This window comes from Equus przewalskii, chromosome 6 (genome assembly GCF_037783145.1).
Source record: "Equus przewalskii isolate Varuska chromosome 6, EquPr2, whole genome shotgun sequence".
NCBI lineage: Eukaryota > Metazoa > Chordata > Mammalia > Perissodactyla > Equidae > Equus > Equus przewalskii.
This window is the reverse complement of record NC_091836.1, coordinates 51,199,150-51,271,238: the sequence shown is the minus strand read 5'-3', so window position 1 is coordinate 51,271,238 and position 72,089 is coordinate 51,199,150. Positions and strand designations below refer to the sequence as shown.

The 72,089-nt window shown below is 39.3% G+C and overlaps 4 protein-coding genes and 1 pseudogene across 4 annotated transcripts; 1 reads left to right on the top strand and 4 right to left on the bottom strand.

Moving 5' to 3' along the window:
- Positions 1–8,400: 8,400 nt before the first annotated feature.
- Positions 8,401–9,333, top strand: LOC103541505 (olfactory receptor 7D4-like). Its single transcript, XM_008508337.2, has one exon. The coding sequence runs from the start codon at positions 8,401–8,403 to the stop codon at positions 9,331–9,333; it is 933 nt and encodes a 310-aa protein (XP_008506559.1).
- A 12,265-nt stretch (positions 9,334–21,598) lies between these two features.
- Positions 21,599–22,528, bottom strand: LOC103541506 (olfactory receptor 7E178-like; annotated as a pseudogene).
- Positions 22,529–33,143: 10,615 nt separating this feature from the next.
- LOC103541507 (olfactory receptor 7E24-like) lies at positions 33,144–35,213 on the bottom strand. The gene is made up of 2 exons (XM_008508338.1): positions 35,207–35,213; positions 33,144–34,174 (listed from the first exon to the last, which is right to left on the bottom strand). Exons 1-2 carry the CDS (start codon positions 35,211–35,213, stop codon positions 33,144–33,146), a joined length of 1,038 nt encoding a protein of 345 aa, XP_008506560.1.
- Positions 35,214–46,475: 11,262 nt separating this feature from the next.
- On the bottom strand, positions 46,476–48,285 carry LOC103541508 (olfactory receptor 7E178-like). Its single transcript, XM_070626617.1, has 2 exons — positions 48,166–48,285; positions 46,476–47,474 (listed from the first exon to the last, which is right to left on the bottom strand). Exons 1-2 carry the CDS (start codon positions 48,283–48,285, stop codon positions 46,476–46,478), a joined length of 1,119 nt encoding a protein of 372 aa, XP_070482718.1.
- A 17,593-nt stretch (positions 48,286–65,878) lies between these two features.
- LOC103541509 (olfactory receptor 7E178-like) lies at positions 65,879–66,826 on the bottom strand. Its single transcript, XM_008508340.2, has one exon. It carries the CDS (start codon positions 66,806–66,808, stop codon positions 65,879–65,881), a length of 930 nt encoding a protein of 309 aa, XP_008506562.2. The 5' UTR covers positions 66,809–66,826.
- Positions 66,827–72,089: the final 5,263 nt, after the last annotated feature.

Here is a 72,089-nt window from a genome sequence, read left to right as displayed (position 1 = left end):
GTGGAGCCGGCCTCTGGAGCTTCACCCAGCCCCAGTCCTCTCCGAGATCTCCGAGATCTCCAGCAATCCCCAGCCCCGCAGGGTGGGCAATGGCAGCCTGGGGTCACCTCGCCCTTTGGGATTCCCTCCGGGACCTTCCCAGAGTTGAATGCTGGGCGTGGCCCCTCCACTAATGGCAGACAGAGTTTTGTCTGCTGCCCGGGCAGAACTCCGGAGCTTCCCCTCCGGGGCGTGGAGTCGGCCTCTGGAGCTTCACCCAGCCCTAGTCCGCTCAGAGATCTCCGGCAATCCCTAGCCCCACCGTGCCGGCAGTGGCAGCCAGGAGACCTCCATACCCTCAGCGACTCTCTCTGGGACCCTCCGGGCACCGCGAACACTAGGCGGGATCTCCCCGCCAATGGCGGGGGAGAGACTCTCCCCACGGGCCCAGGTGTGCAACTCCAAAGTTTCCTTCTGCATTTAGGAGTAATTGCAGGAGGTTTAGGTAGGGTTCTGGTCACCTGTTTCCACCGTCGCTCCTCTGTTGTGTGCTCGCTCCTGCCCTAGATGTGTGTTGATCTTCTGGGGGCGTCCGTTGGAAGAAAGCCACTTGTGGGTACTAGGCTGTTCGGTAGGGGTCGGAGAGTTTTCACCTATTTCCACATCCTCCTGGAGGAAAGTCCGTCCGCCTTCCGATGTGTAGTCACGTGGGTCTCTCAGATGTCCTGAGATGCTGTCTGGATATCCTTTGTTAAGCGATAAGTGTCCAAATAATTGTAGACTCGAAGGGGGAGAGACAAAGAGGACTACTCACGGCGCCATCTTGGATCCCTCTATATCTCATTTGGCATGCTTTTAAGAGTAGATTCTCAGGACTCATCAATTCCGTGTCTAGGTATATACTCAAAAGCATTGAAAGCAGGAACTCAAATAGATTCTTGCACACAAGTATTCATATCAGTGTTAATCACAATAGCCAAAATATGGAAACAACCCAAATTCCATCAAGAGACGAATGGATGAACAAAATGTGGTCTATCCATACAATGGAGTATTATTCAGCCTTAAAAAGGACTGAAATTCTGATACATGTTGCAACATGGTTGAACTTTGAAAACATTACGCTAAGTGAGATAAGCCAGACACAAAAGGATAAGTATTATATGCTTGCAGTTATATGAGGCACCTAGAATTGGCAAATTCATAGAGACAGAAAGAAAATAAAGGTTTCCAGGGGCTGAATGGAAGGACAAATGGGGAATGGTTGTTTAATGTATATAGAGTTCCTGTTTGGAATGATGAAAAAGTTCTGGAAATAGATGGTAGTGATGGTTGCACAATACTGTAATGTACTGAATGCCACAGAACTGTAAAATTAAAAAATGGTTAAAATGGTAAATTTTGTTATACATATATCCAAAATAAAAATATACATAAAAGATTAAGCTGTTGTAATATTCTTTTAAAAGTGTATTCTCAGGCTCTTCTCCTAGAGATGTTCACCTGGTAAGTCTGGGACAAGTTGGGAAGCTATATAATAACAAAAACCTCAACTGATTGTTTTAATAAAGCTAAAATGATAAAATATTGCCCTACAGATTGCCAACAGCCACATGAAAAGATGTTCAACATCACTAACTATCAGGGAGATGCAAATCAAAACTACAATGAGATATCACCTCACTCCTGTCAGAATGGCTATAATTAACAAGACAGGAAAAAACGAGTGTTGGAGAAGATGTGGAGAGAAAGGAATTCTCATACACTGCTGGTAGGAGTGCCAATTGGTGCAGCCACTATGGAAAACAGTATGAAGATTCCTCAAAAAATTAAAAAGAGAAATGCCATATGATCCAGCTACTCCATTGCTGGGTATTTATCCAAAGAACTTGAAAACATGAATGGAGCTACACACACCCCTATGTTCATTGCAGCATTATTCACAACAGCCAAGACTTGGAAGAAACCTAGGTTCCCATCAAGGGATGAATGGATAAGAACTTGTGGTATATATACACAATAGAATACTACTTAGCCACAAGAAACTATGAAATCCAGTCATTTGTGACAACATGGGTGGACCTTGAGGGTATTATGATAAGCAAAATAAGTCAGAGGGGAAAGTCAAATATTGTATGATCTCATTCAGAAGTAGAGGATAAAAACAACAACAAAACAATCACATAGAGACAGAGGTTGCATTGGTGGTTACCAGAGGGAAAGCAGGGAGGGAGGAGGATGAAAGGGGTGATTAGATACAAGTGTGTGGATGGATTGTAATTAGTTTTTGGATGATGAACATGATGTAATACAGATAGAAATCAAAATATAATGATGTACACTTGAAATTTATATAATGTTATAAACCAATGTTACAAAAAAATAAAGATAAATAAATAAAAGGCTCAAAAAAAAATCCCAGTGTATCAATATTGATTCACCAATGGTAACAAAGGCACCACACTAATGCAAGATGTTAGTAACAGAAACTGTGAGCAGGGGAGAATGAAGGTGTATGGAGACTCTCACAATATCTGCCCAATTTTCTGTAAACTTAAAACTGCTCTAAAAAATAAAGTATATTAATTTAAAATAAATAAAGGATTGTCACAGGGACTAGCAAAATTTGGAATTTGTGAAAAATTCAAATGATCACACCCAAACCCAGACCTACTGAGATAGAAAGTAGAAACTTACGGGTAGGACTCAGAAATCTGTGTTTTGACAAACCTCAAGTTCATCCTAGCGAAGGCTAGTGTTTGAGAAGCATTATGCTAGTGAGTCCTGGGACCCTTCACTACTCAGCCATCTTCCTGATGAGGAAACTACAAGTCAGAAAATCCTGAAGCTTGTCCCCAAGAAGAGATCCAAGGAAAACTAAAGTGATTCTTCCCGGAGGAAAAACACCCAGGAGATAAGAATGACAGCTGGCCCCACTGTTAGTCCCCCAGGGATAAGGAACTGGCAGGTCAGAGACCCCTTCCTCTGTGGTCCCTGCCTTTGAGGAGTCAAACTACAAGGACTAGGAGATCCATTGATCAATTTGTCTAACAAGCTTCAGAGGGAATTCGGCTCCTAGGGCCACCAAACCTGTAAAAGATCAACTTATACTCACCAAGGCTCTCAGGTGCCAGGCTCAAGACACTCATGCCTTCTCCAAGAGAAATCAGGTGGGCCCCATACAACGTGCCTGACTCTGTATCCCTGCTCTTTTGGGGAACAGACTTTCTGTCTTCAGTGTTCACCCTCCATGAGAGAAAGATTCAGAGGAGCTGGTCCCTGTGGTGTGCTAACATTGCCAACCTGCATAACCCAGTAAGTGCGGGAAATAGGGAAAAGAAGTGGCCAGGTGGACAGGACATTGACTATTGAACCAATTATGTCTATGGAGAAGGAGCACTAGGGGCTAATTGCTTGGGAGAGTAAATGGCTAGACTCCTTATTTGGAGTTGCCATTGCACAGTGAGCATTTGCTTCCATTGTATGTTATGTAGGTGGCTGGCTGATGGAGATAATGGAGATGGAGAGGAAGAGGATAAACACCAGCCCGCTCTTTGACACGATGGCACTTATCAGGACCAAACTATGTAATGATACAGTTACCAGTCCGAGGTGTACAAACGGTTGCCACCAGGTGCTGATAGAGCCTTATGTCTTTCACAGTGAAGTCTTTATCTCTTCTTCTTCTTTTCTTCTATTACCTGTTCTAAGAACTCTGGAGCATCCATCTTCACTTGGCCTAGACAAGTATTTATGAATTCTTCTCTGTCACCCTCATTTGCTTGAGAACATTTCCTGTTTCTCCAAAAAGATCTATCCTTCCTCCACCTTCTGCACCCTTATCCTTGGTTCTACTTAGAGATCTTCAAGAGGGGAGGGTCTGTGTTCCCTGGTATCCAGGGCTATAGTGTATAAAGACTGGGGTGAAGTGGATGAGAGAGGGGAAGTGAAGGACACAGGCAAGTTCAACATCCATTCACCTCCTGACATCCCACCCTGTTAATCTGGGAGTATTCTGGGAAACTTTGAAACTCACATGTCCCTTCTCTATAGTTCCTCTTGATTCCACTTGGGTGTCAGGTCGTATCCTTAAGCAGGGACATGGAATCATTAGCAAGACATCAAATCATTTCCTCACCTCTTTTGGCCTTTCTTCCTCTTCCTTAAAACAAGTGGTTTGGTCCCTTCAACTCTAACAATGTGAGTATTCCCAACAAATTCCCTTTGCCCTAAGTTTTGCCTGCTGTAAATCCATCCTTCATTCCATGCACCAGGGAAAATTGTGATATAGATCATGTTACCTCTTTGGTCACAGTCCCTCAAAGCCCCCATCCTTTACCCATTATCTATTTCAAGATTCCCAGAGATACGGTTCCTGCCTGCCTCTCCAACCATTCTGCACCATTCCCTTCTGCACTTTGTGCTTCAGCACGTTACTAAGAGCATTCTGTTCCATGCTGCTTCTTGTTTATGGGCCTTTTCCCTTGCTCTCTTTTCTGCAGGAAAGGCCCCACTCAATCATCCACCTAGATAGCTAATCACTGGAGGATCTCTTCCTCCAGGAATTCTTCCCTGACTCCATCACTCCAGGCTAGATTTGGGATTCCTCTCTCTATTCTACTCTGCAGACTATAACTACTTTTACCTTAGCATTTAATTCACTGTACCTCAATGACCAGTTTATGCAGATATCCAACTCTACCACAGGGTGGGGGGCTCCCTGAGAACAAAGACCACACCATTAATCCTTGTATCCACAAGAGCTTACACTTAGCCTGTCCCAAAGAAGCCCTTCTTGCAGACTGGCTTCCAGATCTTTTTCAGTGATTGAAAAGCAATCTATTTCAATTCTTCTCTGCTTTCTGGCATGGCTCAAGAAAGTTGCCCACTAACACTAGACACTAGAAACAGAATAGGACATATTTATTTTGGTGCATGGTTAAAGGAGGAAGTGTAAGTGGCAAATGGCTGTATCTTTCACTTCTAGTTTCTAACCTCTGATAAGGTAAAATGTTTCTGATGTGTGGGAACCTTCTTGCTAAGATAAGTGTTACTAATCATAATTTCGTGACCCCTTTAAATCTCAATTTGGCCACTGTTGCAAACCCAGGTGGGAGTTAATGAAAAAAGTAATCATTGCAGTTGATTTGTATTTTGAGGACCTAAGCAAAAACCCTGCAGCAGCCAGATCCCCAGTTTTGTCCATCAGAACCAGACTGATTCTTACCAGTTCCTCTCCTTCATGTCAATTATTTCTTTCATTGAATATTTTTTTCATCGCATCAATCTTTTTATTTGCCTTGAGGAAGCAATATTTGACCATACTAGGGGAAAAAAAAAAAAACACCTCTGTGGCCAAATAGTTATCTACTTACATTCACCAAACAAACCTACTTTCCAAACCTTGAAGGTTTGCATGGACTGTACATCTCTTTCTCAGGGGAAACAATATGCGGCTGAGAACACAATCCAGCTTCGGAGGCTGACTCCATCTTTAACCATTTCTCAAGTCAGAAAAGGTCATGAAAACAATTTTGAGTAGTATCCTCTGTGGTGTTCATTAAATCCTTGTAATAAGAAACATTACATCAAGATATATACGTATGAGCCAAAAAGGATGAGGGTCAGACATGAGGCAATGTCTAGAATAGCATAGGAGAGGGAGAGACAGGGGCATCTGTCCAGTTTCTGTCCATCCTCTGGCTCTCTCCTTCCCAGGTCTTTTACCAGAGGTAAAGGAATGAGGATCTCTATCCGTTTCCCTGCTATTTTTCTCTCCTGAAAAGCAGATCTTCAAGTGTTTGAAGAGAGAGCACAAAGGAGGCAGGGCCTCCTCATTCAGGGTTGGGGGGTACTCATCAGTTTCACATGCAAATAAAAGGACTGAGAATATGAATATTGAGGAATTTCCAGGAAGAGAATTTGGAAGATGATGAGTGTCCTCATTTATGATCCCAGAAAAATAACTGTGTGACAATCCTTAGAGAAATTTCTTGGAAATGTGTAATTTCACAACTTAGTCTCTCAGTTACCTCCTGTTTATACCTCTACATAATTAAGACAGAAAGTCAGGGATGTGCATATAGGTGTTTCAGATAAAAACTGGGAAAAAGCAGTTGCTGATGCTTCTATGGTTAAAGACCTCAGGTGAGAGAGCAGGTAGATGCAAGAGCAGGAGAAAATACGCTAAATTGTTGAGACCAGGGAAGGATCAACATTGGGAATCAAGATTTAGAGGGGGGCCTGTCTATTTAAGGAGCAGAAACTCATATTCCTTTTCTACCTTTCTTCTATCAACATGTTATTTCTTTTATCCTCTCCATATAGAAACCCCACTGAAGGCAAATTTTGCTGGAAGTTTTGGAGTAATAGACACCCAGGGACTATTTGATGAGCTGCAGCAAAGGAAAAACATTGGTTCGTATGCTCATCCATTTATTAATTCAGCCATCAAACCAATATGGAGAGTTTTCTGTGTGCTAAGAGCTCAGTTAGTATTGAGACCTGAGGAGGTCATAAATCACCTAAGCAGGTGAGAGCTGTGCCAAGTACGGAATGACAGGTAGGAATTAAGAGAAGAAAGGAGAGAGAGGTTTACGCAGAGGAGTAGGTCTTGAAAAATTTCAGAGACATGAGTTTATGACACATTTAGGCAAAGAGAAGCTTTTCTGAATGATCGGAATTTAGGGTAAGAGGTGAGAAGTGTGGAGAAATAAGGCTAGAGGGTCAGGGTGGAGCTATGATACACCAAGGAGTTTGCATGTTTTCAGAAGGTGGCAGGAAGGCATTCTAAGTGTTTTAGGTAGGACAGTGATATCATCAGATTTTCATTTTGGAAACATCAGTCAAGTGGCTGTGGGCCAGAATTGAAGGTGTGGCTTCCAACCAGGAGGGAACCTGTGCAATAGACCTAGTAGGAAATGAAATTGTTTGCCTCTTGTCCAATGCAATTGATGCCATTAACATGCAGAGCACATCCAGGGAAGACCCAGAGTCATGGGTATTTCCCATGACTCTCTTCTATTCTGCTCAGTAAAAGAAAAAATTGGAATGCAAGAGAGCAAACTCCATTCATTAAAAGTCAAGGGAATCTTTGACAAACTATAGTATTTTAAAGGTAAATCATAACTATTTCCTTAGCATACCTCTCAACTGATTAGAAACCACCAGAAATGATGCAAAATGCCCGTCCTCCAAAGGGTCAGAACAAAGATGTTCGTCCATACTTAAACAATTTGTGTATGATATGACCATTTTTATCACTCCAGAGATGCTATCTGCTTTGGTTTTTTATACCTATGAAGACTGACAGTGATGACAGCCAATGGTGGCCTTTTACCTTTCTAGCTAGGCGTGTTACAAAATAGGAAGTATGCAAAAATATTTCTAACAAGGCAAAACAGAACATTGAAGTTCACTTTACGATCCTGTGTTTTTTCTTGTCCCTCATTACATGACCAATTCCCCTGTGTCAGTGTATAGGACTCTCAGGACCTGGAGTGGAGAGAATCAGAAGGTAGGTGGGCTCTGCATGAGTGTCCCCATATTCCCAGCCCCATTCTAAGCATCAACTTAATCTGAGTGCCATGTTTCTCACAGTCCCTCATCATTTCAGGGTCATATGTAAACATCCTGATGCAATTTCCCTCTTCCTCCAGTATTTAGTGAGTACCATAGAGGATTTTACTCCAAATTCTGTTTGTGACCTTTGTAGGATCTTACTTTATGGTACTGAAATGGTTTAAGCCTTGATATCCATGCTTTCGTTGGACCGTTTAACTAATCCTTTAACTTCACAGATGAAGGTCACTTTCTCAACTGGCAAATGTCCAAGAAGTATCCGGCCCTGTTCCTGCAGGATATTGATGGTTCCTGGTATAGGAAGCATTAAGCGTTTACGAGTGTGGCTTAGTATTTGGTAAAAACATTTTTCTTTCTTTCTTTTTCTTCCCCTGCAATACTCTGTCCAAATGTGTGAGATACTCTCTCAAATTTTCTCACCTCTGAGACACAATTGTCTGACGCTTTTCTGAGTCCCTGACTAAACAGATAACCCACATCAAGTTACTGAGCTTCACTTGACCTCATGTTCCATGTTTGTGTTAGAGTGAGTATGGGCCATTTTGTCTCTTAGGTCCAAAGTTGCTCTTAACTTTTTAGATTTGATGATTCTAAGCCAAGATAAAGAAGAAAAGAAGATAGATAAGTGTCCCAGAGGCCAATGGACAGGGGTTGATCAACATTATGAAATGTGGCATGTAGCAAATAACAGAAGGTAGGATTCGAAATGTTTTCATATTAAAGCATTTATGCCGAACACTTCACTTCAAGAAATTAAAAAAGTGGAGATACTTAGAGTCTGTCCAGTGTCTGTTTCACATTATTCTCCTTCCTCAACCATCTAGCTGATGTGTCAACAACATGGAACCAGAAAATCAAACAAGAGTTTCAGAATTTTTACTCCTGGGATTTTCACAAGACCCAGAGCATCAACCCATCCTATTTGGGCTGTTCCTGTTCATGTTTGTGACCACCTTGCTTGGGAACCTGCTCATCATCCTGGCCATCAGCTGTGATCCCCACCTCCACACCCCCATGTACTTCTTCCTATCCAACTTGTCCTTTGCTGACATCTGTTTCACCTCTACCACTGTCCCAAAGATGCTGCTGAATATCCAGACATGGAGTAAATCCATCACTTATGCAGGCTGCATCACCCAAATGTATTTTTTCATGGTTTTTGGAGGTATGGACACTTTTCTCCTAACTGTGATGGCTTATGACCGGTTTGTGGCCATCTGTCACCCATTGCACTACCCAGTCATCATGAACCCCTGCCTCTGTGGCCTGCTTGTTCTTGTGTCCTGGTTCATCAGCTTATCATACTCCCTGATCCAGACTCTGTTGATATTGCGGCTGTCCTTCTGTACCAATTGGGTAATTCCACACTTTTACTGTGAACTTGCTCAGGCCCTCATGCTTGCCTGTTCAGACACACTAGTCAACCATATCCTGCAATATGTGGTGACTGGTCTTCTTGGCATTTTTCCCTTCTCAGGGATCCTTTTCTCCTATACCCGAATTGTCTCCTCAATCCTCACAATTCCATCAGCTTTTGGGAAATATAAAGCATTTTCCACCTGCGCATCTCACCTGTCTGTGGTTTCTTTATTCTATGGAACAGGCCTGGGTGTGTATCTCAGTCCTGATGCATCTTCCTGGAGGGGCATGATTGCCTCTTTGATGTACACTGTGGTCACCCCAATGCTGAACCCCTTCATCTACAGCCTGCGGAACAGGGACATCAAGAGGGCTCTACAAAAAGTTCTCAGGAGAACACTCTATGTTCAGTGATGAGAACATTCGTCCTGGGTTTTGAGCTGACAGTGGCAGCAGCAATTGGTTGAAGACATCCTGCCTCTTAATACCATGGAATTTTGTTCCTCACCGGCATCCATAAGTGATTTTGCTCAGAATTGCCTTGAGAGTACTTTGTCTTAACCTCTTATTGTGACTCCCCTGTTTTTCTCACTTCTGCTCTCCTCATCCCTCCTTTTTCTTATCCATTATTGTACCTGAGCTTGGATTTCCAGTCCTGCAGGTTGATTCCAACCACTTCAAGTACCAGCTTGGAACAATTGATTAAGAATTATGAAATAGTGCATTCTATTTACCACCATTGCTAGTTCTTAGCAAATTCATTCATTTGACATTATTCACTGAGCACTTTTGGTGTGCCAGCCTGTTGTAGCTGTTCCAGTATACAGTAGTGAAGAAAGAAAGAAAAATAGACACAAATCATTGCTCTCATAGAGCTTAAATCCAGGATCTCAGAGTTCATCAAATCACATTGTATGTCCGAACAGAAAATACTCTGACAGATAAATTATTTATTTGGTTGGTAATGAGGCTGAACTTTTCTCCATAGGTTTGTTTAGTGTATTTCCAAAAGAAGTTATGAAAATGTATCACCAGAGACAGAAAAACCGCAGGGTCTAGAGGATTAGAACTAATCAGGCTCTAAGATTTTTTCTGTCTAGTCACTGCAATTTGCAGGTGAATTCACCAAGGCCCAAACACAGGAGTCCAGACAGAGAAAAAAATCTAGCTGAAAGGGGACCTATCTTCAAGTATGTTGTCAAGACAGAGCACTGGATTACAAGTTAGGGGAGTAAGAATCAAATCTCAGATTTGCTGCCCCTTAGGTATGTGATGCTGAGCAGCTTCAGGTGATGCAGAATGTGTGGGGACCAGCATATCTCTTGATAGGTGTTTATTTTCATATCTTCTTAAACATAAAGAAATTACATAACGTGTTAAGTCTTTGGAGGGTGGTGTTTGCCAAGGAACTGCAGGTAGAAAAGGCAAATACAAATGCAGGAATATTCATCTTGGTAAAGATGCCCCTCCGGGAAGATGCATCAGGACTGAGATACACACCCAGGTCTGTCCCACTCCAGGATGGAAGGAGTCTGATGAAATCTCTTGCCACCAAGCAGTGTCCCTGAGAGAGATAGCCATTTCAAAGGACAAAATAATGGGCTTCTAAAAGGGGCACCCACCTCCCCTTTAATCTCTAGGCTTTGAGTCTGAAAATAGGCATGACTCCGGAGACATGGAGAAGAATCATGATTTTCAATTGTGGTAGCTGACATCTGACATTTGCTGACTTACTCTTGATATTTTCAGTCATCTAAGTCAAAAAATACTCCAGATGTCTGCTCACCTATAATCTGTCATCACCACCACAGATCCCTGGAAGTCAGGGACCCCAATTGCCATTCTGGAATTTTGCTCAATCATCCACCTTGGCTCTTAAGGTTAATGATGCCATTTGAGTTTAGAACTCAAGATACTTGTAAACATAATTTAAAACTTCTACTTTAGTTTGGGGGCTAACTAACCAGGCCATATTTAAAAACCCAAGAATTTAGAAGTGAAACAATAGTGGAAATGTTGGATATGCATTGATTAAAACTGACTAATTCCCCTCAGCTTGATAAACTTTAAACAGATTTTTTTCCTTACTATAGATCCCTGACCTCTCTTTTCTTAGAGCATTTACTTTAGAAAACTTGTCATTGCAAATTCCTTTTCTACTCCTTTGAAAAGTGGATAAATCTTCTCCGAGCTACTTGTCAGTTTTACCCAAGAATATCTATCTTAAGGATCAGAGGAGCCATCTGTTTGAAATGTAATCATCAAGAAAGGGAGCGTCCCTATCTCCCAGCTTCTGTGGGAGGGTGAGAGCCTGAAGTTAACAAGCAGTGAATAGCAAACACGGATGGCCTAATCACATCAACCAAACTCCCCACTAACATCTTCCAGTACTTTTCCATCAGCTCACCTCAGCTTTTAAAATTTTTCCATCTTTTGTTTCAGTGGAGGTGAGTTCAATCTCTCTCCCTTATTTCAGTAGTCTTGATTTCTATTGCAATAGTCCTGAATAAATTCTTACTTACCTGTTGGACTATGATGCAATTTTCCTTTGGTAAGATCAATGACTTTGTAGACTTCATAACAAATTTCTACCGAAGCATTTGTTTCAGCAATGAAATGGCCCAAGGACTCCCCTGTTTAAGCTGATAATATTGCAACTCACAAAGGACTTCAGACTAGAAGAGGAGCAAAACTCACTTTCTTGGTGCATGAGTTTAATTTGGAATAGAATAGCAGAGGCAGCCTGGTATAAAGATTAGCCCTCATAATACTCAAAATGTGTCAGTTCAGTCAGAAGGTAATGATGGTCAAAAAGGAACAGAGACTAAATTGATGGAGGGCACATTAGGGAAATTTAGATGAGTGGTCAGGGAAGGCATTATTAAGTGCTGATATTTAAGTGAAAAGTTGAGTAGGAAAGGGGAAGAAGTTTCTAGGCAGAGAGAAATAAGTGCAATGGTTTAGCGGCTGAAAAGAGCATGGTCTGTTTGAAGAACTACATAAAAGCCAGTATGTCTAGACAAGTGGTTCTCAAACTGAGTGTGCAACGGAATCATTTGGTGGGCTTCTTAAAATGGAGATAGCTGGGTTCAGGCCACAGAGTTTCTGATTCAATAGGTCTAGAGGGGGACTTGAAAATTTGCATTTATAAGTTCTCAGGTGATGTTGACAGTGCTGGTCCAGGGACCAGAGAAGGAGTTAGAAAGAGGTAGAAGAGACTAAATAATGAAGGTCTTACAGACCCTGGCAAGGAGTTCAAATGTTATTCTAGGAGTAACAGAAAATGATCAGGAGATTTTACACAGAGAAATCACAAGTTTGTGTTTCTTTAAAGATTTTCGTTTTCCTTCTTCTCCCCAAAGCCCCCCAGTACATAGTCATATAGATATTTTTTTAGTTGTGGGTCCTTCGACTTGCGGCAGGTGGGATGCCACCTCAGCATGGCTTGATGAGTGGTTCTAGGTCCGCGCCCAGGATCCGGACCATCAAAACCCTGGGCCACCGAAGCAGAGCACATGAACTTAACCACTTGGCCACAAGGCTGGCCCCACAAGTTTTGAGTACATCTAAAAAACAATCTGGCTGCCATGTAAATAGCTAGAAAGTGAATATTGAGAAGCCAAGTGGAACACTTTTGCAAGAGCAAAACGTTTTTATGAACTCTTTTTGAAAAATGGGAAAAGCAAATAATATAACTGAGACAGTGCTGCTCAGATCACTTAATTGCTTTGGAAAAAGAAAATGAGGGTCTAAAATGACAAAATTTTGGGGGCCTGAGTGACCTGGAAGGGAGTAGGTCTCTCCTCTGAAACATCTGTGCCCATCTTCCTCTACTTTATATGTGGGACACCTACCACAGCATGGCGTGCCAAGTGACGCCATGTCCGCACCCAGGACCTGAACCAGGGAACCCTGGGCCAACAAGAAGCAGAACATGCAAACTTAACCACTGCACCACCAGGCCAGCCCTATAGGTGCTTATGATTAGACAATTGGCTCTAGAAATTTGAGAAGGAGAAACTGCAGGAGGATGACAGAAGCCAAATAAATCACAATTCTTAAATCATATTTTATTTTCACCCTAGGATTTAATATTTTTAAATAAACTTTTTTGAACTATATTGCACATGCAGATATGTATGTTACCTAATTATTTTGAACTCTGCACTCCCTTTCTATGAAACATCTCTGAGTTTGGATTATCAGATTCATTAAGATTTTCTATGGGGATCTGTCTGATGTCCCCAAATTTATATTCTTCATCTCCTCTCTTTAAATTTTTCCATCATGGAGCCCAACATTTAGTTTGTAATTCACAGAAAATTGCTGATTATTTAAAGAACTACCTTGAATTGTCTTTAAAAACTTCTCTAGTCCCTTAGGAAGTAGAGTCTGAGACAGTGATTAGTGTGCAGGAGGTTTACCAGAAAATGCACCTGGAATCAACACGTGTGAAAAGGTAGATACATAGTAAAGAATTCAGCCTGGCCTAAAGAGAGATGTTGCCTTTGTCCTGGGAGGTAATATTCAAACTTCTGAAATTTCCCTAGTGATAAGAGTGGTTGGTTATTTAGGGTGGGCTCCCCCTCCCAGGGACTATATCTGATACTTTATGCTAATGAAATGACTCAGTATAGGGGCTGGCCATGCCAAAAGACCAATCATGTGATTAAATGTGGTTGCTGCTTTGGGGAAAGCAATATGAGCCAAACCTTCTGGCAGGGAGCCTGGAAATTGGGTTCAACCATATGGGCAATAATTCAACTAATCATGTGTGTGTAATGAAGCCTTAATAAAAATTCTGGACATTGAAGCTCAGGTGAGCTACCCAGTTGGAAATACTCTTTGAGTATTGTCACACACTGTAGCCAGGATGATGTCATGGGTCTGAGATCTGGACTCCATGAGGAGAAGACAAGAAGCTTTACATATGGAACCCATCCATACAAATAGCTCTATGAGCATCGTCCTTTGGCTGGTTCTAATTTGTATCCTTTTGCTATAATAAAACTATTATCAGAAGTACAAAGCTTTCCTGAGTTCTATGAGCCATTCTAGTGCATCATTGAACCTGAGGGAGTCCCCTCAGTTTGAATCATTCTAGTGAATTATTTAATGTGAAAGAGTCCCCAAATTTGTAGCCAACTGGTCTGAAGCAAGGATGGCCCTGGGGACCCCTGAGCTAGTGGCTAGTGTCTGAAGTGAGGGCACTCTTGCAGGAACTATTCCCACAGACTTTGCAGTTTGCAAAACCCTTTGTAGCAAGGAAGGGCATGCAAAAAGTCAAGCCAAGTTGATCCCATTAAAGGCCTCTGTAAACCACCAGGGAGCTGTGGAGTTGGGATAATCCCTTGGAGTTGGTTGGAATTAGGGCAAATGGATGATGTTTACACCACCACGTCAAACAGTCATCAGATGTGGGCTGCCCCAGCAAGAAGGCATGGCCTTGGTTAAGGTGGCTCTCTGTAGCTGAGACAGATCTATATATGGGTGGATTGCTGAGGGCTGAGTAACACAGTCAGCATCTGGAGCAATACGTCCCTCATTCTTGACAGGAGATCACTTTTTTATTGTGCTAAAATATCATAAAATTTACCATATTAACCATTTCTAAGTGTACAGTTCTGTGGCATTAAGTGCATTCACACTGTTGTGCAAATATCACCACCTTCATCTTCAGAACTCCTTGCATCCTGCAAAGGTGAAACTGTCCTCGTTAAACACTAACTCCCCATCCTCCTCCCCCAGCCCTAGGCACTCACCATTCTACTCTCCGTCTCTATGAATGTGACTTCTCTGGGGACCTCATATGAGTGGAATCATACAGTATTTGTCATTTTGTGTCTGGTTATGTAATATGCCTAGGGAGATGTTCAATGAAATGGGAAGGAGAATTATCCAAAAAATTGGGAAATGCCTCTGGTCTGGTTGTCCTCTCCCATTTTTTCCTTGGGAATCATTCATCCCAGTTTTCCTAGGCAAATCCTAGTTAATAACTATTTATTTATACTCAGTATTAATAGTGTCCCATTTCAATTTCAAAATAGTACCCTGATTTAGACAGGAAACTAAACAGTCACCCTACTTGCTCAAGGATCTGACTGAGATCATTAAGGAGAAAAAATATTGTAGATGTCTTGGTCCTTAAGGTAGGGTTTAGATCCTCCTGACACATAGAAAAAAATCATGGGACAAGTATAGAAACAATAAATAATAAAAAAGACATCACTATGGTTATTTTGCAATGATAGAAACAAGACTGCTGGTGACCAAGAGTCCTGGGTAATGCTTAAGGAAAGTGACAAGAGTATACTGAGGTACCATGCATAAGCCTGGAGGGGCTATGACTTAAGTGGGGAGTCCAAAATAATCTCCCAACTCTTTTAAAGCTACACAAAGAGAGAAAATGTTGTAAAAAGAAAGCAGAGGAGCCATATGGATACATATATACTATTTGACTAGAGATTCAGAATTTCTTGTGCATGTTTGATTTTGCTGCCTTTTCCAGTCCTGTGAACCAAAAGTATAGCACAAGCATTGAGATTAGGCTATTCTGTTGACAATCCTCCACAAGGCACTCTTGATGTCTCTGTTTCTCAGACTGTAGATGAAGGGGTTCATTATAAGGATGACAACAGTATACATCACAGAGACCACTTCACTCTTACTTGAGGAAGATGAGACGGTAGAGTTGAGGTACACTCCAAGGCCTGTTCCCTAAAATAAGCAAACAACTGACAGGTGAGAGCCACAAGTGCAGTAGTGCAGCTGAGGAAAAATGACACCAGGACCAACAACCCACAAAGGTGGAGGTTCATGATGACTGCGTAGTGCAGGGGGTGACAAGTGAATTCAAGCAATTCACAGTTTGCTCATCTGTAAAATGGGTGTAATAATTGATCCTACCTTGCTATAAAAATCAAATTAAATAATAGTGATAAAATGCTTTGATAGTTGTTCTCAGTGCTAGTTAGGCATAACAACCTGTTGATCTTTAAAAATTTACTGGTGTGCTACTCACAAACTAGAACCAATTAAATCAGAATCTCTACATGTAAATCCTTCGATCATACTAACACATAACCAGGGTGGAGAACCGTTGCCAGGCACTTAGTAAACGTTCCAGTAGTGATACCTAGTATTATTATTATTACCAGTATTACCTACCACTCATATTAAACATAGAATTATTTAACATACTTGCTTCAGAATTCATAACGAATAAAAGTTGACAGTTTTTTGCTATCCTTGAATGATCTCATTCTCTTGCACTACAGTTGCCCAAAGGCAAACACTGTCATGAATTTGGCGGGTGTGTTTTTCTTTCAATGTTTCATGACATCAGTATTGATTTATGTATTTGTAAATAGTTTTCTTGAAAACTTACCTAAATACTTTCATAATACACATATTATTTCCTGAGAAGGTCTTGGGTACCAAAATATTTGTATTTTAAGTCTCTGTGATGTACATACATCTATTTCAAACAATTTAAATGATGCATAGTATTACCTGAGAGATGAACTTCATTCTGTCTTTCAATTTTTTATTGTGCTAGTCCTAATAAAATTCTTGTGCTCATCTCCATAGCACAGAAGTGAAAATTTCCATAAGGTATATGCATGAAAGATAATTGCTTGAGTTGTTAAATTTAATACATTTGCAATTTTACTATTAATTATCTACATTTATTTTCCAAGTAGAAAATTTAGACAAAATCAACTACGTGCTCTTATTGTCAAGGTATAGAATCAGAAAGATCCTCCAAGTTTGTCCTGCAAGGGTCTTTCCATGATAGGTCCACGTGAAAATTCCCATCTTATATAGGAGATAATATTCCCATATCTCAGATTTCCAAAATGGGCTGCAAAATTCATTGCTATTCATAGAGAACCATGTGATCTACAACATTCATTCCCTAAAGTTCCCTGTAAACCACTTGGCTCATTTCCCTAAGTCACAGATGAATTCACCAAATTCCAGGAGAAAGAATCTATGGTTTTTCTACTGTTTGCACATCTGGGTATAAAGCAGGTTTCAAAAGAAAACAATCATTCTGTTAAGTTAAAGTAGACAGAGACCTGGGACAGAAATTAGGAGACCTTTGTCTGAGTCCCACATCTTTCACCCAATAAATGTTGAATGTGTATGAATCTCTCAACCTCTCTGTGCTTGCATCCCCTACCTAGAAATGGGGAGAATAGTATCTATTTCTAGGACATGTGTGGCACCTAACAAAGATTTGTTGTTCACAAATATCCACTCAAGGTTTTAAATCAGAATTAGAATCATTATTGGAATAGTAGGTTTATTAGTGAAACACAATCCCAAGGAAGTTTTAACGACCTTTTATTCAATTATTTGGTAGAGAGATAGAAGCCTATCATGTCCCAGGGAATTGATTCATGCAATGAATGGAAATCCTAACATGCGTCTCAGTCCACACAATAATATTCACCTTGCTTTCTCTTTGTCTCTCTCTTTTTTTTATTTTTATGAAAATCTCCACAATTTTTTTAATAATTGAGTGTTGTAGTTCTATTAAATGGAAAACGATGGATCCCTTAGTAAATTTGTGACATGGATACAAGCAGTGTTTTATCTTTTGTCTAGTCCTACATGACATCGCTGGAAGTAAAAACAGGCAGGAAAGTTCCAAGTGTGGGGGAACCATATTGACAATGGTCTGTTCGCGAGAACCAAGGACGTGTCTATTCAATATATAACAGATATCACTGCTGTTCTTTTAGGCTACTCTATCAGGCAATGATATTCTCTAAGGAATCAGAAATGAATGAGACTAAATTATTTCTCTTTAGGCTTTCAAATCTACTTGTATAAGGACAAAAATAAAATGTACTCTCAGGATCCAGAGAAAACCAAACCTGCAGATCACAGGACAAGTTAATTGGATAGATGGTGCTTAGCCTTGATAATAATAATAATAATAACAAGGCCTAAAATTTACTTTGTCCTTACGTTATGCATCCATCACATATTCAGTCACATGTTCAGTACTCATTTGGTTTAATTCTTACTTGACGTGCTTGTATCAAATGGAGATCAATTCAGATGACAACATAGAGGCTCAGAGTTATTATGAACTTAACCAAAATCACACAGAATATAAGTAGAACAGATGGATTTAAAATTAAGTGGTAGGTTTCCAAGGCCCATGCTCTGAATTCCATTTCTCTACACTTCAGAGTTTAAGCAAAGATTCAGAGGTCTCGTCTAAATGTCTCGAGGTATATCTTTTAACAGTGTCTTGTTTCCTGACTAAGAATGGACCCCTTCATGTCTCCTTAGAGATCAAGAGGGGTTAAATTATAATAATGGAGGAGGAAGCGAACAGTGAGGCAAAATCCAAGAGCAGGGACAAGGGAGAGATCTGCCTTGAATTGCCAGGAGCTGACTCTTTCACTGGTTACCATCTTGAGCTCAGCCATGCTTCCTGTAGTTGATGTAGCAAGTCCAACCCCCTTCCCCCTCCTATGGTCACCAGAAAATCCAAATGGAAGAGCACAGTGAGCTGGGGTTTCTGCCTGGAGTAACAGGGAAGAGATACACAGGTTGGGTTGGCTGGAATACTGTCTAGATGCCCTGTCAATGGAGTCCACTGTCTGGATTCAAACATGATTTTGCCCCTTTCAATCCCAAGGCCTGGTAAAAATTATATGAAAATGTAGTGCTCCTATCCTCAACTCTAAAAAGATGATCATGTATGTTACTCTCTTTTGGGGTGGTAATGCAAATCAAAGGTAAATAAAAAACATAGCTCAGCACCTGGCACGTGGAATCCCTAGTTAAAGGTTTGTGATACAGTTATCACTGCATCATTTTCGCCATTATTATCATCACCTTCATGATCTTTTTGAGTGCCTAGGGGACTGTTTACAGGGACCTATTTCCTGCTCTTGTGGGGAAGATGTCTATGAGAGATGGAACCAGTGTGGGAGGAAAATACAGATGTAAATCAGTTCCAAGATCCCCATCAGAACTTACTTTGTAGGGCTCTGAGCTGAGTCTTTGAATTTTGGTGTGCTCCCCTCTGGTGGTACAACCTGTCCTGCTGGTCTTTTTTTTTTTTTTTTTAAAGATTGGCACCTGAGCCAACAACTGTTGCTAATCTTTTTTTTCCTACTTTTTCTCCCCAAATCCCCCCAGTACATAGTTGTATATTATAGTTGTGGGTCCTTCTAGTTGTGGCATGTGGGACACCACTTCAGCGTGGCCTGATGAGCAGTGCCATGTCCGTGCCCAGGATCCGAACCAGCGAAACCCTGGGCCACCAAAGCGGAGCGTGCAAACTTAACCACTTGGCCACGGGGTCGGCCCCCATGCTGGTCTTGACTATGAGGAAACCATGCTCTCCCAGTCCTTCCTGCATTCAGTGTGTACCATTGAACATGGCACTCAATGGGCTGCAGTGAGTCTCTGCGAGGGCAGGACAGAGGAATGCTAATTGCCTGCCCCTCTCCTGCTTTGTGTTGGATGAGAGCTGAGGCTCTGTCCTCGGGACTGGCAGGAAGGTAGACTCAGAAATGGGCCTCATGGTACAGACAACTACTCTGAGAAGAGTAGGCACACATGTAGAACCCACTGGACTAGAGGTGGCTAACTGATGGGGTGGAAAGCACAGGCTGATTATTTATAGTAGGATGGCCTTGAGAGCTCAATACACACAGCACATAATAAGCCAAATTGGTCCATGTTATCTCAATCTCTGAGGACTTACTAATTCAACGGAAGAAGAAAAGGAGGAAAGTGAACATACCTGGAAGGATCTAGGCCCTTTGTCTTCTCAAGAGGGGACTGACCTCTACTCCTCACTTCTTAATTCTATGTTGCTTATCTTATAAAATTCAAAGCAAATCCACTGAATTAATCATGTAATTTAGAGAGAATTAGGTCTTCTATACCAAGAATCTGGTAGCATTTCTATGTTCGCAGTTAAGATTTCTGTCTCTAAGGAGAACTTCCTATTTTTCTTTCTATTGTGCTGGCTTGTGGTTTTGGGTTTTATGTGATGGAGATTTATGTTTTTTATTATTTTGAATGACAATTCAGGTTCTAATTTTTCTTTCAAGTAGATGTATTGTTACATTAAACAACTGTTTATTTTGACATATTTATCTGGTAACTTGATAGTTTGCTTAAATAGTAATAAAATTAGAAAAAGTTAAATTTATTCATAATGTCTTGGCTGACAATGATCTACAGGCACAAAGAGAACCACAGAGAGACTGGAAATATCATATCGCTATTTAAAATCTCAATTGTATACCCTTGACCAGGACATATCACTACAATCACCTTTTTTTTTTTCCTGAGCTCATTATATAATACTCCAATTTCGAAATCTCACAGCATACCTTTTTCCTCATCCACAATTTATCCATCAGTGTTCAATCAGGAAAATAGAAACCACACTAGTTATTTTAATGAAGATAATTTAATAAAAGTAATTGATTAAATAGTTATCGAAAGATGCAAGGTGTAAAAGAAAAAGGTAGTAACATAAAAATGTAACTCCAGGAAATGACCATGCCAGGCTGAGGGATACGGGAAAAGGTTAGGCTTATAAGGGTATGTTGTCCTTTACTGATTACTACTGGAAGAACCTAGAAAAAAAGACCAGATGGAAAATCAGAGCAGTATTTTAAAGATTCTCCTACTACTCCAGTATCACCAACTAAATTATAGAAGGGGAACTTTGGAGTAGAAAAACAATGGCTTAATAAAGAGCATATATGAAGAATGTGGAGGGAGGAGACATGTGAAAAAATATTACCAGGAATTTGAGAAAATTCACATTGCCTGTTGCTATGGCAAGTTTTCTTGTATCTTCTTTACAAGCAGTGATCACTTTAAGATTTTCAGGACATGATCATGTACAGTAAAGGACTCAAGACAGACATGTCATCTTTGAATGAAAGATCTGACAAAATTCAATAGTTCTCCACCTTAGCTGCACATTAGAGTCACCTGGGGAGTTGTTAAAACTGTTCATTCTCTTTTCACTCTCCAATCCAATTAAAGCTTAATCTATGGTGCTGGGTTTTAGGCATGAGAATTTTTCAAGCTCATCAGATCCTTCAACTATAAAGCCAAAATTGAGGACCAGTGACATACATTCTCTCACACAACCTTCACCAATAGATTTGATCAAATCCAAAGTTCTATGGAAAATACACATGGAAAGTGAAATGGTTGATTAATTGAATATATGTATTAAAGAATAGAGTTCTGAATTTCTACAGGATGTCGGTCACAGGTGACAAATGTGGAAAGTTCCATAGATGTAATAGGATTCAATTATGCAGTGATTTTGACATACACAGGATCTCAAAATATTGCCTCAATCTGATCATGTATGTGCCAAAATAAGCAATTTTCAGATATGATAAATCAAGAGGAATGAAAATCATGAGCTACAAAAATTATGTGACCAAAGAGGCATTTGCCAATTCCTGTAGTTTGGTTTTGCAATCATTCTAATACACAGAACAATTTAAAAAATGGCCCAAGGATGGATACTAGGCTGCTTTGTTGAAGAGCCTCTGCAAGGCTCTCTTGATGTCCCTGTTCCTCAGGTTGAAGATTAAGGGGTTTGGCATAATGGTGACTATTTTGTACATCACTGAGGCCACTATATCCTTGGGAGAATGTGAGAAGTCTAACTGAGGTACAACCCAAGGCCTGTCCCATAAAATAAGCAAACAACTGACAGGTGAGATCCGCAGGTGGGGAAGGCTTTGTACCTCCCACTTGTTGATGGAACTCTCAAAATCGAAGAAACAATTCATGTGAAAGAGAAAAGAATCCCTGAGGCTGAAACACCACCAAAGATGGCACCAACAAAATACATTAGTATTTTAGATATCATTACAGGCAAGCTTGAGGAGTTGAGGGTCACAGAAGAAATGAGTGATTTCCACCTTTGTTCAAAAGGTAAGTTGTGACATCATTAAGCAGTGCAGCTGGGAGTCTAAAAGGCTGATCAAAAGAGGCACCAGAGGGCTGACCCAGTGGCACAGCAGTTAAGTTTGCACGTTGGGCTTCAGTGGCCCAGGATTCACTGATTCGGATGCCAGGTGCAGACCTACAGACCACTTGTCAAGCCATGCTGTGGTAGGCATACTGCATATAAAGTAGAGGAAGATGGGGATGGATTTTAGCTCAGGGCCAATCTTCCTCAGCAAAAAAAAGAGAGAGAGAGAGAGGAGGATTGTCAGCAGATGTTAGCTCAGGGCTAATCTTCCTCAACAAAAAAAAAAGATGCCAGAACCAGCAAACTACAGAGGTGCGTGTTCATGATGACCAGGTAGGGCAGGGGATAACAAATAGCTACAAACTGATGATAGGCCATCACAATTAGGAGTATACTGTCCAAACATCTGAAAAGATTTTTAAAAGACAACTGAATCAGGCAGCCCACATAGGAGATGACTCTGCTATGAGTTAGAATGTCCAAAATCATCTTTGGGGCTGTGGTAGAAGTAAAACTGATGTCAGCCATGGATAGGATGGAGAGGAAGAAGTACATGGGGGTGTGGAGGTTGGAGTCAGAGCTGACAGCCAGGATGACCAACAGATTCCCCAGCATGGTGACTAGATACATAGACAGGAACAAGCCAAAGATTAGAGGGTGCAGTTCTGGATCATCTTAGAGTCCAAAGAGGAGGAATTCAAAGACACCTGTTAGACTCTGGGGTTCACAGAGCAGAGACGCTTTTTGGAAAACAAATGAGAGATGTAAAGTAAACCAGTATACAGGTACCCATTAGTGTGTCTATATTTTGGATTCAAGTAGTTCATAAATAAAGTACTCATGCTTGAGGATCATATCCCTTCAGCAATATTTCTCAGTTGTTGCAAACACATTCTTCTCAGAACTCTTTTCTCTTTGGCTTTTGCTCCATTCACCTGTTTCTATATTCATCCATTTTGGAATGGTCGTACCAAACAAATTAGCAAGGATATTTAGAGTTTTAAAAATTCCATAAACACACTAACATATCAGTTCCCTCCTTTGAAGGAAGCAAAAGGAATAGGAAATATACTCTCTGTTAAAGAAAAAAAAATGTTTTAATTAAAAGACACTAGTAAGCACTCAAATGTACTTCATTTTATCCAAATCCAGGACAATTAATTCCCTTGACTTGGACTATTTATGAATAATCTATAAGAACTATGTTATAAAGTGTCTGACTCCATTTTTTGTGTATGATGTTTGGCTGCTAAGATTTTTTAAACCAAAACTCTCTCCCTTCTTTCACCCGACATCTGGGCTAGCTGATAAAAAAAAAAAAAAAGCCTGGGTCCTCCAGTTATCAAATAAATGTCATGGGGATGTAACGTACAGCATAGTGATGATAGTTAATAATACTGTATTTCATATTCGAGAGTTGCTAAGGGGCTGGCCCCGTGGTCGATTGGTTAAGTTTGCATGCTTTGCTTTGGCAGCCCAGGGTTTCCCAGCTCAGATCCTGGGCACAGACCTACACACTGCTCATCAAGCCGAGCTGTGGTTGCATCTCACATAGAAGAACCAGAATGACTTACAACTAGGATGTACAACTATGTACTGGGGCTTTGGGGAGAAAAAAAAAGGAATACTGGTAACAGATGTTATCTCAGGGCCAATCTTCCTCACCAAAAAAAATAAAGTTGCTAAGAAAGTAGATCTTAAAAGTTATCACAGGAAAAAAACTGGAACTATATATGGCAACAGATGTTAACTAGACTTATTGTGGTGATCATTTCACAATACATAAAAATACTGAATCATTATGTTGTAAACCTGAAACTAATATAATATTATATGTCAATTATATCTCAGTAAAAAAAAAAAAGAAAGCTTAGGTCTTCCCTCCTTTGGCAACAGGAAGAGATTCAAACCTTGCAAGCCCATGCACATTTGAGGTAACACTCACTGTGAACCCACACCATAACCACAATAAAAACCGAAGCCAGCCACTTTTCTTGAACTCTTGAGTCATTTCATAATAGCTTAGAAGGCATACCATGCTCTCCTTAGATGGAGATCTTTATATGTGGAATAACACTTTGTATACCTTCTTGTTTGTATGGCATTATCAGCCTCAACATCCAACATAAATTTTGAGTGGGAATCCATCCTAGTTCTGCTGAGTGTCCACTACACTTGATGCAGTGAGTGTGGCACTGAGACAATGACCACTTCCCTCAGAGGTCTTTCTTCTCTTACTCTGGCTTGCTCCCTGGCTCTGTTGCCTGGTGGTAAGCATTCCCTTTGAGCTACTTCCTGCAAGAAGATTGTACTGTAGACCGTGCTGCATTGTGATGCATTTGTTGAGTCTTTCCAATCCTCTCTTATAGATCTAACTTACCTAATTTAGATATTGCAATAATTACTTGGCTATTGGAGACAACAGCATGGAATTCAGTCCTTTCTTAAGGTGGCCCTGGGTCTTGTGTGTCAGCCTGGGCCTATCTGTATGTCTTAGAATGAAGCCGTGGCTGACACTAGTGTCAGGGGAAAGACTCTTACCCTGATTGGTTGTGTTTCAACCAGGCATTGGTCCTTGAGGGAGCTCAGGGGAAAGAGTATACCCTGAGCAAGATATAGGTCCATGGGGTGGTTGCTCATGAAAAAGTGGTCATTAAGGGAGAGAGAAAGAGAGAGAGAGTGAGAGAGAGAAAGAGAAGAAGGAGGAGAAGAAGGAGGAGCAAGATAGGGGGAGAGGGGCAGTGGGAGGGAGAGGGAAAGGAATGGAGAAGAAGAAAAGGAGCTATTTTGTGTCATGCTGAGGTCTGCACTCTTAAAAACAGACCAGAACCTTTAAATACTCTGCTGCTGCTGTTGCCCCATGCTTTTGTCACAACAAAGATCCAGATCCTCAGGGTTATAGAGAGAAACTCTCATGGCATCTCTGTACCACAGTGAAGGGATTAATTCAAACCTCTTTTAAGCACAGTGTATATAAACCCTGTTAAACAACCATTATCATGGAGGAGGTCCCTATCCATGAAGATACTGATTTGAAGCTCTCTGGAAAAAAGAAATTTATAAATATGAGCAGGATAGAGAAGACCTCCCTTGAAGTATATCCAGTGACAAAAAATAAATAAATAAAAAGAGGAAAAGAAGGAAAGAACCTAGATATGAGGGAGGAAACAAAACATTGAAATACAGATACACAACTTGATCCAGTTGGAAGTCCAAAATTCACTAAAAGAATTGACAGAACAAAAAATGAAAGGATGCCAATTAGTTTTTGGATCTCTTCAACATAGGTTCTGAATTAACTTTAGTGTCTGCTGAAATGCATCAATTGGCAAATCTCATATCCTCAATCAATACTGGGGCTCAAATTATGGTAACAGCTGGAGATCCCACTAAATTTAAACAAGGTATCTTCTGTAACCTTAGGGAAGTTCTTGAACATAAAAAGAGAGGGCAAACAGTGTGCCTCACTTTCACCATTGGTACTACTGTCTTGCCTGAATTCCCTGTTGCAATAGCACCCATTGCCCTCAGAAATCTCATGGTGGTCATGGATACTCTAGCTAAATTGAAATTAAATTAAGTCTTTGGCACTGTATAGAAAAACCTACCCAGTTTTTCACCTCCTGTTGTGCCTCCTTTACTTATACCCAGAAGACTTCATTTCTGACATTTCTGGTCACCAACTGTTGGAATTTTCACTACACGTGGCAATTCTCCATGACACCAGATGAGTGTCCTAAAATTTAATTCAATTTACACTATTTGCCTGGAGTTTTGGATTCTACAAGACTGCTCCCACTCCATTTCAGATGCCAATCATAGGTAGTAGGTCCCCAGGTTACCACAACTATTGTTAGACTTGGCTACAAATTGGAGGGTCTCATGACCCCCTTCTCAGGTTTGATTAATTTGTCATTCTGAGTGTTTGGAGGGAAACAAACAATCTTATTCATTTCTTTAGTCATATAGGACAACCCTGGAAGGGATTTCCCAGAAAGAAAAGCCCCCAGCCCCCAGTGTGTGGAAGCCATATTGACTATGCTGTGTTCCTGTGAATTAACAAAAGGTAATCAATATTTAACAGAGATTTATATATATTTTATTTCAGTTTATTTTATATATTTTTATTTATATTTATATATATTTTATTTATTTTGTATATATTTTATTGTGGTTGGCACAGTGTAGGTGCTGGGGAATCAGAAATGAATGAGACTCAGTCATTTCCCAGTGAGCATTCTGCTTGAGGTGACCTGGAAAGATCAAGGAAAGGTTGAGTAGGTTGGTTGGGTCTTTTTAAAATTTTAACATTTTATTTAACCTACTATACCAAAAGTCTTATAATTTCACCAATATACGAAATTGAGATATTTTACATTCTTTCTTTGAACATCTTCAAAATCTGGTATTTTATACTGACAGCACATCTCAATTTGGACTAGCCACATTTCAAGGGCTCAGTAGACACACGGAACTAAATGGTGTGGAAAGACATTGCCCTGTGCCTGTGAATCGAGTCTCACTGCTCAGATCCAAACCTGAGTTTACCCTTTTTGCCCCAGGACCTGGTACACATTAAATAAAAATATTGTACTTCTTTAATCCACTGTAACATAGTTATAATGGGTGCACCTATATCTTGGAGGTGATTATACAGATGAAAATTTAAAAAGCTACATAGCACATAGCTCAAAGCCTGTCACAGGAAACCCTCAATAAAGTTTCATGATATTATGGTTATTCTCCTCATGACCATCATGATCATGATCATTTTGGAGTGCTTAGAGAATGGTTTGGAAGGTTCATTTCCTGCTCTGGTATGAGCAATGCCTATGGAAGCTAGAAATGGTGGTTGAGGAGAGTAGAATTCTGAATGAGAGTTCTGAAATCCCCAACAGAAAAAAGAACATAAATTTCATTGGCCTCTTAGCTGAAATTCTTCATATTGATGCCCTCCCATCTGGCTATCTCCATTAACTTGCTTGTCTTGATAACAAGGGAACAAGATCCTCCACAGTCCCTCTTCCATCCTCCATCTCCCTGGGTAATCACTGGTCTGTGCTGTATCTCTGCTGAGTCGTGACCTACAAGTTTGGATCCACTGTGGTCTGCTGCCTGGTGAATGATGAGGTTTGAGGTTCTGTCCTCAGAACTGGCAGGAAGACAGATTCAGCCATGGGTCACCTGATGGAGATGATGACTCTGTGGGGAGGATATACAGGTATGAAGCCTAGCTGAGACTGGCAAGTTGAAAGGTTAGAGACACTGGCTAATTATTCACTATCGTATGACCTTGAAATGTCAATGCACAGAGCTCATAATTAGTGAAATTTTTCCATGTGGTCTCAATCTTTAAGATTTGTCTAAGAATTACAGAAGAACAAAAGGAGAAAAGTGAATGTATTTAGAAGAGTCTGGGCCCTTCCTCTTCTCAGAAAAAAGCTCACTTGTACACTTTGCTTCAGACTTCCAATGTCAAAGATCTTAACATAAAATGCAGGACATTTTTTTAAACTCAATTTATGACTTTTGGACTTTGATATCTGCAAATCCATTGTATTAATCATGTAAGTTATGGTGAATTGGGTCTTCTATAATGAGAATACAAAACTATTTCCATTTTCTCAGTTAAGATTTCTATCTCTAAGAGGAACATTCTATTTCCCTTTTTTACGTTTTTTTTGCTTATTTAAATGACAACTCAATTTCTAATTTTTCTCTTTCATTTATTTATGTTGGTGTATTAGAAAACTATTCATGTTTATACTTTTATTTATAGCTTGCTACTTCTCTTAAATAAACCAACATATCTAACAAGAGTGCAATCAAGGTGTCACCTATGACTGAAGTGCCTTCAAGCTTTATGTGGGAAAAGAACTGTTTTGAAACCCTTTCACATAGCTTTTGGAAGGATGCAGCTCCTTGTAGATTGTTGGCCAGAGACCTTCCTCAGTTCTCTACCACATGGGCCTCTCTTTGGGGAAGCTTACATATGGCAGGTGTCTTCCATTAGAACAAGCAGACAGGTGACAGAGAAACAAGGACCAGGAAGATGAAAGCCAAGAGTTTTTTTGTATCCTAATCTCAGAAGTGACATCTTATTAGTTTTGCCATGTTGTATTGGTTGGAAGCAAGTCACTAGAACCAGGACACATTCAAGGAAATGACGCTCCACAATGACATGAATAGAGAAGGTGTAGGTTGTTGGGAGCATGTTAGGATCTGCCCACCATGCAGGCTTCACCCTTTACCAGGATGCTGACCTACAAGCACCACAAGACTCTGGTGATGTCTCTCTGCTTCCCAGGTTAGTCCACAATCCATCATGATGTGACAATGCTCTCAGCAAAATTTCCTTGTAGAAATGGAAGTAAATGGGTAGAAATTGCCTCTGATTTGGTATTTCTGCAGACCTCATCATTTTCCTTCAGGATATGCAGTCAGAAGAAGCCAATGTGGTTTCTCTTCCATTGCCAGGATCCCTCCATTGACATCTCACCCAGCTGAAGCCATTCTGTACCCAAATTTGACAAATGTTCCCAGTGTCTTGTGACTTCCACTCACTGAGAAGAGCCTATTTGCTCCAGAATGCATTTTCTTTAGATCACGTTGTGTTCACAGGTACTAAAATTTAAATAAATATGCTTTGGGCCTGCCTGGTTTTTTCCAGCTGATAAAGTGAGTTGTATGGAAATGATAGTCCTTTGCAACCTTCTACATCATACTTGTACGGTCCCCCTGGCTCAAGGGTCTCTGGATGAGGAATTCAGATATTGATTTGTCATTAATTGATATTAAGAAAACTTGACAAAACCAAGATGGTGAGGAGACCCCAGCCTTTGTGTCCAGACAAAGGTCAACAATTAGGCAGCTATCCATCGACAAAAACAGTTCTGGGATGGCTCAGGAGTCCACTTCAGAAACTTTAGCAACACAATGAAACAAAACACCTGAGAATAACCACACAAAAGGGAAGAAAGAACACTTTCATTCTACCTGCATCATGCCATCACCGAGCGCAGCACTACTCAGCACCAAGAGGAGACTATCCAACTAGCAAGAAATCCCCTCACTGGGAAAGGGAGAGTGGCAGCTTCTCTAGCCTTTCAGTGCCCTGCACAAAGGTCCTGCCTCGCTTTCACCCCACCAAGAGAATAGCAAACGTTATACATATAGACACAACTAGAAACAAGGAAGGAGAGCAGGACTACAAATACCAGCCACTAGTGGGTGTGATACTGGCACAGAAGTAGACACAGAGACCAATGATACAGAATCAAGAGCCCAGAAATAAACCCCTGCATGTACAGTCAACTAATGTTTGACAAGGGAGCCAAGAACACTCAAAGGGGAACGAACAGTCTCTTCAATAAACAGTGCTGGGAAAACTGCATGACCACATGCAGAAGAATAAAATTGGACCCTTATATTACACCACTCATGAAAATGAGTTAAAGACTTAAACATAAGACCTGAAAGCATAAAACTCCTAGAAGAAAACATAGGGAAAAAGTTCCTTGACTTTGATTTGGCAGTGATTTCCTGGATAGGACACCAAAAGCACAAGCAACAAAGGAAAAATAGATAAGTGAGAAGACATCAAACTAAAAATGTTCTGCATAGTAAAAGAAAGAATCAACAAAATTAAAAAGCAACCTACAGAATGTAAGAACATATTTATAAATCATATATCTGATAAGGGGTTAATATTCAAAATAAATAAAGAACTCATTCAACTCAGTAGCAAAACAACCTGATCAAAAAAATGGGTAGAGGACCTGAACAGACAGTTTTCCAAAAACTAACAAATTGCTAACTGGTGCATGAAAGGTGTTTAACATTTCTCATCACCAAGGAAATTCAAATAGAACCACAGTGAGATGTCAGCTCAAACCTGTTTGAATGGCTATCATCAAACACACAAAATAAGTATTGGTGAGGATGTGAAGGAAGGGAAACTCTTGTGTGCTGTTGGTGGGACTGTAAATTGGTGTAACTACTATGGAAAATAGTATGTAGGTGCCTCGAAAAATTAAAATAGAAATACCATATCATCCAGCAATCCCATCTCTGGGCGTATATCCAGAGGAAATGAAAACAGGACATTGAAGAAATATCTGCACTCCCATGTTCATTGCAGCATTAGTCACAATAGCCAAAATATAGAAACAACCTAAATGTCTGTCAACACATAAATGGATAATGAGGACGTGGTGCATATGTATACAATGGAATATTATTCAGCCGTGAGAAAGAAGCAAATCCTGCCATTTGTGAAAAAATCAATGGAACTTGAGGACATTATGCTAAGTGAAATAAGTCAGAAAAAGATAAATACTGCATGATATCTCTTATATGTGGAATTTAAAAAAGACAAACTGATAGAAACAGAGAGTAGAATGGTGGCCACTATGGGGTGGGGGTGGGAAAATGGAGAGATGTTAGTCCAGGGTACAAACTTCCAGTTATAAGTTGAATAAGTTCTGGGAATCTAATGTACAGCATGGTCATAGTAGTAAGCAATACTCTGTTACATTCTTGAAAGTTGCTAACAGAGTAGACTTTAAATGTTCTCACCACAACAAAGAAATGATAATTTTGTGACATGATGGAAGTGTTAGCTATCCCTATGATGGCAATCACTTTGCAATGTATAAGTGTATCAAGTCAACACACTGTGCATCTTAAACTTATGCAATGTTATATGTCACTTATATCTCAGTAAAGTTGAAAAAAGAAATACATCAATCTTAGAGTAGATGATGATGATAATGATATCTATATTTACTTAGTTCTCAGCATGTGCATATTGTCTGTTTAATCCTAGAGTGCTCTCAGGTAAATACCATTAAAAATGAAGCAACAGAGGCCACAATAGTTAAAAATATATATATATCCCAGTGTACTTAGAGGAGCTTATGTTGTAAATCAAATTTCAGCCTAGAGAGCCCATATATTGACACTGTACAATGGCCTCTTAATTATTGATTATGACAGTTTGCCTTTATTGATCCACTACTATATACTAAATAGTGTTCTATTCAGTCCGTTTGATTGCATCTTCTTAACCAGCCTCAGTTAAGTGCTCTTGTTATCATAACTCTATAGCTGTGGCATTTAGATAGAAATTTTATGTATTGTACTCTAATTCACACAGTTTGTGACATCAGGTTATTTATGAATTACTGGAATGTTTATTTAAATTAACTTCCTTAATGTTACAATAGCATTTACCATTTGAACGTAAACTACCATTTGACTCATCTATGACACAATTATATATAATTATTGCATGGCCTTGGAAGACTTGTACTATTGTACTTAGTTGGCTGCTGAGGACTTAGAGACTCAGAAAGGAACTTTGAGTTGCTAAAGGTTTCAAATTTTTGAGCCAATATCTGGGCTGCGGAGTGTCTTCATACCCCACATTCTTTTGATTATCTGCATTTCCTATTCTAATCAAGTATTGTCACATCACATTTCCTGTTAATCCATCATGGCACTCTTCTATATCTAAATCTAAACATAAAAAAGAAATACAAAGTACTACCTCTGAGAAGACTCTAACTTTGACATCAAAAGGCAACACATTTTACCACTTATCAAGGTCCTTTGGCTATCACATATGCTTGCATAAATGGAAATGCAAATATAGAAATGTAGTAATTTTAATTGAGTGATGTCTTCCCACACTGCTATGGCTTCATCTGCCAAGTTCATTCCTTTCTCCAGCATGAAATTTCCTCATCAGTGAATTTGGTAGGTGATTTACCTTAGAGGTAAAAGGCAGAGTAAATTCAACTAGTTTTTGGACAGGTTTTCAGAGAACCAAGCTTTCTACCCAAAAACAGTGTTACATCTCTAAGGAAAGATGGGTAGGCATTTTGAAGAACACAAATGGACCCCAAAGACTGAATTACCATGACAGAAGTCAAGGAAGCATGGTAACAAGGTGAAGTCCTAACTAAGCTACTACTAGCGAAAGGAAACAGTTCACCTTTACTGACAACATGGAACTTTGATGAATAGGGTAAAGTAAAAAAAGACAAAGTTTAATTTATTTATGATGAAATTTGTGATTTAATACTCCTCAGACACCATTAGAGACATACATTGGTGATATATCAGTAACTAAATCTCAGTTGTACAAAGATATATATGTAATCCCCTATTATTTTATGAGCTCATTTTGCAATATTCCAATTTCACTCAATTCATAATACATCTTTCTCCTTAAGTTATGATTTATCATTCAGGGTTCTGTCAAGAAAAAATAAGCCAAGTTAATTATTTCAATGAAGAGAATTGAGTACAGGGAGTTTGTTAAGTAGTTACTGCAGGACAAAGGCAAAAATGGAACGATGTGGTGCCAGATGGAAGCCAATAAATACCAATGGATTAGGGGAGTAAAGAGAGTAGTGAACTTAACCTTAGAGTGTGGTGAAATCTACTAACAGTTATTAAATATACATAACAAGAAAGCCAGATGGAAAATAGAGCTATTATTTCAGAGTCCCACCCCAGCATCATAAAGATAATTACAGAGGGTGAGCTTGGAGGAGAGAGACAGTAGTTTAATAACCAGCACAAATGAAAACCTTACAGTGTCAAAGGACAAGGTAGTTGAAGAAAACCACATTGTCTGAAGCAAGAATAAGCTCTTTCATAACTTGCCTCTTTGAGCTTGATCTTTATGGAAACTCACAACTGAACCATCTCAGATGCTTTAAAAATCTCCATACCTAGAGACACACCACTCCCACTAAATCAGAATCTCTGGTGATGAGACCACATCATCAGTATTTATAAAACTCCCCAAGAGATTCCAATAAAATCCATGGTTGAGTTCCAATGAACAGCACCCTCAGACATTACCTGAATAAATAGATTTGACAGATGCAAAATTCATATGGAAAACACACAGGAACCATAATAAAGGACGTAAAATTTAAACATATGACAAGAGAGTTGTGCATTTCACCTGGATACCAGGATCATTGAGGAAAATCTCTCATGCATTTATTGTGATGCACAAAGGATCGCAGAATACTACCCCAATTCAATTAAAGAACAATCAAAAGAAGCAGTGTCCATATATGAAACATGGATAGGAATGAAAACCAAGAGGCTGAAAAGATAATATGACCAAGGAAGCAGTATTGGCTGGTCTACATGCTTGGTTTTGCTGATTTTTCCAACCCACATGCCAGAAAGGGCACACATACTGAGATTAGATTGGTCTGTTATAAAGTCTCCACAGGGCATTCTTGATGTCCCTGTTCCTCAGGCTGTAAATGAAGGGGTTCAGCATGGGGGTGACTGTCGTGCACATGATTGAGGACACCACATCCTTCCAGAGAGAAGGTGAAAATGCTGATCCAAAGTAAATGCCAAAGCCTGTTCCATAAAATAAGCAAACAACTGACAGGTGAGTGCCACATGTGGAGAAGGCTTTATACTTCCCACCTGTTGATGGAACTCTCCGAATAGAGGAAATAATTTTATAGTAAGAAAAAGAGATGCCTGAGAAAGGGAGAAAACCAAAAATGGCACCAAAAATATATATGGCTATGTTATTGGAGAGAGTATCAGAACAGGCAAGGCTGAGGAATTGAGAAGGGCCACAGAAGATATTAGAAATGTCCACATCCTTGAAGCAGGTAAGTTGTAAAACAATCAAATTGTGCAGCTGGGAGTCCAAAAGGCCAATTAAAAAAGATGCCAAAACTAAGAAGCCACAGAGGCGTGGGCTCATGATGACTGAGTAGTGCAGAGGGTGACAGATGGCCACAAACCGGTCATAGGCCATCACAGTCAGAAGCATATCATCCATACATGCAAAATGGACAAAAAAATACATCTGCGTCAGGCAGCCCACGTAAGAGATGACTCTGTTTTGAGTTTGGATGTCCACAATCATCTTGGGGACTGTGGTGGAGATGAAACCAATGTCAACCAAGGACAGGTTGGAGAGGAAGAAGTACATGGGAGTGTGGAGGTGGGAGTCACAGCTGACAACCAGGATGATGAGCAGGTTCCCAAAGATGGCAACCAGGTACACAGACAGGAACAGCCCAAAGAGCAAAGGCTGCAGTTCTTGATCATCTGAGAATCCCACGAGGAAGAATTCTGAGACACTTGTTACATTTTTTGGTTCTCTGTAGCTTAGACATCTGTAGAAAAAGAAAGGAGGGTTGGAAAAAAGGAAACAAGTAAATGAACATCCAGCGGTATGTCCATATTTTGGATTCAAGCAGTTCACTTGTGAGGTTATGAACCCCAGTACCTTAAGCAATATTTCTCTGTATGACAAATCTTATCTTCTCAAAACTGTCTCTTCATTGATTTCTGTGTTATTCACCTCTTTATACACACACTTACTTTAGAGAAATTCAAACAAAGAGTATCAGAGTAGCAGGAATATTTGAGGTAACAAATCCATGATCACAATAAACTACAGCCTACTTCTTTAAGAAAAAATATAGAATAACAGATGCCCTTCCCCTTTTAAGGAAAAAAAAATCACTTTAAAGCAATTAAGAGGTAGTTAAATATACCTTATTTTATCCAAATACAGTGCTAGATATTCCCTTCACTTAGAATATTTATAAAAACATTCTAGAAAAGGCAACACTGCATAATCTGGATTCTAAATTAAAGTTGAATATTCTTAGAAAAAAAATTTATGTGATAGTTATCATCCTGAGTTTTATCATTCTGACTTTGCTGTCTTCCCTCCTTCATGAAAATAAGTGATCAAATACAAGGATTTTCTTTTGAAAGTTGTTTAGTATGTAATTTTCATCTTCGGCTTTGGTGGACTTCAAATTTTTATAAGTGTGGTTTAGTTAATTGCACATAATTATACAGCATTGATGACTGAGAATATGTCACATTAGTGTACAGAGCATCTTTCAGTGAGTAAACAAAAATAAAACTTAAGAAAAACTCTTGAAATTGTTTATTACAGACAGGATTATTTGTATCAACCCCATCCCACCTCAGTAAAACGTCCAGTGCATGAGACTACTCTTTTCTCTTTTTTGGATTCTATTCTGTAGTGGCGTGATAATACTGCTTCGTTGTTTTTTGCCTTTTGTGCTAGCTTTAGTGAGGTATGATTGACAAATAAAAATCGTATATCTTTATGTTGTACAGCATGAAGATATTTTTTAATATGTACAATGTGATGATTTATATTTAATATTTAATATAATATTTAATATTAAATCATGATTTATATTAAATCATTGTCACAACCAAGGTAATTAACACATCCATCACCACACATACTTGCCATCTTTTATGTGTGGAGAGAACACCTGAGATTTACTCTCTTAACAGACGTTAAGTATTCAATACAATATTACAAACTATAGTCACCATGCTGTACATTAGATCCCCATAACTTATTCATCTTACAACTTACAGTTTGTATCCTTTGAGCAACATCTCCCACCCACCCCTAGCCCCTGACAAGCACAGTTTTACACCCTGGTTCTATGAGTTCAAATTTCTTATATTCCACATATAAGTGAGATCATACAGTATTCGTCTTTCTATGTCCAGCATAATTCAATAAGCATAATGCCCTCCAGGTCCATCCATGTTGTCACAAATGGCAGCAATTACTTCTTTTTATGGCTTAATAACATTTTAGTGTGTGTGTGTTTGTTCACGTATATATGTATATACATGTATATACATGTATATACATGTAAATGTATATATATATATATATATAATATATATACACACACACACATTTTCTTTATCCATTCATCTGTCAACAGACACTTCGGTTGTTTTTATATCTTGGCTATTGTGAACACTACTGCAATGAATGTGGGAGTGCAGATATCTCTTTGAGATACTGATTTCATTTCAGATATACACCCAGCAGTGGGGTTGCTGGATTATATGCTAGTTCCATTTTAATTAGCAATAATTTTTAACTTTTTGATGAAGCTCCATACTGTATTCTGTAATGGCTATACCAATATTCATTTCCACCAACAGTGCACTATTTTCTCCACATCCTCATCAACACTTGCTTCTTTTTTTTTTTTTTATCATAGCCATTTTAACAGGGGTGAGGTAATATCTCATTGTGATTTTGATTTTCGTTCCCCTGATGATTAGTGATATTGAGCCCCTTTTCAGATACTTGATGGTCTTGTGTTTCTGTTCATAAGCCCTCTTATTTACAGTTGAGGAGTTCAGCACCAGGGGAGGTCCCATGGTCAGGTTTAAGACCCAGCCTTCTTATGTCCAGTTAACAGATTTTCATGTTAATCCTTCCTGATACAGGGATTGCAATTCTCTTACCTCAGCTACCTGGAGGTAATGCAGGTTTATTATTTTGGCAGGTCACAATATGACTTAATTGAAAAAAATGCAAAATAGAACAATATAAATGTCTCAGAGTACTTTCCTCATCTGTAAAATTGGGATAATAATTGATCCTACCTAATAGGAATATTGTAAGAAAGATTTTAAAAATCACTCAAATTGTGGGGCTGGCCTGGTGGCATAGTGGTTAAGTTTGTGTGCTCTGCTTCATAGGCCAGGATTTTGCCAGTTCGGATCCCCGGCACAGACCTATGCACCACTCATCAAGCCATGCTGTGGCTGGCATCCTACATACAAAATAGAGGAAGATGGGCACAGATGTTAGCACAGGGCCAATCTTCCTCAGCAAAAAGAGGAGGATTGGCAGCAGATGTTAGCTCAGGGTTAATCTTCCTTGCCAAAAAAGTTAAAAAAAAAAAAAAAAGAATCACTCAAATTGCTTAGGTCAGTGGCTTTCAGTTCCAGTTGAATGACACATTTACCTGTGGTTATTTAAAAATATGTGGATATCCTGGCCTCAGACTACAACCACTTTATTCAGGATCTCTGCACGTGAGGTTCTTGGTCATCCTAATGTGCAGCTGTGGTTGAGAAACACTCCTTTCAAGTATTGCCCAAACTTTAGAAAATACTTCATTAATATTACCTATTATTAATATCATCAATACCAACTACATTTATTAAAAATATAAACATGTAATAATATTTGCTTTAGATCTCATATCAGTTAGAGATTTGAAACATTACTGATAAAATTTGACTTTTCTTGGTATCTTAGCTTGATTCATTCTTCTGCATACTTGTCCCCAAAGGCAACTAGTGTCATAAATTTGATGAGTATATTTTCTTGTCAATGTTTCTGTAAAGTCAATATTGACTAATGTATCCCTAAACAGTTTTCTTAAAAACTTACCCAAACAGTGTACTAGACATTTTGCCTCTGAAACCTACTTGTTGACCACGGCATGGGGTTTGATTCTCTTTGTGAAGTACATACAACTACTCCAAACATTTTACTGATGCACATTACTATGTGAGGGAGGATGTCATTTTTTTCAGTGTTTAAGTTTATACTTACATATTGTAATATAAATTCAAGAAATTTCCTATATATATTTAAAGGTAATAATGTATTTATAATTTAAATTATTTTATTTATATATTAAGTCTTCACATATATTTTATATATATTATTTACATCATTTTCTTCTTAAAACAATCCTGGGAAACTTTTTATGCCTTTCTCCATATCACACAAGTGAGAATTTGTATATAATAGGTGAGAGGGGATTAGTTTTTCAACTTATAACAATCAGTGCATGTTCAATTTTACTAATAATTACCTGTATTTGTTGTCCCACTACAAAAAGCATTTCCCATCAACTATATTCTCTAGTGATGAGGTATAAATTTACAAATATCCTTGAAGTCTGTCTTATGATAATCATTCCATGGCAGATCCATATCAAACTTTCACTTTGTATAGAAAATATTTTCAATCTTAGATGTCAAAACTGACTGTAAAGTGCATGACTATTCATAGAAACCCCTATAATCCACCACTTTAATGCCCTTATTGCCCCTAGAAAACACTGACTCATTCCCATAATTCACAGCTGGACTCACTGAACCAAAAGAGTAGGAATCAATTCTTCTGCCTCCATTTGCTCATTTGGTATCAAACTCGGTTTGAAAAGAATTGCTCATTGGCTACAATGGAGGTAACAGAGACCTAGTGCAAAAACAAGGAGATTGATGCTTGAGTCCTGAGCCTTTCACCCACTATATGTGGAGTGTATATACTTTCCTGCTCTCTGCACTTTTGTTCCCTCCTGGAAATGGAGAGTGTAACACCCATCTCTTGAACATGTGTGACACCTAAAGGAAGTTTGAAACTTAATAAATATTTGGTCAATTTTTTAATTAAAAAATTCAATAATTATTGGAATAGTGTGTTTAGTAATGAAATACAATCCAAAAAAATTGATGATATTTTATGCATTATATGGCAGCGAGGTCAAAGCCTCTCCTGTCTCAGTGCCCTGGAGCAGGGAATGACATGAAATCCTAAAATGTCTCAGACCGTGCAATATGATTTACTGCCTCCTTCATTTCCTCCTCTTTTTTCTTTCAAATTTATAAAAGTCTCTGCAGTGGTTTTGCAACAATTGAATGCTGTAGATACTATATTAAATGAAAAATAGTAGGTCCCCTAAGAAGTTCCTGATATAGATGTAAACAAGCACTAATTTATCTTCTCTCCAGCCCCTTGGGACATTCCTGAAAAGGATGAAAACATTGGTATGAAATGGTCAAATGTGTGGAAGCCATATTGCCCACACTTTATGATAGTTCTTCTGTGCCAAAAAGGTACAAGCTCTGCGGAATCAGAAGTAAATGACACTCACTCGTTTCTTTCCATTTACTAAGGATGTAGTTGTGTAAACAAAAATAAAGTGTCCTGTCAGGGAGGTAGGAAAATCATAACCTCAGGTCACCAGACATTTAAATCAAATGACATGATCATTATTAGTAATAAAATATCTAAAATTTATTTTATCCTTACTTTATGCATTCAACACATGTTTATCACAGAGACAGCATTCATTCCTTGTTTAATCCTTATTTACTGGAGTTGTATCAGCTAGGAACCAACTCAGAAAACAATTGTAAGTTTCACAGATACTAAGAATTTGCTTCATAACACACTAATAATAAGAGGAGCAGACAGGATTCAAAATTAAATTGTCAGTCTCTGAGTCTCGTGCACTCATCATCATTGTTTCCAGAATTTCTGAAAGTATTTTTCCTTTTTCTCCCCAAAGCCCCCTGGTACATAGTTGTATATTCTTCGTTGTGGGTCCTTCTAGTTGTGGCATGTGGGATGCTGCCTCAGCGTGGGTTGATGAGCAGTGTCATGTCGGCGCCCAGGATTCGAACCAATGAAACACTGGGCCGCCTGCAGCAGAGCCCGCAAACTTAATCACTCAGCCACGGGGCCAGCCCCAGACTTTCTGAAAGTTTTAAGCAGAGGTACAGAGTTCTTAACCACAGATACATACGACACACATTTTTTTAACTGTTTCAGTTTCCTGAGTGGGAATGGACCTCAAGACTATGACTTTATATCTCCTTCTTTGGTTTAGTAGGCTGATTATAAGAATGGAGGAGCAAGTAGGCAGTTGAAGTGAAATCCAGGACAAGGAGCAAGAGAGAGAGAGATCTACCCTGAATTATTCTGTGCCAACACTCTATGATCATTGTCTGTGATCTCACCCATTTTTCCTATAGTTGATGCAGCAAGCACTGCCTACTACTCTCCATTGTGGTCTGCCAGAAACCCCTACAGGGAAGAGCATAGTAAACAGGGGGTCTCTTCCAGGACTGACAGGGAACTGAAATTGATACCAGCCCTGATATCCATTCCCCTACGTTAAACCCAGCATATACAGGATTTAAAATCAAAGCACTCATCCCCTTTCTCTACTTATTCTTTGGCTTCCTGGCACCAGAATCCACCATCCACCACAGAGGCAGACAACCAAGGACATCCACCTCCAGATTCCCTTATCTTGCCATTCTCCTTGCTGCAAGCGGCCTCACAAGGCCTAACACAGGCTGATGGGAAAACACCAACTAGGAAGGCCACAGGCTCCCCACTCCCTACAATCAGTTGCATTCCTCACGACCTTTAAAACCTAAGGCCTCCCATCTTTCAGGGGAAAAAAGATACATTTGAGGGCTCACTCTCATCTGCCAGCTGATAGCACCTGAAAGAAAAACCTCTTCCCTTGCCATAAGCCTGGTGTTCCAGTTGTTATTTGGCCCTTCTTGTGTGGTGGGTAAAGAACCTGTGTCTGTGATGGGTAACAAAATGACTGTTTGGGTTGGCAGAGGAGAAGACTGGCCAGACACCCTGAGTCTAGCTAGAGTCAGCCCAGATTCAATCGTGACTGCAACTCTTGCTAACTTATGATCTGCTACAAGTTATATAAAATACTGTGCTCCTTTATTCTTACATGAAATAATAATAATTATGCATTATAATTTGGGAAAGATTATGCAGATGAAATCAAACAAAATATATAGAACACAGCCCTCAGAGCACAGCACTTAGGAAGCTCTCAATAAACATGATGTTTGGTTAATGTCACCCTCCTCCTCATCATCGTCATCACCTTCATGATAATTTTGGAGTGCATAGGGGAAAGTTTAAAGAGACCCATTAGCTGCTACAGTGGGGGAGATGCCAACCAGAACCAAAACCAGTGAGACTGGAAGCAGAACTCTGAAATAGAGTTCTCACACCCCCACCAGAACCAAGAACATAAACTTCATAGGTGTCTGATATGAAATTTTGTATATTGGTGCCCTCTCATCTGTCTATTGCAACTGTCATGTTTGTTTTCTTGAAGAGGAAATAATGCCTCAAACAGTCCCTCCCCCAATCACTGTCTCCCACAGCACTTACTGAGATGGGCTGCATCTCTGCTGGAGCATGACCAAGGAGTATGGATTCACTACCCTTCTCCTGTCTGGTGTGTAATGAAGGCTCAGGATCCCTCCTCAGGACTGGCAGGAAGACAGACTCATGCTGAGACCTTCTGAGGCAGATGCCCATAAAGGGAGGAGACACAGGCACAGAGGCACAATAATAGAATTAGCAAACTAAAGTGCTGGAGTCCTTTATCTTTTCATTTATAATTGGCTGACCATTTATTTACAATTGCATCACCTTGGGGATTCAATGAACAGAGATCATAATTAGGAAGTTTTGCCACATTATCCCAATCTCTGAGGACTTGCTAATATTATTGGAAGAAGAATCAGAGACGAGTGAATGTCCTTGGAAAGATCTGGGTCCTTCCTCTCCTCAGGAGAAAGTTTGCCTGTACTCCTTGCTTCTGCTTCTAAGTTGCAGGATTTTAACATAAAATTCCAACTACTCAACTTAACAACCCAGTGTATGATTTTGATATCTGTCTATTTTATTAATCATGAAATATATGCAGAATTATTTCTTCCATAACAAGGATGTGATACTATTCCATTTTCTCAGTAAATATTTGTTTCTAAGGAAAAATTATTTTCATTTCCTTAGCTCTTGTTTGGGTTGGCATTTTATATGTTGGAGATTTACAGGATTTTTTTTTGTTTTTGCTAATTTGAATGAGACGAATTTTAAATTTTTTAGCTAATTGAACTACATTGACATATTGCAAAACTATTGATTTTTACATATTTATTTGGCAACTGATACTTTACTTAAAAACTTCATAGGACCTCTTAGAAGGTTGCAATCAAGGTGTTGGCTAAGAGTTTAGTCATCCCCAGGCTTGATTGGCAGAAGGCCCCTTTCAAGCTCACTCATAGGCTGTGGGATTCATGCGTTTGCAGGCTATCAGTGAGAGAATTCCCTCAGTTCCTTCACACATGGACTTCTTGATGGGGTAGCTCACAGCATGGCAGCTGGGTTCCATCAATGTGAGCAAGAGAGAGAAAGATATAGATGCAGTAAAAAGAAAAACACTTTTTTTCATTCTATTCCCAGAAGTGACTAGCCAACATTTCTTCCACATTCTCATTGTCAGAAGTGAGTCACTATGTTCCTCTAATGCTTATTGTGAAGGAAATACACAAAGGCATGAAAAAACGAGTTAGGAACCATTGGGAGCATCTCAAATACTGCCCACCACACAGGCTTCATCTTATATAAGGACTTTGTTCTCTTAGAACTTGAAAATTCAGGTCATACACACACGCGCGCACACACACACACACACACACACACAGAGTGGAATATTATTCATCTATGAAAAACAAGCTATCCTGCCATTTGTTATGACATGGGTGGATCTTGAGACCATTTTTCTGAAATAAGTCAGATGGAGAAAGGCTAATACTGTACAATCTCGCTTGTATGTGAAATCTAAAAACATTGAGCTCATAGAAACAGAGAGTGGATTAGTGATTGTCAGGGGCTGAGGGGTGGTGGAAATGGGGAGATGTTGGTCAAAGGGTACAAACTTTCAGTTTTAAGATGAATAAGTCCCAGGGACCTAACGTACATCCTGGTGACGATAGTTAACAATACTGTATTGTGTACTTGAAAGTTTCTATCAGAGTAGAGTTCATGTTCTCACCATAATATCAACAACAACAAAATGGTAATTATGTGAGGTAATGGATGTGATTTCAAGAGGCCCACCCCAGCACCACAAAGCAAAGTATAGAAGTGTGAGTTTGGCGCAGAGAGACAATAGCTTCATAATCAGCACAAATACCCAGCTGTATGGTATAGAGAGAGGGAAGATATTTGAAGGAACATTATCAGGAATCATGGGGAAAACACACTGCTACTGCTACAGCAGATTTTTTTTATCTTCTCTTTTGGAGCTCTGATCTCTTTAGGATCTTTGGCATTTGCCCATGAGCACTTAGGACCCAAGACATACAGGTTATCTTTGAATGAAAGATCTGGCTTAGATCAGTAGTTCTCAATGTTGGCTTCACAACAGAGCCACCTGGGGGTGTTTAAAAATCCTAATGCTCAGGCCACATCCCAGTCCTATTAAATCAGAATCTCTGGTGGTGAGATCCAGTTGTCAGTATTTTTTAGCTTTCCAGGTGATTTCAATAAAACCAAAGGCTGAGAACCAGTAACACGCATCCTCACACATAAGTTGTGTAAACGGATTTGATAAAGGAGAAATTTATATGGGAATGATGTAAGTTTTTACTATATGAAAAAGAGTTGTTCATCTTTCTGGGATGCCTGGGTCATCAATAATAAACTACAGAAGGCTCAATAGATATAACAGGATTCAGTCATGCAGTGATTATGATATGCAAAGGATCCCAGAATACTCCTTCAGTACCACTAAAGACATACCAAAAGAAGCAATAGTCAGATATTACAAAATGAGAGCAGTGAAAGCCATGAAAGCCACAAAACTATGTGATAAGAGATATAGGATTTTCAGGTCTAGATATTTAGTTTTGCTGCATTTCCCAACTTTCACTTCTAATGGATGGCACAGGTACTGATATTAGATTTTTGGCTGAGTCATCTCTGCATGGCTCTTTTTGATGGCCTATGATCGATTTGTAGCTATTTTTTCTTATCCCCTGCACTACCTGGTCATGATGAACCCATTCGTCTGTAGCTTGCTGGTTCTGGTGTCTTTTTGATCAGCCTTTTGGACTCCCAGCTGCACTGCTTAAGTATTTTAGACACATCATGCAGTATTTGTCTTTATGTGATTGGTATATTTCACTTAGCATAATACCCTTAAGGTTCATCCGTGTTGTTGCAAATGGCAGGAATTCCTTCTCTTTTCAGGGTGAATAGTATTCCATTATATATACATATATATGTGTGTGTGTGTATGTGTGTGTGTGTGATACATACATATATGTGTAATCCATATATATATATATATATATATGTGTGTGTGTGTAATCCATCTATATAGGCATATATAGACCTGGTAAGTCTATATATCTATATATATAGATATATATAGATAGATATAGATATAGATATAGATATATCTAACAGTTTTTTATCCCTTTATCTCTCAATGGTTATTTAGGTTGTTTTCATGTCTTGGCCATTATGAATAGTGCTGCAATAAGCATAGGAGTGCTACTATCTCTTTGAGATCTTGATTTCAATATTTTGGGAGGTAAATATCAAGAAATGCAGTTGCTGGATAATATGCTAGTTCTATTTTTAATTTTCTAAGGAACCTCCATATTTTTTTTCCATAGTGGCTACTACATTTTCTATTTACATCAACAGTGTGCAAGGGTTCCAATTTCTTCACATCCTTGCCGACACTTGTTGCCTTTTGTATTTTATATAGTAGCTATCCTGACAAGACTGTGATATCTCAGTGTGGTTTTGATTTGCATTTCTCTGATGAATAGTGATCTTTAGCACTTTTTCATATACCTGTTAGCCATTTGTATGTTTTATTTGGAAAAATCTCTAATTAAATCCTTCCCCCATTGTTTAATCAGTTTATTACTTTTTTTTGCTATTGAGTTGTAGGAGTTTCTTACATATTTTGGAAATTAACCAATTATCAGGCATATGGTTTGCAAATGTTTTTCTTTATTCCATAGGTGACTTTTCACTGACGAGGTATCTGAAGTGCACTGAGTTGCCGCGGGTTTCAAATTTTTGCTGAGATTTGGGTGGAGTTTTGTTTTAAAATCCCATACGCTCTCTATTATCTGTTATGTAGCTTTCATATCAAGGATATGATACATAGTTACTGTGGCCCTTTTTGGCATATTTCCATTGAGGCTCCCCCCACATTCGTAGTGTTAATCAATTAGTAGCACTCATTCTAAATGTTGAAGTTTAAACAGGAAAAAGTAAGCATAACCTCTGAGGAAACTATAAAGTGACATGTCACAGACAACATTACTGTATTAGTTTGGGTTTTCCAGACAATCAGAAACAAGAGGATATGCGTTTATTTATCTACAGAGAGACTTATTTTAAGAAATTGGCTTGTGTGATTGTGGAGGCTTGGCAAGTCCAAATTTTTCAGGGTAAGCAAACAGGCTAAGATTCAGGGAACAGGGCAGTCCAAGTCCACAGGCAGTCCATAAACAGGATTTCTTCTTCCTCTAGTAGGTCAGTCTTTGTTTTATTAGGCCTTCAACTGATTCCAGAAGGATCATCCACATTATAGAGAGTCATCTGCTTTATTCAAAGTCCACTGCTCTAAATTTTCATCTCAGCCAAAAAAAACTTAACACAAAAACATCCAGAGTAATGTTTGACCAACTATCTGGGCACTGTGGCTCAGCTAAGTTGACACATAAAATTAATAATGACAATTACCTTGGCAAATTTCAAGGGCTTTTGCCCATGACTTAGGTTTTCAGAAATGGAGACAAAGCCTATTCATTGTTCCAGAGTAGATCAGATCAAAATTATCTCATTTCAGTTCATGAAAACCAAGGAATCAAAACCCTAATTTATTCATTTCTAGTGGGAAGTATTGCTTTTCACTGGCTGGTAGGGGTTCATCATCTGTACAGGGTGTTTTCTTCTCCAGTATCAAAGTTCCTGATCAGTGAAGTTGGTAGATGATTAAGCTTAGTGGCAGAAGGCCAAGGAAATTAAAGTAGGTAGTAGGCAGGTTTTCAGAGAGCCCCAGCTCCCTGCCTCAGAAACTCTGTCCAACATCCCTAAAGGAAAGATAGATACCCTTATAGTGGACAGAGATAAGAGCCCAAAAACAGAATGTCAGGACAAGAGAAAAGAAAGAAGAGCTCCAAAGTAAAGGCATAAAGATACTGTTACTGGTGAAAGGAAATAGCTATGCTTTGCTCAAGAAAAGTATAGAAGGGTGAGTTTGGAGTAAGGTGAAAATATCTTTTAAACCAGCACAGATGATTAGTTATGTAGCATGGAAGCAGAATATATGTAAATAAATATCAAGAATGGTGTAAACAACCACGATGTCTGCTGTGAGGGTGAACTTTTTCATATCATCCCTCTTGTGAGCTAGCAGGACTTTAAGAACTTCATTAACTGCTCATGAGTAGTAGAAGATCCATACATACTAGTCCTCTTTGAAGAAAACATATGGTTAGATCAGTAGTTCATAACCTTGGTTATAAATGAGAACAAACTGGCGTGATTTTCAAATCCTCATGCTAAGGCTACACCTCAGTCTAATTCAATTATAATCTGTGGTGAGAAGCAGTCATCAATACTTTTAAAGACCTCCCAGTGACCCCTATATGAAGCCAAATTTGAAGACCAGTTACATGCATCATCACACATAGCATGCATAAACAGGTCTGAAAGATACAAAAGTTGCATGGACAACAGACATGAATTTTTTAAAGAGTTGAGGATTGTAATTATTTAAAAGCAAATAATTGTACATTTATTTCTCCAGGATGCCTAGGAGAAGGATGGGAAACACAGAATGCTCTAGAACTATAATGTGATTCAATCACGCACTGATTATAACGAAGATGGGATCTCGCAATACTCCCTCAGTCCCACTACAGATGTAGGAAATGAAGCGATCTTCAGAAATGAAAGATTGAGAGCGTTGAAAGGCATGATAGATACAAAACTTATGACAGCAAATGGCCAGGATTTTGAACTCCAGGTGTTTGGTTTTACATGCTTTTCCAAACCATACAAGTGCAAAAGATGGCACAGGTATTGCGATTAGGCTGTTCTTCTGAGGAACTTCTGCATGGCCCTCTTCATGTCTCCATTCCTTAGGCTATAGATGAAGGGGTTCAGCATGGGGGTGACCACAGTGTACATGACTGAGGCCACAGCACCCTTCCTGGGAGAATGTGAAACAGCAGAACTGAGGTACACCCCAAGGGCTGTTCCATAAAATAAGCAAACCACTGACAGGTGAGAGCCACAGGTAGAGAAGGCTTTGTACTTCACACCTGTTGATGAGACTCTCAGAGTGGTGGAAACAATTCGAATATAAGAGGAAAGGATCCCTATGAGTGGGCCACCACCAAGGATAGCACCCATAAAATAGATTAATACGTTATTACTGGAGGTGTCAGAACAGGCAAGGTTGAATAGCTGAGAAGGGTCACAGAAGAAATGAGGGATTTCCACACGCATTGGGAAGGTAAGTTGTGACACCATCAAACTGTGCAGCTGGCAGTACAAAAGACTGATGAAAAAAGACACTAAAACCAGCAGGCCACAGAGACGTGTGTTCATGATGACTGAGTAGTGCAGGGGATGACAGATGGCCACAAACCGGTCATAGGCCATCACAGTCAGGAGTAGACTGTCCAAACATCCAAAAAGAGTAACAATAGACATCTGAGTCACGCAGCCCCCATAGGGGATGACTCTGCTGTGAGTTTGGATGTCTACCATCATCTTGGGGATTGTGGTGGTGGTGAAACCGATGTCAGCCAAGGACAGGTTGGAGAGGAAGAAGTACATGGGAGTGTGGAGGTGGCAGTCAGAGCTGACCACCAGGATGATGAGCAGGTTCCCCAAAATGGTGACCAGGTACATGGACAGGAACAGCCCAAAGAGCAAAGGCTGCAGTTCTGGATCATCTGAGAGTCCCAGGAGGAAGAATTCTGAGACACGTGTAAAGTTTTGTGATTCTATGTAGCTTGGACACCTTTGAAAAATAAGAGAGATTTGGAAAAAGGGAAACAAGTAAATGGACACCCAGCACTATGTTTATATTTTGGATTCAAGCAATTCACTTGTGTGGTCACATACCCCAGGACCTTCACAGTATTTCTCAGTACCTCAAATCCAATTTTCTTAGAACTGTTTCCTCACTGGTTTCTGTGTCATTCATCTCTATCTATACACACTTTACTTTAGAGACACTCACCTGAAGAATATTATAGGAACAAGGACATTTAGAGATAGCAATTGCATGAAAATCATAAAATATAACCCACCTTTTAATAGAAATATATTGAACAAGAAGTATTCTTCTCCTCTAAGAAAAAAAATCATGCTAATTAAAGGAGACTTAGAAGTAAGCTTGTTTTTTTTCAGATAGAATGCAAGAAATTCTCTTTTTTGGAATATTAATAAACCTTATAATTGCTAGAACTGCAATATCTGGATTCTAAATTAAAGTCAAATATGCATAATCAGAGAGTCTTTCTTTAATGTGCCAGTTATCTGTTGGGTTTTCATCATTCTTTATTTTTCTGATATCTCTCCTTCATGCAAATATGTGCTTGCAAAATGTGGGTTGTCTTTAAAAGTCTTTTGAAGAGGAGAAGATCCAAGATGGCGGTGTGAGTAGTCTTCTTTGTCTCTCTCCCTTCGAATCTACAACTAATTGGACATTCATCACTTAACAAAGGATATCCATATAGCATGTCAGGATGCCTGAGAGACCCACGCTGCTATACATCGGAAGGCGGATGGACTTCCCTCCGGGAGGAGGTGGAGATAGGTGAAAACTCTCTGACTCCGACCCCCGAATAGTGTAGTACCTGCAAGCGGCTTTCTTCCAGTGCATGCCCCCAGAACATCGCCACACACCAAGGGCAGGAGGGAGCACACACCAGAGGAGCGACGGTGGGAACAGGTGACCAGAGCCCTACCTAAGCCCCCTGCAATTACACCTAAGCCCAGAGGGAAGCTCCAGAGTTACACACCGGAGACGGTGGGGAAAACCCCTACCTGCCATTAGCGGAGAGGCCCCGCCTAGCATCCACAACACCGGGAGGCTCCCAGAGAGAATCCCAAATGGCACAGCGGCCCACCAGATGCCGCCGCCAGCTCCACTGACCAGGCTTTTGCCTGGGAGGGGCTCGGGACTACCGGAAATCTCCTGGGAGAGGACTGGGGCTCAGTGGAGCTCCAGCGGCCAGCTCTGCGGCCTGGGAAGAAAACTCTGGAGTTCCGTCCGGGCAACAGGCAAAGTCTCTACCTGCCATTAGTGAAGAGGCCCTTCCCAGCATCCACAATGCCGGGGAGGCTCCCGGAGAGAATCCCAAATGGCGTGGCGGCCCATCAGCTACCACCGCTGGCTCCACTGCCTGGGCTTTCACCCGGGAGGGGCTTGGGACTACCGGAGATCTCCTGTGAGAGGACTGGGGCTAGGTGGAGCTCCAGCGGCCAGCTCCGCGGCCCGGGTGGGAAACTCCAGATTTCCGTCTGGGCAGCAGGCAAAGTCTCTGCCTGCCATTAGCAGAGAGGCCCCGCCCAGCATCCACAATGCCGGGAGGATCCTGAAGAGGAGAATCCCAGGCAGGGCAGCAGCCGGCCAGCTGCCACTGAACTCAAGGTCTCCGGCTATCCCCCTGATAGGGCAAGGGGCTCCCTGAGATCCTAGACGAGAGGACTGGGGCTGGGTGGAGTTCCACCGACCTGGCTCCGTGGCCCAGGGGGAAACTCTACAGTCTCACAGCAGCCTCAGCGATAGCCTCTGCACAGCACTAGTAGAGAGCACTCACCCGGCAACCACAAGGCTGGAAGACCTGGGACAAAAGTAGCATAGGTAGTTGAGCTAATCACAGACTGCAGAAGATGCCCATAGCTCTGCTATGACCCATAGTGGACAAGTGAGATTTTGTGGGCGCCAACAGTGACAGAGCTGCAAATATAAGTGATCCTTCCCCTGGCCACTGGGAAAGCCCATAACACCACTGCAGACCCTAAGGAGGGAGCTTGTCTAGGTGGTCTGCTACAGTAGGCACCAGCAGCCTGAAGCCCCCTTGTGATGGCCCCCACAGCTGAAGAGGGAACCCACAGGATCACTGTGACTGCAAGGAGGCCCAGGCCCAGTTAGCAACACGTGATAGGGTCCCTGGTTGGTGCAGTATAAACAGCTGTCCCCGCACCACACCAGTAGAACCAAGTGGAAGAAGTAACTAAACTCTATCTCTTTGCGGAGGCAGAAATCTACACCATCAAGCAATATGAAAAAATATATTAAATCTCCAGAAAAGAAGGAAAATGACAAACACACAGAAAACAATCCCAAAGACAATGAAATATATAACCTAAATGATGATGACTTCAAAACAGCCATCATTAAATAACTCAATGAGTTAAAAGAGAATTCAAATAGACAACTCAATGAGTTCAGGAGCTTTGTCACAAAAGAGTTCGATACTATAAAGAAGAACCAAACAGAAATACTGGAAGTGAAGAACACAATAGAGGAGATTAAGAAAAATCTAGATGCACTGAACAGTAGGGCCGATAATATGGAGGAAAGAATTAGCAATTTGGAAGATAGAAATATAGAAATGCTGCAGGCAGAGGAGGAGAGAGAAGTAAGACTAAAAAGAAATGAAGAAACTCTCCAAGAATTATCTGACACAATTAGGAGATGCAACCTAAGGATTATAGGTATACCAGGGGGAGAAGAGAGGAAGAAGGGGGCAGAAAGCCTATTCAAAGAAATAATGGCTGAGAACTTCCCAAACCTGGGGAGAGAGATGGAACATCATGTGACAGAAGCCAATAGATCTCCAAACTTTATCAATGCAAGTAGACCAACCCCAAGGCATATAGTAGTGAAGCTAGCAAAAGTCAATAACAAGGAGAAAAGACTAAGGGCAGCCAGGCAGAAGAAATTAACCTACAAAGGAACCCCCATCAGGCTATCAGCAGATTTCTCAGCAGAAACTTTACAGGCTAGAAGAGAGTGGAATGATATATTCAAAAATCTGAAGGACAAAAACCTGCAGCCAAGAATTCTCTACCCAGTGAAAATATCCTTCAAATACGGTGGAGAAATAAACTTTCCCAGATAAACAAAAATTAAGGGAGTTCATTGCCACAAAACCTCCTCTTCAAGAAATGCTCAGGAAAACCCTCATTCCTGAAAAATCAAAAAAAGGAAAGAGGCTACAAAACCAAGAGCAAAGGAGATAAGTAGAAGGACAACAACAGAGATAGCAGCTCTCCATCAGAGCAGATTAAAGCGTGGGACAAGAAACAAAGGAAATTGAAGAGAACTGGAAAACAAGACATAAAACGGCAGTGGTAGGCCCCCACATTTCAATAATCACTCTAAATGTAAATGGATTGAACTCTCCAATCAAAAGACACAGACTGGCAGGATGAATCAAAGAACAAGACCCAACAACATGCTGCCTCCAGGAAACACACCTCAGCCCCAAAGACAAACACAGACTCAGACTGAAGGGATGGAAGACAATACTCCAAGCTAATAGTGAACAAAAGAAAGCAGGTGTCGCTATAGTAATATCAGACAAAGTAAACTTCAAAGCAAAACAGATAAAGAAAGACAAAGAGGGACAGTATATAATGATCAAAGGGACTCTCCACCATGAAGACATAACTCTTATAAATATATACGCACCCAACACAGGAAAACCAAAATTTGTAAAGCAACTCTTAACAGAACTAAAAGAAGACATCAACAAGAATACAATAATAGTAGGGGACCTCAACACCCCATTAACACCAATGGATAGAACATCCAGACAGAAAATCAGCAAGGAAATTATAGAATTAAATGAAAAATTAGACCAGATGGACTTAGTAGATATATATAGAACACTTCATCCAAAAAGAGCAGGCTACACATTCTTCTCAAGTGCGCATGGAACATTCTCAAGAATAGACCATATTTTGGGAAACAAAGCAAGCATCAATAAATACAAGAGAGTTGAAATAATATCAAGCATCTTTTCTGATCATAATGCTATGAAACTAGAAATCAACTACAAGAATAAAGCAGAGAAAGGTGCAAAAATGTGGAGACTAAACAACACGCTACTGAACAAACAATTGATTATTGAAGAAATTAAAGAAGAAATCAAATATTATCTGGAGACAAATGAAAATGAGAACACGACATACCAAATCATTTGGGATGCAGCAAAAGCAGTCCTAAGAGGGAAATTCATTGCAATACAGGTTCACCTCACTAAACAAGAAAAAGCTCACATAAGCAACCTCAAACGACACCTAACAGAACAAGAAAAAGAAGAAGAAACAAAGCCCAGAGTCAGTAGAAGGAGGGAAATAATAAAAATAAGAGCAGAAATAAACGGTATTGAAACAAAAAAGACAGTAGAAAGGATCAATGAAACAAAGAGCTGGCTCTTCGAAAAAATTAACAAAATCGACAAACCCTTAGCCAGACTCACCAAGAAAAGAAGAGAGAAATCTCAAATAAATAAAATTAGGAATGAGAGAGGAGAAATCACAACAGATACCAAAGAAATACAAGGGATCATAAGAGAATACTATGAAAAACTATATGCCAACAAATTGAACAACCTAGAAGAAATGGACAAATTCCTGGACTCTTACAACCACCCAAACTGAACCAGGAAGAAACAGAGAATCTGAATAGGCCAATCACAAGTAAAGAAATAGAAACAGTAATCAAAAACCTCCCCAAAAATAAGAGTCCAGGACCAGACGGCTTCTCTGGAGAATTCTACCAAACATTCAAAGAAGATTTAATACTTATCCTTGTCAAACTATTCCAGAAAATTGGGGAAGATGGAGTACTCCCTAACACATTCTATGAAGCCAACATCACTCTGATCCCCAAACCTGACAAGGACAACACAAAGAAGGAGAACTACAGGCCGATATCACTGATGAGCATAGATGCAAAAATCCTCAACAAAATTCTGGCAAACCGAATACAGCAATACATCAAAAAGATTATACACCATGATCAAGTGGGATTTATACCAGGGACACAGGGATGGTTCAACATCCGCAAGTCAATCAACATGATACACTACATTAACAAAATGAGAAACAAAAACCACATGATCATCTCAATAGATGCAGAGAAAGCATTCGACAAGATCCAACATCCATTTATGATAAAAACCCTCAATAAAATGGGTATAGAAGGAAAGTAGCTCAAAATAATAAAGGCCATATATGACAAACCCACAGCCAACATCATACTCAACGGACAAAAACTGAAAGCCATCCCTCTGAGGACAGGAACAAGACAAGAGTGCCCACTTCCACCACTCCTATTCAACATAGTACTGGAGGTGTTGGCCAAAGCAATTTGGCAGGAAAAAGAAATAAAAGGAATCCAAATAGGCAATGAAGAAGTAAAACTCTCGCTGTTTGCAGACGACATGATCTTATATATAGAAAACCCCAAAGAATCCATAGGAAAACTATTAGAAACAATCAACAGATACAGCAAAGTTTCAGGGTATAAAATCAACATACATAAATCAGTAGCATTTCTATACACTAACAATGAACCAACAGAAAAAGAACTCAAGAACTCAATCCCATTCACAATCGCAACGAAAAGAATAAAATACCTTGGCATAAATTTAACCGAGGAAGGGAAAGATTTATACAATGAAAACTACAAGACTTTCTTGAAAGAAATTGACAACGACATAAAGAGATGGAAAGACATTCCATGCACATGGATTGGAAGAATAAACATAGTTAAAATGTCCATACTACCTAAAGCAATCTACAGATTCAATGCTATCCCAATCAGAATCCCAAGGACATTCTTTACAGAAATTGAACAAAGAACCTTAAAATTCATATGGGGCAGCAAAATACCGCGAATTGCTAAAGCAACCCTGAGTAAGAAAAACAAAGCCGGAGGCATCACAATCCCTGATTTCAAAACATACTAGAAAGCTACAGTGATCAAAACAGCATGGTACTGGTACAAAATCAGGTGCACAGATCAATGGAACAGAATTGAAAGCCCAGAGATAAAACCACACATCTATGGACAGCTAATCTTTGACAAAGGAGCTGAGGGCCTACAATGGAGAAAAGAAAGTCTCTTCAACAAATGGTGCTGGGAAAACTGGAAAGCCACATGTAAAAGAATGAAAATTGACCATTCTTTTTCACCATTCACAAAAATAAACTCATAATGGATCAAAGACCTAAAGATTAGGCCTGAAACAATAAGTCTTCTAGAAGAGAATATAGGCAGTACACTCTTTGACATCAGTTTCAAAAGAATCTTTTCGGACACTATAACTCCTCAGATGAGGGAAACAATAGAAAGAATAAACAAATGGGACTTCATCAGACTAAAGAGCTTCTTCAAGGCAAGGGAAAACAGGATTGAAACAAAAAAACAGCCCACTAATTGGGAAAAAATATTCACAAGCTACTTATCCGACAAAGGATTAATCTCCATAATATAGAAAGAACTCACACAGCTTAACAAGAAAAAAGCAAACAACCCGATCAAAAAAATGGGCAGAGGACATGAACAGACATTTCTCCAAAGAAGATATAAGTATGGCCAATAGACACATGAAAAGATGTTCATCATCACTAATCATCAGGGAAATGCAAATCAAAACTACACTAAGATATCACCTTACACCTGTTAGATTGGCAAAAATATCCAAAACCAAGAGTGACAAATGTTGGAGAGGTTGTGGAGAAAAAGGAACCCTCATACACTGTTGGTGGGAATGCAAACTGGTACAGCCACTATGGAAAACAGTATGGAGATTTCTCAAAAAGGTAAAAAGAGAAATACCCTATGACCCAGCCATCCCATTACTAGGTATCTATCCTAAGAACCTGAAATCAGCAATCCCAAGAGTCCCATGCACCCCTATGTTCATCGCAGCATTATTTGCAATAGCCAAGATGTGGAACCAACCTACATGCCCAGAAACTGATGATTGGATAAAGAAGATATGGTATATACACACAATGGAATACTACTCAGCCATAAAAAAGGACCAAATTGTTCCATTAGCATCAACATGGATGGACCTTGAGGGTATTATGTTAAGCGAAATAAGCCAGACAGAGAAAGACGAACTCTATATGACTCCACTTACAGGTGGAACTTAACATATAGACAAGGAGAACCGATCGGTGGTTACCAGGGAAAAGGGGGGGTGGGGGGAGGGCACAAAGGGTGAAGTGGTGTACCCACAACATTACTAACAATAATGTACAACTGAAATCTCACAAGGTTGTAATCTATCATAATCTTAATTTAAAAAAAAGTCTTTTGAAGATAATTCTTGTGGACTGTTGGTGGGATTACAAATTGGTACATTCACTATGCAAAACAGTATGGAGGTTCCTCAAAAAATTCAAAATAGAAATACCTTAAGATCCAGCAATTCCACTTGTGGGAGTATATCCAAAGGAAACAAAATCACTATGTTGAAGAGATATCTGCACCTCCATGGTCACAGTATTTTTATTTATAATATTCAAATGTGGAAACCACCTAAATGTCCATTGATAAATGTATAGAGGAAGAAAATGTGATATACATAATGTAATATTTTTCAGCCATAAAAAAGGATGAAATCCTGTCATTTGTGACAACATGGATGGACCTTGAAGGCATTGTGCTAGGTGAAATAAGTGAGACAGAGAAAGACAAACATTGTATGATCTCACTTACATGTGGAATTTAAAAACAAACAAACTTATAGAAAAAGAGATCAGATTTGTGGCCACCAGAGGCAGGGGTTAGGTAGTGGAGGAATTGGATGAAGGTGGTCAAAAGGTTCAAACTTCCAGTTGCAGGCTAAAAGAGTACTTGGGATGTAATGTACAACATGATGACTACAGTTAACACTGCTCTATGGTATATTTGAATGTTGTTAAGAGAGTAAATCCTAAAAGTTCTCATCATAAGGAAAAAAACTCATTTTCCTTTTTTGTCTCTATATGAGATGATGGATGTTTGCTAAACATATTGTGGTAATCATTTCACAATGGATGTAAGTCAAGTTATTATGATGCACATCTTACTTATAGTGTGTTCTATGTCAATTATATCTCAATAAAACTGTGGAAAAATCTTTTCAATTATAACTCCTACCCTTGGCTGGTAGACTTGAAATTTTGATAAATATATTTTGGTAAATGAACAAAATCATACAGCAGCATTGGCCCCATAGATGGCATTAGTGTTCAGTGCACTTCTCAATCATTCAACAATAATTAACTTTGAAAAAAAAAAAAAAACCAGTTTCTTCCAATTTCTCATCTTATGAGGATTGTATAGCAACCCTACATAACCCCGGGGAAACAACTGATGTTGGACGCTGCTCTTTCTTTTTCTGGTCTCCATTTTGTAGCGGCTTGGTAAAAGTGCTTACATGTATTTTTTTATCCTAAACATTTGGAAATGCTGTGTCCTCCTCAAATCCATCTCTTTTATTTACATTTGAAGAATTTAGGACCATGGGAGTTCCCAAAATCAGGTCTGAAATCCAGGCTTCTTATGCCTACTTCATTTCATCCTGTACCAACACAGGGAGGATTTTCCATAAATCAATTTTCCTTTAAATCAATTGTCCTTAAATACAGTTCTCCTTAAATAGACTCCCTAAAGCCAATTCTGATGTTCATTTTCACACTATGAGTTAATTTGGGGAAAACGCAAAAGAGAAAAGGACAGAGGTGGATATATCAAACACCTGGAAAGTTTTCACTTCAGTAAAATGAAGATAATAATTGAACTTACTTTATAGGGTGTTTTAACAAATTAAACATAAAGTGCTCAGACCCATGGTTCTCAATCCTAGTTTGTCATTGTATTTACCTGTGAATGCTGTAAAATGTGCCAATGCCCTGGCAACAGACTAGAACCAATTAAATAATAATCTCTCTACATACTGTTCCTAGTGGTCTCAACGTACAGCCAGGGTCGAGAGCAATGCCTTAGAGTATTCCCAGGCACTTAGAAAATGTTCACTTACTATTACCCATTATCGCTATAATTTATACCCAATATCTATATTAAAAATATGAACATTTAAAAATATCTTCTTCAAACTCATGTTCTATAGAGATTTGAAATATTACACATAAAATTGAGTTTTCTTTAAATCCCTGCATGATTGCATTGCCCTGAACACTTGTCTCCCAAAACAACAACTGTCGTTAATTTCATGGGTATATTTTCCTGTCATTGTTTCCACAATGTTAGTATTTACTTATATATTTTTAAGGGTTTTCTTGAAAATTTGTCTAAATAGGGTATTACTATACGTATTGCATCTAAACATTCTTATTTACTACAAAATTGTGTTTAACACTAGGTATAATACTTTAACTGATACACGGTTTTACTAAGGAATGAACTTCATTTTATTTATCAGTTCCTTATTTCAACAGTCCTATGAAAATTCCTTTGCCTCATCCATTGCATACAAGTGAGAGAGAATTCCTATATGATAGTTGCATGAAGGACAGTTGTTTTGTTGCAAAAATCAATGCCAGTTAAATTTTACTATTTATTGCCTATATTTGTTTTCCCGATAGAAAAATCAATTGCTGTCAACCACATGCTATTATTAAAGCATAGAATCAGGTATATTATCAAGTATCTAACTTGAAACTTCCATGATAGCCATTCCATGATAGTCATTCCATGATAGCTCCACGTGAAAATTCACATCTTAGATGGGGAATAATATTTCCACATTTCAGATTTTCAGAATGGGCTGTAAAGTACATTACTATTAATAGAAAAATCGTATAATCCATAGGATTTTCCATATTAGTCTCACAAGTACCCCTAAAAACCACTGGTTCATTACTCTCACAGAAGTGTGTGTAAATCCTTCAACTTCTCTGTGCTCATGTTCCTGATGTGGAAATGAAGAGAACAACAGCCAACTCCAGAGATGTGTGGAATCCAAGGGAGGGGGGAACTTAAGAAATAGTTGATTATCGTTTTGTAGCAGGAATTGGGGCATCATAGGAACAGTGGGTTTATTGATGAAATGCAACCTTAAGAAAGTTTTAATAATCTTTTATTTCATTATACAGCAGAGACTCTGAAGGCTCTCTTGTCTCAGGACACTAGAAATCCTAAAATGTTTCTCAGCCCACACAACAAAATGTACCTTCCTATTCTCATTCTCCCTCTTCTTTTTCATACTTATGAAAATCACTATGACAGTTTTTGAATAAGTGAATATTGTAGATGCTATGGAAAATAATAAATCGTACTGAATGTCTATGAGACACACACAAGCAGTTGCTATTTTATCTTGTCTTTTGACCTTTGAGACATTCATTAAACAGATGAAGGCATAGGCAAGAAGGCTTCAGTTGTACGAGCTATAGTGTCTATGCTCTGTTTCTTGAACCAAAAAAGAGTCTACTCAATATCTAACATATTTTAGGGTTTTCTGTTATTGTTGCCTACTCTGTGCCAAAGACGATGTAAGATCCGGGGAATCAGAGGTGAATTTGACTCAGTCATTTCCTTCCAAGCACTCAATATCTATTTGTATAGGGAGAAAAATACAGCGGTCTGTTGGATAGCCTTTGAAAACCAAACCATCAGATCATCAAATATTTTGGTCAAATGGCATGAATAAAGCTTAGTGTTATCAATATTAATAATAATAATGCATAAATTTTTTGCCTATGTGTATCTATCACATTTTAATTGCATAGACAGTGCATTGTCTACTTTGTCCTTTCTCAATGGAGTGCTATCAACCAGGAATCAACTCTGATGACAATGTTAAGGCTCAGACATATTAAGAGCTTGCTCCAGGTCACTAGATAAAAAGTAGAGCTGATAGGACTTAAAATTACATTATGGATCTCTGTAGCACATGCAGTTAATGTCTTCACTCTGTTAAAATTCAGAACATTTAAGGCAGAGATCCAGAGGTCTTAATCAATGACACACCTATTATACATCTTTCAATAGCTCCTGTTTCCTGAGTATGGATGGATCTGAAAGACTTGATACTACATCTCCCTTTGAAATAGAGAAAGGTTAAATTACAAGAATGGAGGAGGAAGTGGACAGCTGAGTCAAAATCCATGAGCAGAGTTAAGAGAGAGATCTACTCTAAATTGTCAGGATCCAGCTCTTTCTGTGATTCCTGCCTGTGATTAGCCATCCTTCCTACAGTTCATACAGCAAGTGCCAGCCACCGCTCTGCACTGTCGTCTACCAGTAACCTCCAAGGAGAAGAGCACAGTGAGCAGAGGGTGTCTGCATGAAACTACCAAAGAAAGGATATGGCTGGTAGGGTTTGTAGAGGGAGAATTCTGGCCAGGGTCCCTGGGTCTAGAGTCAGACAGTTTGATTGAAACCTGGCTTCATCCCTTTCTATCCCAGATCGAGTTACGTTAAAGGTCTAGAATCCTTTCCTCATCTGCAGAGGAACAATAACATGTGCACATATATCTTAGGGGTGACTATGCACATGAAATGAAACAAGCCATATGGAGCACTTAGTTCAGAGCATAGCACTTGAGAATCTTTAATAAAGGTTCACAATATCACGTACAAGGTCATCTTGCATCATCCCCCACTCATCTTCATCATCACCTTCATGAATAGTTTTTGAGAGCTTAGGGGACAGATTAGAGGGGCTCACTTCCTGCTCCAGTAGGAGAGATGCCTGTGGGAGCTGGAACCAGTGTGGGAGGAAAGCAAACTCTGAATGAGTGTTCTCAGATTCCCACCAGAACCAAGAACATTACCTTCACAGGCCTCCGAGCTGAAACTTCATATTGGTGCCCTCTGATCTACTACTGTCGTACTCATCCTAATATTAAAGAAACAATGCTCTTACAGTCTGTCCTATATCCAATAGCTCCAAGGGCACTCACTGGACTGTGCTGCTTCTATCCATGGTCATGACAAAGGAATGATGATCTGTCGCTCTTCCCATGCCTTATGAGTGGTGAAGGCTCAGGCCCTATTCTCAGGGCCGGCAGGAAGACAGAGTCAGGCATAGACCCCTGGATGCATACAATAACTCTGGGAAGACAAGACACACACACAGTTCCAACTATACTTGGACCAGCAACCTGAAAGGTTGCAGGACACAGGCTGATTATTTAGAGCTGTGTGGGCTGGAGAGCTCAATGCACAGAGCTCATAATTAGCCAGATTGGTCCATGTTATCCCAATCTCTGAGGATTTGTTGAGATTAATGGAACAGAATCAGAGGAAACGTAAATGTCCCTTGTAGGAACTGAGGCCTTCCACTTCTCAGGAGGAATCTCACGTGTACTCTTCCTTCTGATTTCGAAGTTTTGTAATCTTAATAAAAAATTCAGACTTACATTTTAAATTAACATACATCAATGTGTGAGTTTATCATCATCAAATGAACTCAAATGGCCAAGTAATTGAAGGAAAATTAGGTCTTGTATATCAAGAATCTGACAATATTCCCATTCTCTCAGTTAATACTTATGCCCTAAGGAAGACTAATTTTTTACATTGTAGACAGATCACTTAACATGAGATCTACCCTCTTAAATTTTGGAGTGTTCACATATGATTGTTGACTATAGGTACAATGCTGTACAGCATATTTCTAGAGCTTATTCATCTTGCTTGATGGAAACTTTATGTTCTTTCATTAATAATTCTCTATTTCCCCCTACTGCCAGCCCCTGGCATATACATTATGTAAGTGGAATCATGTAATACTTGTCTTTCTGTGATTGGCTTATGTCACTTAGCATATCATCCTTAAGGTTCCTCTATGTTGTTGCAAATGGCAAGACTTTTTTTCTTTTTTTCAGGGTGAATAGTATTCCATTATATATATAGTCTTTTCATACATATGTATATAATCAAAGTTTCTTTAGCCATTCCATCTCTCAGTGGACATTTAGGTTTTCCCATATGTTGGATATTGTGAATAGTGCTGCAATGTACATAGGAGTGCTACTATCTCTTTAAGTTCTTGATTTCAATTTTTTTGGGCAATTACCCAGAAGTGGGATTGCTGGATGAGAGATCAGTTCTGTTTTTCATTTCCTGGGGAACCTCCAAACCGTGTTCCTTAGTGGCTAAGACATTTCCTATTTACATCAACAGTATGCAAACGTTCCAGTTTCTCCACATCATTGCCAACACTTGTCTCTTTTTTCTTGCTGAGGAAGATTTGCCCTGTGCTAACATCTGCTGCCAATCTTCCCCTTTTTGTATGTGAGCTGCCACCACTGCATGGCCACTGACAGACGAGTGGTGCAGGTCTGCACCCAGGAAACGAACCTGTGGGATTTACACCATCACTTATCACTTATCCTTTCTTTATCCTGTATATTCCAATATCTGCATGCAATGTTAAAATTTCCAATGTCATGGGAATGATCCACATTCCCAATTCATTCAGTGAAAATGACACTCACTCCTAGATTCATTCTCCCCTTTGGGTATTGCTCCAAAGTTTTGGAGAATTTGGTCTAGAGAGATCTCGTCAAGATGGCAGTGTAAGCAGATTCTGAACTTGTCTTCTCCCATGAACACAACCAGGTTGCAACTATTTTTGGAAAAATTACCCTGGAGAGAAAACTGAAAACTGGATAAAAAGAGCCCCCACAACAAGGGACAGTCCTGACTAAGGCAGACGAGGCAGAAATTCCCACTGGAGAGAAAAAAAGCCACCTTTGGGAGCTGCAGAGCTTCTCAGCTGGCCAGGCGGGAGCCACCCTAAGGTACACAGCCCTCCCTGGAGGAGTGAGGTCTGGAGCAGGGGCCGATACAGCTATAAGCACCCTGCAGACTCAGCCCAACCCAGACGAGGGCCTTACTGTCCGGCTTTTCTGGCTATTAACTGCAGTGAGGATACCCCCAGAAAAGCTATCGGCCAAAAGTCTAAAAGACCCGGGTCTTAAAGGGCCCACGCACAAACTCACTCACTGCAGCAACCTAAAATCACCAGAGAGAAGGCTGACAGTCCTTTGGTGAAACGAAACTCACCTGGTGGGCTCTGGAGGCGTCTTGGTGAGAGGAGGGAACTCTCCGGAGACTGAGACATTGGTGGGCGCCATTATTCTGACCTGGTCCAGGCGTACTGACACAGACCTTGGTGGGCGCCATTGAGGTTCTTCCCTTGGCCTGTTAGCACAAAAATCAACTCAAAATAGATTAAAGTCTTGAATGTAAGACCTGAAACCATAAAAATCTTAGAGGAAAATATAGGCATTATACTCTTTGACATTGGTTTTATTAGTCTCTTCGAATACCATGTCTACTCAGACAAGAGAAACAAAAGAAGTCCATTCAGAAATTGATAAACAATAATGTACATCCGAAATTACACAATGTTATAAACCATTATGATCTCAATGAAATTACTTTTAAAAAAAATTGGCAGAGGATATGACCAGACATTTTTCCAAAGAAGATATACACAGATGGCCAGCAGACTCATGAAAAGATGCTCAACATCACTAATTATTAGAGAAATGCAAATCAAAAACTACAATCAGGGGCCAGCCAGGTGGCGCAGTGATTAAGTTCACACGTTCCACTTCCACAGCCTAGGGTTCACCAGTTAGAATCCCGGGTGCAGACATGGCACCACTTGGCAAGCCATGCTGTGGCAGGCATCCCACATATAAAGCAGAGGAAAACGGGCATGGATGTTAGCTCAGCACCAGTCTTCCTCAGCAAAGGGAGGAGGATTGGCAGCAGATGTTAGCTCAGGGCTAATCTTCCTCAAAAACAAAATAAAACAAAAAGAACTACAATGAGATATCACCTTACACCTGTCAGAATGGCTATAATTAATAAGGCAAGAAATAACAAATGTTGGAGAGGATGTGGAGAAAATGGAACCCTCATGCACTGCTGATGGGAAGGCAACCTGGTGTAATCACTATGGAAAAGACTATAGAGATTTATCAAAAACTTAAAAATATAAATATCATCTAGCTATCCCGCTACTGGAAATTTATCCAAAGAATATGAAATCCACTCTTCAAAGAGATTTATGCATCCCCATGTTCATCACAACATTATTCACAATAGCCAAGACATTGAAGCAACACAAGGGCCCATCAGTGAATGAATAGATAAAGAAGATGTGCTGTATATATACAACAGAATCCTACTCAGTCATAAAAAAGACAAAGTTGTGCCATATGCAAAAATATGGATGGACCTTGAGGGAATTATGCTAAGCGAAATAAGCTTGACAGAGAAAGGTTAATATTGTATGATTTCACTCACATGTGGAAGACAAATTTATGGATAAAAACAGATTTGTGGTTACCAGAGGGGAAGGGGGTTGGGGGAATGCAAAAGGGGTAGAGAGGCACATATGTATGGTGGTGGGTAAAACTAGACTATTGGTGGTGAACATGACGCAGTCTATTCAGAAACTGAACTACAATAATGTATACCTGAAATTTACACAATATTATAAGCCAATATGACCTCAAAGAAGAAGTTTTAAAAACTAATAATAAAATGACAAAATTGGGGGGACCTGAGCAACCTAGAAGGGAGTAGGTCTCTCACTGGAAAATCTGAACAGCTATATGTCGGTGGATTTTGACAGTGGAAAGAATGAGAATTAAGTAGTGTGTCTGCCAAGATGAAGTTAAAGCACCTTCCACTAGTTTGTGTCATCTCTTTATTCTAATGGACAAGCCTTGGAATGTTCCTCAGTTCTTCAGAAACCTTCTCTTCCTGGAAGGGCAGAATATCCTCAGTGTTAAACCATGAGGTTATCCCCACACTCAGTGCCTTCAAAATCTAATGAACAGAAGAATCTAGGGGCTCTGACCAAACTAGTGACATAATTGGGGTGGAGAGTGCTTGTGATTGGACAACTGTCTCTAGCAACTTGAGGAGGAGATTTTTCAGGAGGATGACAGAGGCCAAATTAATTACTAGTCTTAAATCATACTTTATTTACACCCTAGGGTGTTAATATTTTTAAATAAACTTTTTTGAAGTATAATATACATGCAGCTATTATTTCAAACCCTGGACCCCCTTTCTATAAAACATCTCTGAATTTGGGTTTCCAGATTCATTAAGATTTTCTATGGGGATCTCCCTGATGCCCCTCAATTTTTATTGTCCATCTCCTGTCTTTGAATTTTCCCATGATGGAGACCAGCATTGGGTTTGTGATTCACAGACCATCATTGACTATTCAAATAATTATCTTGGAATAGTTATTTGTTTATTTGTTATTTGTCTTTAAAATCTTCTCAAATTAATTTTGTTAGTAAACAAGTTGTCCCAAGTTGAGTTCTTTGTGAAGCCAACTCTGAGACAGTGATTAACATGAGGATGTTTAAGAGGCAGACCTCCTGAATTCCACACCTGTGGAAAGGTAGATGTGTAGTAAGTAATTCATCCTCACCTAAAAAGAGTAATGGCCTTTGTCCCAGTTCCAGGGAGCTAACATTTAAACCCTTGAAATTTCCCTAGTGTTAGGAGTGATTGGTTATTCATGGTGGGCTCCCATCCTGTGGATCATACGTGATATTTTATGCTAATGAAATGACTCAGGATAGAAACTGGTCATGCAGAAAATTCCAATCATGTGATTAAAGCATTGCAGCTTTCGGCAAATTGATATCAGCCCAGCCTCTGGGGAGGGAGTCTGGAAATCAAGTTCAACTATATGGACAATAATTCAACTAATCATGTCTATATAATGAAGCCTCAATAAAAATTCTGGACATTGAAGCTCAGGTGAGATACCTGGTTGGCAATATTCTTTAAGTATTGTCACACATTGTAGACAGGAAGAGGTAATAGTTCTGGTGTCTGGACTCCATGGGGAAAGGACAAGAAGCTTTACATATGGAGGCCCTCCGTACATATGTGCCCTATGTGTATCTTCCTTTGGATAATTCTAATTTGTATCATTTTGCTATAACAAAACTGTCATCATAAGTCCAATGGTTTCCTGAGTTCTGTGAGCCAATCCAGTCCATTATCAAATCTGTGGGAGTCCCCACAGTTTGAATCATTCTAGCAAAATATTGAATGTGAGGGAGTCCCTGAAAATGTAGCCAACTGGTCTGAAGTGAGGGCAGTCCAGTGGGACTGTTCCCTCAGACTTTACAGTTTGGCAAACTCTTTGTAGCAAGCAAGAACAGTGGAAAAAGTCAAGCCAAGTTGAAGCCTTTCAAAGGCCTCCAAAAACCACCAGGGAGCTCTGGAGCTAGGATAATCCCTTGGAGTCAGCTGGAATTAGGGCCAAAGGGCTAAATGTTTACACCTGCATTGAAGAGTCATCAGGAATGGCCTGCCTAAGGAAGTAGGCATGACCTTATTTAAGGTGACTTCCTGCAACTGAGACAGATCCCTATAGGGCTTGATTGCTGAGGGCTGAGTAACATACCCACCATGTGGAGTAACATGTTCCTCGTTTCTGACAGGAGATCATTTTATTATTATTGTGGTAAAATAACATAAAATTTACCATCTTAACGATTTGTAAGCGTACGGTTCTGTGGCATTAAGTACATTCACATTTTTGTGCAACCATCACCACCATCCATTTCCAGAACATTCCCATTTTCTGAATCTGAAACTCTGTCCCCTTTAGACACTAACTCCCCATTTTCCACCCCCAGTCCTTGGCAACAACCATCCTACTGTCTGTCTCTACGAATTTGAGGCACCTAGAGACCTCCTATAACTGGAGTCATACAGCACTTGTCCCTTTGTGTCTGGCTATGTTATGTGATTAGCGAGATATTAGATGAAATGGGAGGGAGAATTATCAGGGAAATTGAGAATTTCCTTTGCTCCTGTTGTCCTCTCCCATTTTCTCCTTGGGAATCATACATTCTAGTTTTCCCAGGAAAGTCTCAATTGATAATTGTTTATTCAAACTCAGTATTAATAGTGCCAAATTTAAATTTAAAAATACTACCCTGGTTTGGACAGGAAATTTAATTATCACTCTGCTTTCTCAAGAATCTGACGAAGATCATTAAGGAGCAAAAATATAGTAGATATCTTCGTCCTTAAGGTAGGGTTTAGATCCTCCTAACATATAGAAAAAAATCTTGGGAAAAGGATAGAAACAAAAAATAACAAGAAAGAGAGAGCTGTGATTATTTTTCAATGACAGAAACAAGACTGCTCGTGACCAAGAGTCTTGGGTAATGTGTCAGGAAAGTGAAAGGGTATACAGATGTGTGCCGTATAATCCTAGGGGGGCTATGACTTAAGTAGGGAGTCCAAAATAATCTCCAAGCTTTATTACAGCTACAGTAAGAGGGAAAATTGTGTAAATTGAAAGCAGAGAGCTGTATAGGTACATATACACTATATGACTGCAGACTCAGAATTTCTTGTTATACTGTTTGGTTTTGCTGCATTTTCCAGGCATATGAACCAAAAGATAGCACAAGTATTGAGATTAGGCTATTCTGCTGACAATCCTCCACAACACATTCTTGATGTGACTATTCCTCAGGCTATAGATGAAGGGGTTCAGCATAGGAGTGACCACAGTGTACATCACCGAGGCCACTGCTTCCTTCCTCAGGGAAGATGAGACACTGGAACCGAGGTACACCCCAAGGCCTGTTCCATAAAATAAGCAAACAGCTAACAGGTGAGAGCCACAGGTAGAGAAAGCCTTGTACCTCAGACCTGATGATGAGATCCTCAGTATGGAGGAAATAATTCGAGTATAAGAGTAAAGGATCCCTGTGAGTGGAACACCACCAAAGATGGTACCAATAAAATAGATTAATATGTTATTGCTGGAAGTGTCAGAACAGGCAAGTTTGAGGAGTTGAGGAGGGTCACAGAAGAAATGAGGGATTTCCACATCTGCACAGAAGGTAAGCTGTGACATCATCAAGTAGTGCAGCTGGGAGTCCAACAGACTGACGAAAAATGACACCAGGACCAACAAGCCACAGAGGTGGAAGTTCATGATGGCTGGATAGTGCAAAGGATGACAAATAGCCACAAACCGGTCATAGGCCATCACGGTCAGGAGTAGACTGTCTAAACATACAAAAAGAGAAAATGAGGACACCTGAGTTAAGCAGCCTGCATAGGTGATGGATTTGCTGTGTGTCTTGAGGTTAACCAGCATTTTGGGGACTGTAGTGGTGCTGAAACTGATGTCAGCCAAAGACAGGTTTGAAAGGAAGAAGTACATGGGGGTGTGGAGGTGGAAGTCAAAGCTGACAGTCAGGATTATGAGCAGGTTCCCAAACACGGTGACCAGGTACATGGTTAGAAAAAGCCCAAAGAGTAGGGGTTGCAATTCCAGATCATCTGAGAAACCGAGGAGGTGGAATTCTAAGACACTTGTTAGATTCTGTGGTCCCATCTAGATATGACACCTTTTAAAAAAGCAGACAGTGTTGAATAAACAAAACACAGTGAAGAGGCACCCAGCCAAAGGTTAATATTTTGCATTCAAGCAATTCAAAACTATTCACACTTGAAACCTTACACCCCATTACCTTCAGAGATATTTCTCAGTTATGAACTGTCTTTAGAACTCATTCCTTACTGATGTCAGGACTATTCACCTGTTTCTACATACACTCACTTTAGAACCACTGAGCCAAGATTATTAGATAAGGAAGGACATTTGAGATAACAAATCCATGAACACAGTAAAATATCTGCACCCTACTTTCGAAGGAAAAATTAAAAATAAGAAATGTCATTCTCTTAAGAAAAAAAAGTATACAAATTAAAGGACACTAAGAAGCAGTCATGTGTACTTTATCTTATCCAAATGCAGTGCAAGAAATGTCATTAATTTGGAATATAGCCCTAGATGAGCTAAAACACCACTAGCTAGATTCTAAATTAAAATAGAATGCTCACAATCATGTAGCATTTTATATGCCAATGATCCTCCTGGATTCCTTTTTATTTGATTGTATGACATCCATCTTCCATGGGTATAAGCGCCCACTCAAATGTGTGAGTGTCTGCTCAAAGTCTTTTCAAAATAATTCAAATGTATAAATATTTGGCCTTGATGAACTTCACATTTGATAAATAAGTTTTTGGTAAATGCACAGAGTCATATAGCATCACTGATCCAAAAGGTGGCATTAATTTACAATGCACCAATGATTAAGCAATAATTACATTTTGATGAACAATCTGCATCTATCTTTCATTTTTTGCCAGGTTATTTTTTTATCATTGCTACGCAATCTCAGGGAAACATCCGAGGTTAATATCATTTTTTGCTGTTTTTGTAGTGGCTTGGTGAAAATTCTTACATATGTTTCTAATCCTAAACATTTGTGAAGCGTTGTTTTTCCCTCCAATCCAACCTCTTATGAATAGTTGAGAAATTCAGAAGAAAGTCCAGGCCTGAATCCTTAATATGGCCTGCCTGTCCCAGTTTAAGAGCTTTTTAAGTCAATCCTTCCTACAAAGAGGTATTGCATTTCTCCTAAATTCAGCTCCCTGAACGCAATTGGGTCTTCATTTCTCTTATCAGGTGAAAAATGACTTAACTTGGAAACTAAAAAATACCTGGAGAAAAACGAAAATGAAAATACAATATACCAACTCTTAGGGGATGAAGCAAAAGCTGTCATAAGAGGGAAATTCATAGCAATATGGGCCCACCTCAACAAACAAGAAAAATCTCAAATAATGAATCTTAAACTGCACCTAATAGAATTAGAAAAGGAAGAACAAACAAAGCCCAAAGTCAGCAGAAGATAGGAAATAGTAAAAATAAGAGGAGAAATAAATGAAATAGAGACTTAAAAAAAAAAGCAGTAGAAAGGATTAATGAAACTAAAACCTGGTTCTTTGAGAAGATAGACAAAATTGACAAACCTTTCCCAGACTCATTAATAAAAAGAGAGAGAAGGCTCAAATAAAAAAATTAGAAATGAAAGAGGAGAAATTACAAAGGATACTGCAGAAATACAAAGGATTGTAAGAGAATATTATGAAAAATTATATGCCAACAAATTGGACCATCTAGAAGAAACTGATAAATTCTTAGATTCATACAGCCTCCAAAAACTGAATCAAGAAGAAAAAAAAGAATCTGAATAACCAATCACAAATAAACAGATTGAAACAGTCATCAAAAACCTCCCCAAAAACAAAAGGTCAGGACCAGATGGCTTCTCTGGAGAATTCTACCAAATACTCAAAGAAGATTTAATACACATCCTTCTCAAGCTGTTGCAAAAAGATGAAGAAGATGGAATGCTTCCTAACTCATGCTATGAGGCCAACATTACCCTGATGTCAAAACCAGACAAGAACAACACAAAGAAGGAAAACTACAGGTCAATGTCACTGATGAACATAGATGCAAAAATCCTCAGCAAAATATTGACAAACTGAATACAGCAATACCTTAAAAGGATCATACACCACGATCAAGTGGGATTTATTCCAGGGATGCAGGGATGGTCCAACATCTGAAAATCAATCAACGTGATACACCACATTAACAAAATGAGGAATAAGAATCACGTGATCATCTCAGTAGATGCAGAGACAGCATTTGACAAGATCCAACATCCATTTGTGATAAAAACTCTCAATAAAATGGATATAGAAGGAAATTACCTCAACATAATAAAGGCCATGTGTGACAAACCCACAGCCCACATCATACTTAAGGGTGAAAAACAGAAAGCCATCCCTCTGAGAACAGGAACAAGACACGGATGCCCACCCTTGCCCCTATTCAACATAGTACTGGAGGTTTTGGCCAGAGCCACTAGACAAGAAAAAGAAATAAAAGGAATCCAAAATGGAAACAAAGAAGAGAAACTCTCACTATTTGCCGAAGACATGATTCTATATTTAGAAAACCCTAAAGAATCCATCAGAAAACTATTAGAAATGATAAACAACTACAGCAAAGTTACAGGATACACAATCAACTTTTAAAATTCAGCTGCATTTCTATACACTAACAATCAACTAGCAGAAAGAGAAATCAAGAATACAATCCCAGTTACAATTGCAACAAAAAGGATAAAATATCTAGGCATAAACTTAACCAAAGAGGTGAAAGACCTGTACACTGAAAACTATAAGACATTATTGAAAGAAATTGAAGAAGCCTTAAAAAAAATGGAAAGATATTCCATGTTCATGGGTCCAAAGAATACAAAGTTAAAATGTCCATACTACCTAAAGCAATCTACAGATTCAACGCAATCCCAGTCAGAATCCCAATGACGCTCTTCATATAAATAGAACAAAGAATCCTAAAATGTATATGAAACAACAAAAGACCCCAAATGGCCAAAGCAATCCTGAGGAAAAAGAACAAAGCCGGAGGCATCATAATCCCTGACTTCAAAATATACCTCAAAGCTATAATAGTCAAAACAGCACGGTACTGGCACAAAAACAGACACATAGATCAATGGAACAGAATTGAAAGACCAGAAAGAAAATCACACATCTATGGACAGTTCATCTTCTAGAAAGGAGCCGAGAACATACAATGGAGAAAGGGAAGTCTCTTGAATAAATGGTTTTGGGAAAACTAGACAGCTACATGAAAAAGAATGAATGTAGACCATTATCTTGCACCATACACGAAAATTACCTCAAAATAAAGTAAAGACTTGAATGTAAGACCTGAAACCACAAAACTCCTAGAAGAACATATAGGCAGTACACTATTTGACATAGGTCTCAGTAGCATCTTTTCAAACACCATGTCTACTTTGGCAAGGGAAAAAAAAAGAGAAAGTTAACAAATGGGACTACATCACACTAAAAAGTTTCTACAAATCAAAGGAAACCATGAACAAAATGAAAAGACAACCCAGTAACTGAGAGAAAATATTTGCAAATCATTTATCTGACAAGGGGCTGATCTCCAAAATATATGAAGAACTCATACAACTCAACAACAAGAAAACAACTCAATCAAAGAATGGGCAGAGGATATGAACAGACATTTTTCCAAAGAAGGTATACAGATGGCCAATATGCACATGAAAGGATGTTCAGCATCACTAATTATTAGGGAAATACAAATCAAAACTACAAAGAAATATCACCTTACACCTCTCACAATGACTGTAATTACCAAGACAAAAAACAACAAATGTTGGAGAGGTTGTGGAGAAAACGGAACCCTCATACACTGCTAGTGGAAATGCAAACTGGGGCAGCCACCATGGGAAATGGTATGGAGATTTTTCAAAAAACTGAAAACAGAAATACCATGGAATCCAGCTATCCCACTACTGGGTATTTATCCAAAGAACTTGAAATCAATGATCCAAAGAGATTTATGCACCCCTATGTTCATTGCAGCATTATCCACAATAGCCAAGACATAGAAGCAACCCAAGTGCCCTTCTACATATGAACGGATAAAAAAGATGTGGTACATATACATGGAATACTATTCAGCAATAAAAAAGACAAAATCATCACATTTGCAACAACATGGATGGATCTTGCGTGTATGATGTTAAGCAAAATAAGCCAGACAGAGAAAGACAAACATTGCATGATTTCACTCATATGTGGAAGATAACAAATACATGGATAAAGAGAAAAGATTAGCAGTTACCAGAGGGGAAGGGGGTTTGGGGGCAGGCGAAAGGGGTAAATGGGCATATATGCATGGTGACAGACAAAAATTAGACTATTGGCAGTGAGCATGATGAAGACTTCAGAAACTGATAAATATCAATGTACACCCAAAATTAGATAACATTGTAAACCAACATTCTCTTGATAAAATTACTGGAAAAATGAGGTAATTTGGGAAAAACGCAAGTGTAAAAATAACAGGGAATACTATTACAAATACCTGGGTAGTTCACTCATCTGTAACATGGTTATATTAACTAAACCTACCTTAATGGGTTGCTATAAGAAATCAAATTAAATAATAATGATAAAGTGCTTAGACAGTGGTTCTCAATGCTAGTTGGTCATTATAATTACCTGTTGGTCTTTAAAAACTTACTGATGTGCTGGTTACAACCTAGAACCAATTAAAGCAGAATGTCTACATATAAATCCTTTGGTCATACTAACACATAGCTAGGATAGAAAGAACCATTGCCAGGAATGTAGTAAATGTTCCATTAATGTTAACATTTATCATTACTACCATTATTAACTACTACTCATATTAAACATATAAATATTTAATCACACTTGCTTCAGAACTCATTTATTATTGATAAATTTAAGGGTTTTTGCTATCCCTGCATGATTCCTTTATTTTTCACTTCAGTTGCCCAAAGGCAAACACTGTCAAGAATTTGGTGGATGTATTTTCCTGTCAATGTTTCCACAATATCAGTATTGGTTTATGTATTCATAAACAGTTTTCTTGAAAAATTACCTAAATACTATCATAATATACATGTTTCCTGAGAAGTTCTCAAATACCAAAATATTGTATTTTAAGTCTCTGTGAAGTACACACATTTATTTCAAACAACTTAATTGATTCATAGTATTACCTGAGAGATGAACATCATTTTATCTTCTAATTTCTTATTAGAATATACCTAATATTCTAGTGCCCATCTGCATATCACACAAGTGAGAATTTCCAAAAGATATATGCATCAAAGTTAATTATGTAAGTTCATGTTAATTCATATAAAAATGAATACATG

Coding starts and splice junctions, on each gene's coding strand:
- LOC103541505 (XM_008508337.2), top strand. CDS start 8,401: ATGGAACCAGAAAATCAAACAAGAGTTTCAGAATTTTTACTCCTGGGA.
- LOC103541509 (XM_008508340.2), bottom strand. CDS start 66,808: ATGGGACCACAGAATCTAACAAGTGTCTTAGAATTCCACCTCCTCGGT.
- LOC103541508 (XM_070626617.1), bottom strand. CDS start 48,285: ATGCACTGGAAGAAAGCCGCTTGCAGGTACTACACTATTCGGGGGTCG. Junction 47,475..48,165: donor GCCTTCCGATGTATAGCAGC/GTGGGTCTCTCA, acceptor ATATAAACATAG/TGCTGGGTGTCCATTTACTT.